A 60,118-nucleotide genomic window follows, 5' to 3' on the forward strand; every position below is an offset into this window, starting at 1 on the left:
CGAGAGGCTGATTCTAAAGCCATGAATGCCATGAAATCGCCCAGATCCAGGTGTGTCTCAATATGGCAGAGGAGCAGAGGAGTAGAGGAGCTGCGGGACGACCCTCTTGTCGTGGAATTGTCACGTCAGATGTCCTAGTGAAAGGACTTAGTCGTGGAGCCATGGCAACTAGGAAGCTTAAAGGGGTTAATCGGGACAAAGGACATGGGGTTTATACTGGTTCGGCCCCTTACGGTGAAGGTAAAAGCCTACGATCCAGTTTTGAGTGGGATTGCTTATGTCTCGATTACCAGGGAGCGAAATCGCTTGACCTAGCTCTCGATCTGATGTTACTTGCCATGAACCGCCGCCGGGTCGTCCCTTTATATACAGAGGCGAAAGCTACTGGGGGCTACATGATTGTATTCGAATCCTAGCTTAACCCCTTTGGAACGGTTTACTGATCGTATTCGAATCAAAAGCCTCAAAATTTTCTTTCTATTTGGCTTAAGTTTTTGAACAATCTTTGGTCTTGCTTTGAGACTTGGTTTTGGACGATAAGTCGCCAGCATATGATAATCATCATACATTTTAAACTGTTGATTTCTAAGGATTGGGTTATCACCCTTACTGTTCAGGTTACATAAACCGGTAGTGCAAATTCAACACCACAAGTATGATATTATAGTTGTGTTTCAAAGCTGTAATTCACAACAGGCTTATCTGTGACTCTTTTTTCCATATTAATGGTTATATATATAAATACTATGACCCGCCCTGCGGTAAGCCGCCAAGGGTTCTTGTGATCTATTTCTGCGCGTCGACCTCTGTATATAAAGAGACGACTCGGCCGCGGTTCAGGGCAAGTAACATCAGATCGAGAGCTAGGTCAAGCGATTTCGCTCCTTGGTAATCGAGACATAAGCAATCCCACTCAAAACTCGATCGTAGGCTTTTACCTTCACCGTAAGGGGCCGAACCAGTATAAACCCCGTGTCCTTTGTCCCGATTAACCCCTTTAAGCTTCCTAGTTGCGATGGCTCCATGACTAAGTCCTTTCACTAGGACATCTGACCTGACAATTCCACGACACCTCTTGTAGGGTGGTCGGCGGCTTGGAAGGGTGACGCGACGTCCGTGGTGGAGGAGAAAATGAGCTGCAGGTCCATGGCGTCATTCACATCTCCATAAAGTGGATGGGGAACTCCCATGGAGTGCTGCAGAAGCTGAAGAGAAGGTGAGGTGTAGGGGTGGTGGATCCCGACCAGGAAGGAAGAGGGACAGACTTGGGGCCGCCGGAGACGCGTCGGCGAAGCCCTTCCCAAAACCCTAGCCATAGGGGTGGGTTTGCGACCGGACGGTAGAGGCCGGGAGCGGAGAATCTGTCCGGAGGGGACGGAGGCGCGGGCCATGGGGACCTCGAGGGTGTGTTGTGCGGCGCCAGAGCTCGCCAGAAGTTGGCAGCATGGGTGGTGGTGGCGGCGGTGAGGACTTGGGCGAGAGGGAGAGCAGGAGAGCCCGTGCTCCTCCTGTGGTGGTTTTTTTCTTCACACAAATCTGCTCGGACCGTGGGTTGAATAACCTAAACGATAGGGTGTTTTCCGCAAAAATGAAGCATTTTCTCGGATCCACTTAACAAGGGACTGTGGGTTGAATTCTAAGAAATAGAGGGGCTTTTCTACAAGATTGGTAACGACGTATGACCTGAAACCATAGTCGCTTTATTATTAGGGAAAGATATAGAATTAGGAAACATGCCTGTTGATACGTCTTCGTCGTATCTACTTTCCCAAATACTTTTGCCCTTGTTTTGGACTCTAGCTTGTATGATTTGAGTGCAACTAACCCGGACTGACGCTGTTTTCAGCAGAATTGCCATGGTGTTGTTTTATGTGTAGAAATAAAAGTTCTCGGAATGACCTGAAACTCCACGGAACCTCTTAGAAAAAACAATAAAAAATCCTCGCCAAAGATGAAGGCCAGGGGGCCCACACCCTGTTCACGAGGGTGGGGGGCGCCCCCCGCCCCTAGGGCGCGCCCCCTACCTTGTGGGCCCCTGGTGGCCCTCCGATGCCAACTCCAACTCCATATATTGGCTTTCGGGGAGAAAAAAACCAGAGAGAAGAAATCATCACGTTTTACGATACGGAGCCGCCGCCAATCCCTAATATCTCTCGGGAGGGCTGATCTGGAGTCTGTTCGGGGCTCCGAAGAGGGGGATTCGTCGCCGTCGTCATCATCAACCATCCTCCATCACCAATTTCATGATGCTCACCGCCGTGCATGAGTAATTCCATCGTAGGCTTGCTGGACGGTGATGGGTTGGATGAGATTTATCATGTAATCGAGTTAGTTTTGTTAGGGTTTGATCCCTAGTATCCACTATGTTCTGAGATCGATGTTGCTATGACTTTGCTATGCTTAATGCTTGTCACTAGGGCCCGAGTACCATGATTTCAGATCTGAACCTATTATGTTTTCATGAATATATGTGAGTTCTTGATCCTATCTTGCAAGTCTATAGTCACCTACTATGTGTTATGATCCGACAACCCCGAAGTGACAATAATCGGGACCACTCCCGGTGATGACCATAGTTTGAGGAGTTCATGTATTCACTATGTGCTAATGCTTTGTTCCGGTTCTCTATTAAAAGGAGGCCTTAATATCCCTTAGTCCAATAGGACCCCGCTGCCACGGGAGGGTAGGACAAAAGATGCCATGCAAGTTCTTTTCCATAAGCACGTATGACTATATACGGAATACATGCCTACATTACATTGATGAATTGAAGCTAGTTCCGTGTCACCCTATGTTATGACTGTTACAGGATGAACCGCATCCGGCATAATTATCCATCACTAATCCGGTGCCTACGAGTTTTCCATATATTGGTTCTAGCTTATTTAGTTTTCCGTTGCTACTGTTACAATCACTACAAAATACCAAAAACATTACTTTTGTTGTCTTTACTTTTGTTACCATTACCACCACTATCATATTACTTTGCTACTAAACACTTTGCTGCAGATACTAAGTTTCCAGGTGTGGTTGAATTGACAACTCAGCTGCTAATACTTGAGAATATTCTTTGGCTCCCCTTGTGTCAAATCAATAAATTTGGGTTGAATACTCTACCCTCGAAAACTGTTGCGATCCCCTATACTTGTGGGTTATCAAGATCTTTTTCTGGCGCCGTTGCCGGGGAGCATAGCTCTATTCTTTGAGTCACTTGGGATTTATATCCGCTGGACACTATGAAGAACTTGAAACACGATCGAACTACTATTTTGCCCTCAACTACGAGGGGAGGTAAGGAACTGCCATCTAGCTCTGCACTAGATTCTCCTTCTGTTATAAGTAAGCTTGCGACACCTAAACCTGCTACTGCTATGAATCTGATATGTCGCATGTTATTGATGATGCCACTTCTGCTATGCATGATACTTATGATGAAACTACTTCTATGCTCGATACTACTGTGCCCCTTGGTGAATTTCTTGATGAACAAATTGCTAGGTCTAGAGAAAGAGAAATTATTGAACCTGAATACGATGATGATAGTGATGATGAGAATATGCCTGCTATTCCTGAGGGTTATCTTTTAGATGCTGAATTTTCTGCAGCTTTTTTTGCTTGCCATGATAGATATGAACTTAAGAGGCTGCTAGTTAAATGGAGTAAAGAATTTCTTAGAGATAGGATGAGACCCGACCCTGCTTTTGCTACTTCACCTATCTGTGTTCCCGATAAGGATTATTATGAATTTTCTGTTGATCCAGATATAATTACTTTGGTTGAATCTAATCCTTTCTATGGCTATGAATCTGAAACTGTTGTGGCACATCTTACTAAGTTAAATTATATAGCCGCCCTGTTTACTAATGATGAGAGATCGCGCTACCTTTATTTACTCAAAATATTTCCGTTCTCATTAAAGGGTGATGCTAAGATATGGTTTAATTCTCTTGATCCTGGTTGTGTGCATAGTCCCCAGGATATGATTTATTACTTCTCTACTAAATATTTCCCTGCTCATAAGAAACAAGCTGCTTTGAGGGAAATATACAACTTCGTGCAAATTGGAGAAGAGAGTCTCCCACAAGCTTGGGGAGGCTTCTCAAGTTACTTAATGCTTTGCCTGATCATCCTCTTAAGAAACCTGAAATACTTGATATCTTTTATAATGGACTAACTGATGCTTCCAGAGATTACCTGGATAGTTGTGCTGGTTCTCTTTTCAGGGAAAGAACACCGGATGAAGCTGAAATTCTATTGAATAATATGTTGACAAATGAAAATAATTGGGCACCTCCCGAGCCACCTCCTGAGCCAGCTCCAGAGCCAATTACTGAGCCTATTTCTAAACCAACTCCGAAAAAGAGAGGTGTTCTATTTCTCAATCCCGAAGATATGCAAGAGGCAAAGAAATCTATGAAAGAAAAAGGTATTAGAGCCGAAGATGTTAAGAATTTACCTCCTATTGAAGAAATACACGGTCTTAATTTACCGCCTGCTGAAGAAGTATATGATCTCAATTCCTTATTCACTGAAGAACCTCCTGATCTTGATATCCCGACACAGGTAGTAAAGGTAAATTCTCTCTATAGATATGATAAAGCTGAAGTCCCTCCTACTAAAATTGCTAGTCAGTGCTTGGATGAGTTTGATGACTTTATGTTTAAGCAAGATGACTTTAATGCTTATTTTGGTAGACAATTAAAACAGAATACCTTTATGATTAAATGCTTGGGTGATTATATGGCTGATATTAGAGGTGAACTTAAACTTGTTAGCAAACATGCTTCTATGGTTACCACTCAAGTAGAACAAGTACTTAAAGCTCAGAAAGAAGTGCTTGATGAAATGAATAGTAAGAAAAATTATTATGTTGTTAGAGTGGCTACTAGAATTGGTAGAATGACTCAGGAACCTTTGTATCCTGAAGGCCACCCTAAGAGAATCGAGCAAGATTCTCAGAGAAATAATATTGATGTACCTAGTTCTTCTAAAAGGAAGAAAAAGAAAAATGATAGGACTTTGCAAACTTCTAGCGAACCTATTGCTGAACCACCTGAGAATCCAAATGATATTTCTATTTCTGATGCTGAAACACAATCAGGTGATGAACATGAACCTAGTGATAATGTTAATGATATTGTTCATGATGATGCTCAACCTAGTAATGATAATGATGTAGAAGTTGAACCTGCTGTTGATCTTGATAACCCACAATCAAGGAATCAACATTGTGATAAAAGAGACTTCGTTGCTAGGAAACATGGTAAAGAAAGGGAACCATGGGTTCAGAAGCCCATGCCTTTTCCTCCGAAACCATCCAAGAAAAAGGATGATGAGGATTTTGAGTGTTTTGCTGAAATGATTAGACCCATGTTTTTGCGTATGCGATTAACTGATGTGCTCAAAACAAATCCTTATGCTAAGTATATGAAGGATATCATTACTAATAAAAGAAAGATAACGGAAGCTGAAATTTCCACCATGCTTGCTAATTATACTTTTAAGGGTGGAATACCAAAGAAACTTGGAGATCCAGGAGTACCTACTATACCATGCTCCATTAAGAGAAATTATGTTAAAACTGCTTTATGTGATATTAGAGCCGGTGTTAGTGTTATGCCTCTCTATTTATATCGTAGACTTGACTTGAATAAGTTAACACCTACTGAAATATCTTTGCAAATGCCTGATAAATCAACCGCTATACCTGTCAGTATTTGTGAGGATGTGCCTGTTGTAGTTGCGAATGTTACTATTTTAACGGACTTTGTTATTCTTGATATTCCCGAGGATGATAGTATGTCTATTATTCTTGGAAGACCTTTCCTTAATACTGCAGGGGCTGTTATTGATTGCAACAAAGGCAATGTCACTTTTCATGTTAATGGCAATGAGCACACGGTACACTTTCCGAGGAAACAACCTCAAGTTTATAGTATCAACTCTATTGGAAAAATTCCATCGATTATATTTGGAGGTTTTGAATTTCCTCTCCCTACTGTCAAGAAAAAGTATGATATTCTTATTGTTGGGGATTTTCATATCCCCGTTGAGGTAACTTAGTGTTATTCGAAATTTCTCCAGTTTCATGATTATTCGGAATGAGTTTGTTAACAAGACTTGATCAACCTTGTTAGTGGGTTCATTTTGATGACCACGAGATGGATGAAACTAGAAGCACAACCTTCTGTACCCTTTTTATATTTTCTGTTATTTAGTAGAAATAAAGTAAAATAGTATTTTTCTGTCTGTTTCCTAACTTATCCATGCAATATAAAAATATCCCGAAAATAAAAGTCCTCAGAATGCCATGCCAATTTAGTATGATTTTTTCGGGAATATTTGAGGATTTACTGTGCAAAAATTACTGCGGGGGGAGCTGCCACCTGGCCACGAGGGTGGAGGGCGCGCCCTACCCCCTTGGGCGCGCCCCCTGCCTCGTGGGCCCATGGTGGCCCTCCTCCACTTATTCCTACACCCATCTTCTTCCTCTGCCTCACATAAACACGAAAAACCAACTCAAGCACGAGTTCCATCCCCCGTGCTGTGATTTTCGATCTCCTTGCTCAAAGCACCTCTCGCAAAACTGCTTGGGGAGATTGTTCCTTGGTATGTGACTCCTCCATTCGTCCAATTAGTTTTTGTTCTAGTGCTTTATTCATTGCAAATTTGTGTTGCATAGGTGACCATGTTCTTGAGCTTGCATGTCAAATTTATTTGGTTCCAAGTAGTTCTAATGCTTGATATAGGCTCTAGGCACTCGTGGGAGTTGTTGCTATCAATTTTATTGAAGTTGGTTCACTTTTATTTGAAGTTACTAAAAATTTCAGATTATTTCAGAAAATAATGAAGAGACTTTTGAGGGGCTCGTCGAGCCGAAGCTCGAAGGAAAAACAAAAGGAAGAAGAACAGAAGCCCAAATTTAATTTGCCTCGCACCGCGGAGGTCCGGCCGTGTGAATGGCCTCCCGATCACTTCTTGAGGAGAGCTGGGATTTATGAGGATTTCTATTTATTGATTGAGAATGCTGGCCTCACCGACTTCCTCCGCGACCAACATCATCAGTATCTCTTACTCACAAATACTTTTGTGCAAAACTTCTACTTTTTCCCTAAGAAATCACCTCCAACAGTAGAGTTTCATTTATATGACGTTGTTAAAGAGATGACATTAGCTGAATTTTGCGAGGTTTGCAAAATACCCTTTGAGGGCACCTTAGATGAACCACACTGTAACGAAGTAGAAGCTTTTATTAACACTATCACTGTGGGAGAAACCAAGAAGGTTTCTGATGCAAGGATTACTAGCATACATTTTCCTGTTTTACGCTACTTTGCCTTATTTGCTAGTCGTTGCTTGATTGGACGCGGGAACTGTGGAAACCTTAGTATTCCTAATATTATTATTTTGTTCCATGGTTTATACCGCAATAACTCTGTTAGTATGGGTGGAATTGTTGCTAGACGGTTAAGTCTGAACCGTACTAAGGGCCCTATCTTTGGAGGCATTTATGCTTCGTGCTTAGCTGAATATTTTGAAATACCTATTAGGCATGAGGAGAAAGAAGAAACATCGTTGCCCCGTGCTTATTTAGATTATAAGAGCATGATAGCACATGACTTTCTTGTTAAGAGTTGTGAAGGGGAGCTCAAATATAAATTATACTTTGATAAACATCACCCTGAGACTATTACTTTGCCTGCTCCTTCTTTGTTTAACTTATCTGCAGGTCCTCACATCATTCCGTGGTCGGCCTCTCAAGTCTATCGGAATCCTACACCAGCCCCGGAACCGGAGCCACAAGATGAGCCTCCACGACTATCTGTTTATTCTTGGGATCCAGAGGAGGTTGCCAGCCTGTGGCAGTCGGAGCCTTCTTTGTCACAGTACGACCCCAGCTAGACCTACGGGTATCCGCCAGGCTATCCCTGGCAATAGACCAACTTAGGCCAAAAGCCTAAGCTTGGGGGAGTACATATTTCCCACCGACATTACATTCATATTCACACACACTCATTGCTAGATGTCGGTGCTCATACTCTTTCACTGTAATATCGATGCTAGTTTATTTTCTTTTTCCTGCTTTCTTCTTGTGTGTTTAATGAAGGGCCATTTGCATTTCTGCCCCTAACTCGAACCACCTACTCAGATTTGCCCCTAATTTCAAAGCATGCTCAAATTTGCCCCTCTGCCGTTAAGTCACTACTCAGAAATACCCTTCCGTCCAGTCAAAGGCCTTTGACTGTCAAAGGCCCATGTGTACTGTAGCAGACGGAAAGTGCTACAGTATTGGACGGGAAGTGCTACAGTACTGTGCGGAAGGGCATTTCTGAGTAGTGACTTAACGGCGGAGGGGCAAATTTGAGCATGCTTTAAAATTAGGGGCAAATCTGAGTAGTGGGTTCGAGTTAGGGGCACAGATGTAAATGTCCCTTTAATAAACCTTAAGAAAAAAACCAAAAAATTAGTAGTAGTTTATTTCTTTCTTGTAGTAATTAAAAAGAAAACCCAAAAATATTTCTCGTTCTTCTTTTTCTTGTTGGGAGCTTTCCCGTGTAAATAGTTTTTATTTCTTTTCTTTTCTTTGGGGGTCGATAGGAGAAGACCATGATTAAATTGCTTAGTGGCTCTTATATGCATGATTGTTTATTTAACTCAGAGCCCATATTACTTCTCTTCTCTCTTGAGTTGAATGCTTGCAGATTCCATCTTAGTCCAATGCATGTGCACTCTTATTATTATACACATCGTTCGGTCGTGCAAGTGAAACACAATAATGATGATATATGATGGACTTATTGGGATGAGAAAAGCTGGTATGAACTCGACCTCTCTTGTTTTTGTAAATATGATGACTCATCGTTCCTGAGTCAGCTATTATGAAGTAAACATATTTGCAATGACATTTAGAGATTATAGTTTCTTGTGCCATGCTTGATTAGATATGAGTTATAATGGTTTACCTTGCGTGCCAACATGCTATTAGAATGATTATGATGTGGTATGATGGGATGGTATCCTCCTTTAAATGAATTGAGTGACTAGACTTGGCACATGTTCACGCATGTAGTACCCTTCATGATATTGATGTTCATGGTAGATTATATCCTACTCATGCTTGTATTCGGTGTAAATTAATTTTAATGCATGTTTACGACTGTTGTCGCTCTCTCAATTGGTCGCTTCCCAGTCTTTTGCTAGCCTTCACCTGTACTAAGCGGGAATACTGCTTGTGCATCCAACTCCTTAAACCCCAAAGTTGTTCCATATGAGTCCACTATACCTACCTATATGCGGTATTTACCTGCCGTTCCAAGTAAATTTGTATGTGCACAACTCTGAACCTTCAAATAAACATTCTGTTTGCATGCTCGAATAGCTCATATGTCAACTAGGGCTGCCCTTATCTTCTGTGTTAGGCGGGTTATTCTCAAGAGGAGTGGACTCCGCTCCTCATTCACGAGAAAATGGCTGGTCTCCGGGATGCCCAGTCCCATGCTTTATGCAAACTAAATCAAAGTAATTGCAAACAAAACTCCCCCTGGGACCCGTTGAATGTTGGAGGCACTCGTTGTTTCGAGCAAGCCATGGATTGATGCTTGTGGAGGAGGGGGAGTATAAACTTTACCATTCTGTTTGGGAACCGCCTATAATTTGTTTAGCATGGAAGATATCGTCGTCTCTTAGTTGTTATGTTGACAATGAAAGTATGCCGCTCAAAATATAATTTATCTCTATTTCAAAACCGAGCTCTAGCACCTCTACAAATCCCCGCTTCCCTCTGTGAAGGGCCTATCCATTTACTTTTATGTTGAGTCATCATCCTTCTTATTCAAAGCACCCGCTGGAGAGCACACTGTCGTTTGCATTCATTATTATTGGTTTATATTGGGTATGACTTGACTGGATCTCTTTTACCATGAATTACAATGTTTAGTCAGTTCTTGATCTTTAAAGGTGCTCTGCATTTATGTTTTGCGGTCTCGGAAAGGACTAGCGAGATACCATTTTGTTATATCATGTTATGATTATTTTGAGAAAGTGTTGTCATCCGAGTTTTATTATTATAGCTCGCTAGCTGATTATGCTATTGATATGAGTAATTGTGAGACTATGTGTTATTGTTAGTATAGTTAGTTCATAATATTTGTTGAAACTTGAATGCTGGCTTTTCATGTTTACAACAACAAGAGCAAACAAAATTTGTAAAAGTTTTTCTTTTTCTCTTTCAGTTTGTCAACTGAATTGCTTGAGGACAAACGAGGGTTTAAGCTTGGGGGAGTTGATACGTCTCCGTCGTATCTACTTTTCCAAACACTTTTGCCCTTGTTTTGGACTCTAACTTGTATGATTTGAATGGAACTAACCCGGACTGACGCTGTTTTCAGCAGAATTGCCACGGTGTTGTTTTATGTGCAGAAAATAAAAGTTCTCGGAATGACCTGAAACTCCACGGAACGTCTTAGAAAAAATAATAAAAAATCCTCGCCAAAGATGAAGGCCAGGGGGGCCACACCCTGTTCACGAGGGTGGGGGGCGCCCCCCTAGGGCGCGCCCCCTACCTCGTGGCCCCCCTGGTGGCCCTCTGACGCCAACTCCAACTCCATATATTGGCTTTCGGGGAGAAAAAGAATCAGAGAGAAGAAATCATCGCGTTTTATGATACGGAGCCGCCGCCAAGCCGTAATCTCTCTTGGGAGGGCTGATCTGGAGTCCGTTCAGGGCTCCGGAGAGGGGGATTCGTCATCGTCGTCATCATCAACCATCCTCCATCACCAATTTCATGATGCTCACTGCTGTGCGTGAGTAATTCCATCATAGGCTTGCTGGACGGTGATGGGTTGGATGAGATTTATCATGTAATCGAGTTAGTTTTGTTAGGGTTTGATCCCTAGTATCCACTATGTTCTGAGATTGATGTTGCTATGACTTTGCTATGCTTAATGCTTGTCACTAGGGCCCGAGTGCCATGATTTCAGATCTGAACCTATTATGTTTTCATGAATATATGTGAGTTCTTGATCCTATCTTGCAAGTCTATAGTCACCTACTATGTGTTATGATCCGGCAACCCCAAAGTGACAATAATCGGGACCACTCCCGGTGATGACCATAGTTTGAGGAGTTCATGTATTCACTATGTGCTAATGCTTTGTTCCGATTCTCTATTAAAAGGAGGCCTTAATATCCCTTAGTTTCCAATAGGACCCCTCTACCACGGGAGGGTAGGACAAAAGATGTCATGCAAGTTCTTTTCCATAAGCACGTATGACTATATACGGAATACATGCCTACATTACATTGATGAATTGGAGCAAGTTCTGTGTCACCCCATGTTATGACTGTTACATGACGAACCGCATCCAGCATAATTATCCATCACTAATCCGGTGCCTACGAGTTTTCCATATACTGGTTCTAGCTTATTTACTTTTCCGTTGCTACTGTTACAATCACTACAAAATACCAAAAACATTACTTTTGCTGTCTTTACTTTTGTTACCGTTACCACCACTATCATATTACTTTGCTACTAAACACTTTGCTGTAGATACTAAGTTTCCAGTTGTGGTTGAATTGACAACTCAGCTGCTAATACTTGAGAATATTCTTTGGCTCCCCTTGTGTCGAAGCAATAAATTTGGGTTGAATACTCTACCCTCGAAAACTGTTGTGATCCCCTATACTTGTGGGTTATCACCTATGTGTTGCTACAAGGTGGAGGGGCAGTGGTTGAAGAGAGGGGTGCATGGAGGACTTTCGTTGAGTGCATTTTCTCGACTTTGAAGCACATTCTCTAAGAGTTTAGTTACTAATCCAAAGGATTTTTGAAGTAAGAGTGCACATGATGCTTTTGTCTGACTTCAATATGATGTTGTACATTAGACCGTCAATATATAGTGACAATGCATATCTCACCTGTAAATTAATCATTGTGTTGATAATGAAAAATCACACACACAACGCTTATGTTGAGTTACTGATATCACACAATGATAATGTCGTATACTTCGCCTAGCGTCTAAGGATTTGTGTGTGTGTGCTAACCATGCAGTCCTTGTCGTATAGATGTATCAACTTCCTGTTCTGTCATGATACATGCATGATTCTCCATCGCAATTGAATCTTTGCTAAGTGTGTTACGCCTCAATTCAGTGTTAGCTATAATTTACTCTATTCTAGGTTTTTTTGTTCTGGTTGCATATTTGTGTATTTCTGCCTTTCCCATGCGCACTTTTTTTATCATCTATGTTGGTTGATGTTTGCATATTTCTTCTTCCCCTGTGTGCATTTTTCAGTGTTGGGGATATCGCTTATCGTGAACTTATTGGTCAACCCATGATAAGTGGTAAATCGGCCAGTTTATAGGCATATTGACCGATTTATTTAACATCCCAATTTTCAATTTGGATGTTATTCATAGATCATTCATATGCATCCATGATTTATGCATTTTGTTGCTTTATTTTAGTTGCATTTTGATCCAAGAGGCCTTAAGCAACTCAAGGACCAATTTGAGAGAGTTGGAGGATTCACAAAAATCTAAAGTTGATTTATCAAAATTTGGTAAATTGGATCAAATTGTTTTTTCAAAATTCTTTTCCAATTATTTTAAAATAAAGAGAGAAGATAAAATGACTTCTTCAAAATCAGCAAAGAAATATTGGAAATTGAATTTTGAATTTTTGGAGAGTTTATTTGATTTTATTTGCTAGTTTATTTATTAGTTAGCAAAGTAATTAGTACTGTAATATTTGTTTTTAGTTTAGGCATTTAGGCCCAGAAAAATGTTCAGTAGGTCAATAATAAGGCCATATTACTACGTGATTTTTTCTGGAATTTTTAGGATATTATTTATATTTTTTAGTGTGTTTTTGTCTCTGGAAAAATTGTTTAAAAAAACATGTTCGGGCCGACCGAACTGGGCCGCGCCCAGCCCAGCCAGCCCAGGCCGCCGACGCATCGTCTCCGAGCCAGACTCCCGCCGGAGTCCGCCGCCGCCACGGGATCCGCCGCCGCCTCGCCCTTGTTGGGGAACGTTGCAGAAAATTAAAATTTTTCCTACGGTTTCACCAAGATCCATCTATGAGTTCTTCTAAGCAACGAGTCAAGGGAGAGAGTTTGCATCTACATACCACTTGTAGATCGCGTGCGGAAGCTTGCAAGGTCATGATGTAGTCGTACTCGACGTGATTCGAATCACCGATGACCAAGTGCTGAACGGACAGCACCTCCGCGTTCAACACACGTATGGGATGGGAGACGTCTCCTCCTTCTTGATCCAGCAAGGGGGAAGGAGAGGTTGAGGAAGACAGCTCCACCGGCAGCACGACGGCGTGGTGATGGTGGAGAGGCAGTACTCCGACAGGGCTTCGCCAAGCACACAACAGAGGAGGAGAGGTGTTGGGGAGGGGAGGGCTGCGCCTTGGAGGGTGGTACGGCTGCCCTCCCCTCACCCCTCTATTTATAGGGGGAAGGGAGAAGGGGGCCGGCCCCCTAGAACCCATCTAGGGGGGGTGCGGCGGCCTAGGGGAGAGGGGAGAGGGTGGCTTGCCCCCCAAGCCAAGGGGGGCGCCCCCTCTAGGGTTCCCCCTCAACCCTAGGCGCATGGGCCCAAGGGAGGGGGGTGCGGCCAGCCCACCAGGGGCTGGCTCCCTGCCCCACGCAGCCCATGTGGCCCCCCGGGAGGGGTGGCCCCTCCCGGTGGACCCCCGGAACCCTTCCGGTGGCCCCGGTACAATACCGGTATGACCCCGAAACTTCCCGGTGTCCGTTTGACAACTTCCCATATATAAATCTTTACCTCCGGACCCTTCCGGATCTCCTCGTGACGTCCAGGATCCCATCCGGGACTTCGAACAAGATTCGGTAGTCACATACTAGTCTTCCTAATAACCCTAGCGTCACCGAACCTTAAGTGTGTAGACCCTACGGGTTCGGGAGACATGCAGACATGACCGAGACGCTCTCAGTCAATAACCAACAGCGGGATCTAGATACCCATGATGGCTCCCACATGCTCCTCGATGTTGTCATCGGATGAACCACTATGTCGAGGATTCGATCAAACCCTGTATGCAATTCCCTTTGTCAATCGGTACGTACTTGCCCGAGACTCGATCGTCGGTATCCCAATACCTTGTTCAGTATCGTTACCGGCAAGTCACTTTACTCGTACCGTAATGCATGATCCCGTGTCCAACACCTTGGTCACATTGAGCTCATTATGATGATGCATTACCGAGTGGGCCCAGAGATACCTCTCCGTCATACGGAGTGACAAATCCCAGTCTCGATCCGTGTCAACCCAACAGATACTTTCGGAGATACCTGTAATGCACCTTTATAGTCACCCAGTTACGTTGTGACGTTTGATACACCCAAGGCACTCTTACGGTATCCGGGAGTTACACGATCTCATGGTCGAAGGAAGAGATACTTGACACTGGCAAAGCTCTAGCAAAACGAACTACACGATCTTTTATGCTATGCTTAGGATTGGGTCTTGTCCATCACATCATTCTCCTAATGATGTGATCCTGTTATCAACGACATCCAATGTCCATAGTCAGGAAACCATGACTATCTGTTGATCACAACGAGCTGGTCAACTAGAGGCTCACCAGGGACATATTGTGGTCTAAGTATTCACACGTGTATTACGATTTCCGGATAATACAGTTATAGCATGAATAAAAGACATTTATCATGAACATTGAAATATAATAATACTTCTATTATTGCCTCCAGGGCATATTTCCAACAGTCTCCCACTTGCACTAGAGTCACCAATCTAGTTACATTGTGATGAATCGAACACCCATAGAGTTCTGGTGTTGATCATGTTTTGCACGCGAGAGAGGTTTAGTCAGCGGATCTGCGACATTCAGATCCGTGTGCACTTTGCAAATCTCTATGTCTCCATCTTGAACATTTTCACGGATGGAGTTGAAACGACGCTTGATGTGCCTGGTCTTCTTGTGAAACCTGGGCTCCTTGGCGAGGGCAATAGCTCCAGTGTTGTCACAGAAGAGTTTGATCGGCCCCGACGCATTGGGTATGACTCCTAGGTCGGTGATGAACTCCTTCACCCAAATCGCTTCATGCGCTGCCTCCGAGGCTGCCATGTACTCCGCTTCACACGTAGATCCCGCCACGACGCTCTGCTTGCAGCTGCACCAACTTACTGCTCCACCATTCAACATATACACGTATCCGGTTTGTGACTTAGAGTCATCCAGATCTGAGTCGAAGCTAGCGTCGACGTAACCCTTTACGACGAGCTCTTCGTCTCCTCCATAAACGAGAAACATGTCCTTCGTCCTTTTCAGGTACTTCAGGATATTCTTGACCGCTGTCCAGTGTTCCTTGCCGGGATTACTTTGGTATCTTGCTACCAAACTTACGGCAAGGTTTACATCGGGTCTGGTACACAGCATGGCATACATAATAGATCCTATGGCTGAAGCATAGGGGATGACACTCATCTCTTCTTTATCTTTTGCCGTGGTCGGTGACTGAGCCGAGCTCAATCTCACACCTTGTAACATAGGCAAGAACCCCTTCTTGGACTGATCCATTTTGAACCTCTTCAAAATCTTATCAAGGTATGTGCTTTGTGAAAGACCTATGAGGCGTCTTGATCTATCTCTATAGATCTTGATGCCTAATATATAAGCAGCTTCTCCAAGGTCCTTCATTGAAAAACACTTATTCAAGTAGGCCTTAATGCTGTCCAGAAATTCTATATTATTTCCCATCAAGAGTATGTCATCTACATATAATATGAGAAATGCTACAGAGCTCCCACTCACTTTCTTGTAAACGCAGGCTTCTCCATAAGTCTGCATAGACCCAAACGCTTTGATCATCTCATCAAAGCGAATGTTCCAACTCCGAGATGCTTGCACCAGTCCATAAATGGATCGCTGGAGCTTGCATACTTTGTTAGCGTTCCGAGGATCGACAAAACCTTCTGGCTGCATCATATACAGTTCTTCCTTAAGATGCCCGTTAAGGAATGCTGTTTTGACGTCCATCTGCCATATCTCATAATCATAGTATGCGGCAATTGCTAACATGATTCGGACGGACTTCAGCTTCGCTACGGGAGAGAAAGTCTCGTCGTAGTCAATCCCTTGAACTTGTCGATAACCCTTAGCGACAAGTCGAGCCTTATAGATGGTAACATTTCCATCCGCGTCCATCTTCTTCTTAAAAATCCATTTGTTTTCTATCGCTCGCCGATCATCGGGCAAGTCTGTCAAAGTCCATACTTTGTTTTCATACATGGATTCTATCTCGGATTTCATGGCTTCAAGCCATTTGTTGGAATCCGGGCCCGCCATCGCTTCTTCATAGTTCGAAGGTTCATTGTTGTCTAACAACATGATTTCCAGGACAGGGTTGCCGTACCACTCTGGTGCGGAACGTGTCCTTGTGGACCTACGAAGTTCAGCAGTAACTTGATCCGAAGTACCTTGATCATCATCATTGTTTTCCTCTTCAGTTGGTGTGGGCATCACAGGAACGGTTTCCTGCGCTGCGCCACTTTCCCGCTCAAGAGGTAGTACTTCATCGAGTTCTACTTTCCTCCCACTTGAGAAACTCTTTTTCCAGAAAGCATCCGTTCTTGGCAACAAAGATCTTGCCTTCGGATCTTAAGTAGAAGGTATACCCTACAGTTTCCTTAGGGTATCCTATGAATACGCATTTTTCCGACTTGGGTTCGAGCTTTTCAGGTTGAAGTTTCTTGACATAAGCATCACATCCCCAAACTTTTAGAAACGACAGCTTAGGTTTCTTTCCAAACCATAATTCATACGGTGTCATCTCAACGGATTTAGACGGTGCCCTATTTAAAGTGAATGTAGCTGTCTCTAGAGCGTATCCCCAAAATGATAGCGGTAAATCGGTAAGAGACATCATAGACCGCACCATATCCAATAGGGTGCGATTACGACGTTCGGACACACCGTTTCGCTGAGGTGTTCCAGGCGGCGTGAGCTGTGAAACGATTCCACATTTCCTTAAGTGTGTACCAAATTCGTGACTTAAGTATTCTCCTCCACGATCTGATCGTAAGAATTTTATCTTTCGGTCACGTTGATTCTCTACCTCATTCTGAAATTCCTTGAACTTTTCAAAGGTCTCAGACTTGTGTTTCATTAAGTAGACATACCCATATCTACTCAAGTCATCAGTGAGAGTGAGAACATAACGATATCCTCTGTGAGCCTCAACGCTCATTGGACCGCACACATCGGTATGTATGATTTCCAACAAGTTGGTTGCTCGCTCCATTGTTCCGGAGAACGGAGTCTTGGTCATTTTGCCCAAAAGGCATGGTTCGCACGTGTCAAACGATTCATAATCTAGAGACTCTAAAAGTCCATCGGCATGGAGCTTCTTCATGCGCTTGACACCTATGTGACCAAGGCGGCAGTGCCACAAGTATGTGGGACTATCATTATCAACTTTAAATCTTTTGGCATCTACACTATGAACATGTGTAATATTACGCTCGAGATTCATTAAGAATAAACCATTGACCATCGGAGCATGACCATAAAACATATCTCTCATATAAATCGAACAACCATTATTCTCAGACTTAAATGAGTAGCCATCTCGTATTAAACGAGATCCAGATACAATGTTCATGCTCAAACTTGGCACTAAATAACAATTATTAAGGTTCAAAACCAATCCCGTAGGTAAATGTAGAGGCAGCGTGCCGACGGCGATCACATCGACTCTGGAACCATTCCCGACGCGCATCGTCACCTCGTCCTTCGCCAGTCTCCGTTTATTCCGCAGCTCCTGCTGTGAGTTACAAATATGAGCAACGGCACCGGTATCAAATACCCAGGAGTTACTACGAGTACTGGTAAGGTACACATCAATCACATGTATATCAAATATACCTTTGGTGTTGCCGGCCTTCTTATCTGCTAAGTATTTGGGGCAGTTCCGCTTCCAGTGACCCTTCCCCTTGCAATAAAAGCACTCAGTCTCAGGCTTAGGTCCATTCTTTGACTTCTTCCCGGTAACTGGCTTACCAGGCGCGGCAACCTCCTTGCCGTCCTTCTTGAAGTTCTTCTTACCCTTGCCCTTCTTGAACTTAGTGGTCTTATTGACCATCAACACTTGATGTTCTTTCTTGATTTCAGCCTCTGCTGACTTCAGCATCGAGAACACTTCAGGAATGGTCTTTTCCATCCCCTGCATGTTGTAGTTCATCACAAAGCTCTTGTAGCTTGGTGGGAGCGACTAGAGGATTCTGTCAATGACCGCCTCATCTGGGAGGTTAATGTTCAGCTGGGTCATACGGTTGTGCAACCCAGACATCTTCAGGATGTGCTCACTGACAGAACTGTTTTCCTCCATCTTACAACTGTAGAACTTGTCGGAGACATCATATCTCTCGACCCGGGCATGAGCTTGAAAAACTAGTTTCAACTCTTCGAACATCTCATATGCTCCGTGGTGCTCAAAACACTTTTGGAGCCCCGGTTCTAAGCTGTAAAGCATGCCGCACTGAACGAGGGAGTAATCATCAGCACGAGACTGCCAAGCATTCATAATGTCTTGGTTCTCTGGGACGGGAGCGTCACCTAGCGGTCCTTCTAGGACATATTGTTTCCTGGCAGCTATGAGGATGATCCTCAGGTTCCGGACCCAGTCCGTATAGTTGCTGCCATCATCTTTCAGCTTGGTTTTCTCTAGGAACGCGTTGAAGTTCATGTTGACATTAGCGCTGGCCATTGATCTACAAGACATATTTGCAAAGGTTTTAGACTAAGTTCATGATAATAAAGTTCTAATCAAATTATGAACTCCCACTTAGATTAGACATCCCTCTAGTCATCTAAGTGTTACACGATCCGAGTCGACTAGCCCGTGTCCGATCATCACGTGAGACGGACTAGTCATCGTCGGTGAACATTCTCATGTTGATCGTATCTTCCATACGATTCGTGTTCGACCTTTCGGTCTCCGTGTTCCGAGGCCATGTCTGCACATGCTAGGCTCGTCAAGTTAACCCTAAGTGTTTTCGCTGTGTAAAACTGTCTTACACCCGTTGTATGTGAACGTAAGAATCCATCACACCCGATCATCACGTGGTGCTTAGAGGCGACGAACTGTAGCAACGGTGCACAGTTAGGGGAGAACACTTCTTGAAATTTTTTGTAAGGGATCATCTTATTTACTACCGTCGTCCTAAGTAAACAAGATGCAAAACATAATAAACATCACATGCAATTATATAGTTGTGACATGATATGGCCAATATCATATAGCTCCATTGATCTTCATCTTCGGGGCTCCATGATCATCTTGTCACCGGCTTGACACCATGATCTCCATCATCATGATCTCCATCATCGTGTCTTCATGAAGTTGTCACGCCAACGACTACTTCTACTTCTATGACTAACGTTTAGCAATAAAGTAAAGTAGTTTACATGACGTTATTCAATGACACGCAGGTCATACAAAAAATAAAGACAACTCCTATGGCTCCTGCCGGTTGTCATACTCATCGACATGCAAGTCGTGAATCCTATTACAAAGAACATGATCTCATACATCACAATTCATCATTCATCACAACTTCTGGCCATATCACATCACATGATCAATCGCTGCAAAAACAAGTTAGACGTCCTCTAATTGTTGTTGCATCTTTTACGTGGCTGCAATTGGGTTCTAGCAAGAACGTTTTCTTACCTACGAATCACCACAACGTGATTTTGTCAACTTCTATTTACCCTTCATAAGGGCCCTGTTCATCGATTCCGGTCCAACTAAAGTGGGAGAGACAGACACCCGCCTGCCACCTTATGCAACTAGTGCATGTCAGTCGGTGGAACCGGTCTCACGTAAGCATACGTGTAAGGTTGGTCCAGGCCGCTTCATCCCACAATACCGTTGAGCAAGAAAAGACTAGTAGAGGCAAGTAAGATGACAAAATCCACGCCCACAACAAAATTGTGTTCTACTCGTGCAAAGAGAACTACGCATAGACCTAGCTCATGATGCCACTGTTGGGGAACGTTGCAGAAAATTAAAATTTTTCCTACGGTTTCACCAAGATCCATCTATGAGTTCTTCTAAGCAACGAGTCAAGGGAGAGAGTTTGCATCTACATACCACTTGTAGATCGCGTGCGGAAGCTTGCAAGGTGATGATGTAGTCGTACTCGACGTGATTCGAATCACCGATGACCAAGTGCTGAACGGACAGCACCTCCGCGTTCAACACACGTACGGGACGGGAGACGTCTCCTCCTTCTTGATCCAGCAAGGGGGGAGGAGAGGTTGAGGAAGACAGCTCCACCGGCAGCACGACGGCGTGGTGATGGTGGAGAGGCAGTACTCCGACAGGGCTTCGCCAAGCACACAACGGAGGAGGAGAGGTGTTGGGGAGGGGAGGGCTGCGCCTTGGAGGGTGGTGCGGCTGCCCTCCCCTCACCCCTCTATTTATAGGGGGAAGGGAGAAGGGGGCCGGCCCCCTAGAACCCATCTAGGGGGGGGGTGCGGCGGCCTAGGGGAGAGGGGAGAGGGTGGCTTGCCCCCCAAGCCAAGGGGGGCGCCCCCTCTAGGGTTCCCCCTCAACCCTAGGCGCATGGGCCCAAGGGAGGGGGGTGCGGCCAGCCCACCAGGGGCTGGCTCCCTGCCCCACGCAGCCCATGTGGCCCCCCGGGAGGGGTGGCCCCTCCCGGTGGACCCCCGGAACCCTTCCGGTGGCCCCGGTACAATACCGGTATGACCCCGAAACTTCCCGGTGTCCGTTTGACAACTTCCCATATATAAATCTTTACCTCCGGACCCTTCCGGATGTCCTCGTGACGTCCAGGATCCCATCCGGGACTCCGAACAACATTCGGTAGTCACATACTAGTCTTCCTAATAACCCTAGCGTCACCGAACCTTAAGTGTGTAGACCCTACGGGTTCGGGAGACATGCAGACATGACCGAGACGCTCTGAGTCAATAACCAACAGCGGGATATGGATACCCATGATGGCTCCCACATGCTCCTCGATGTTTTCATCGGATGAACCACTATGTCAAGGATTCGATCAAACCCTGTATGCAATTCCCTTTGTCAATCGGTACGTTACTTGCCCGAGACTCGATCGTCGGTATCCCAATACCTTGTTCAGTCTCGTTACCGGCAAGTCACTTTACTCGTACCGTAATGCATGATCCCGTGTCCAACACCTTGGTCACATTGAGCTCATTATGATGATGCATTACCGAGTGGGCCCAGAGATACCTCTCCGTCATACGGAGTGACAAATCCCAGTCTCGATCCGTGTCAACCCAACAGATACTTTCGGAGATACCTGTAATGCACCTTTATAGTCACCCAGTTACGTTGTGACGTTTGATACACCCAAGGCACTCTTACGGTATCCGGGAGTTACACGATCTCATGGTCGAAGGAAGAGATACTTGACACTGGCAAAGCTCTAGCAAAACGAACTACACGATCTTTTATGCTATGCTTAGGATTGGGTCTTGTCCATCACATCATTCTCCTAATGATGTGATCCCGTTATCAACGACATCCAATGTCCATAGTCAGGAAACCATGACTATCTGTTGATCACAACGAGCTGGTCAACTAGAGGCTCACCAGGGACATATTGTGGTCTAAGTATTCACACGTGTATTACGATTTCCGGATAATACAGTTATAGCATGAATAAAAGACATTTATCATGAACATTGAAATATAATAATACTTTTATTATTGCCTCTAGGGCATATTTCCAACAGCCCTCGCCCCCTCCCGCAAGCAGCACCCGCCGGCCTCCTTTAAATAGCGAGGACCCCGGCCCCCTCCTCCTCATTGTGGGAGTCCTGGATTAGGGGGTCCTCGGGCGTCCAGTCTATTGATGTGGGCCGGACTGATGAGCCGTCAAGATACAAGATGGAAGATTATCCCTCGTGTCCCGTAGGGACTCTCACATGCGTGGATGGCAAGTATAGGTGTCCGGATATCTTATTCCTTTATGTAAAACCGACTTTGTAGAACCCTAAGCCCTTTCGATGTCTATATAAATCGGAGGGTAGGTCGGAGGCAGGAGCATAACATTGCTAGGCTAGCTATCTAAGGTTAGCCGAATCGATCTCGTGGTAGATCAACTCTTCTAACCCCTATACCCTCGAATATAATCAAGAAGGAGTAGGGTTTTACCTCCATTAAGAGGTCCCGAACCTAGGTAACACTATATCCATTCTCCGTTGTTACTATTGATCCTCAGACACACAACTTGGGCCCCCCTACCCGAGATCTGCCGGTTTTGACACCAATATTGGTGCTTTCATTGAGAGCTCCACTGTATCGTCGACAGAAGGATCAATGGCTCGCCTCTTCGTCAATGGTGACGCTGCGTCCAAGGAGATTTTTCTTCCTGGACAGATTTTTCTGTTCGGTGGCTTTGTGCTTTGAGATGGTCGATAGTTACACCCCGGACACTAGGTGAGGTTTGGAAACCTGAATTATGTTGCTGATATTCGAGGAGACTTGGTCTTGGATGGGTTCGCGGCCTCGGCCGCCACTCCGCATCCCATCCAAGAAGACTCTTCGGATCCCCTTGTCGGATCTAGTCCAGGGGTCAACACCAGCACTCACCTCAGCCTTAGATCTGGGACAGGTCTCATCGTTCGAAGACGAGAGTGTAAAGCCCGCCGGACTTCTTCCCCTTATCGAACTTCCTTCCAAAGACCCAAACACAGGCTTAAACCTGGCTCTGGGCAACCGCTTCGAGCTGCCGAGGTCTGCACTTAGCAGATCCGATCAGGTGCTCCAAGCCGAACACATCGCGGCAGACCCGCGGTTCCCGCTCCCGCTCTTTTTTCGATAAAGGGCACTTTTATTATCTCGAAATGTAGCATCAAGCGGATACAAAACATTATGATTAACACCCGGCCTCTGCATAACTAGGATGCACACAGCCCAACACGGAAAGTCTGATAAAATGAATGAAAAAAAACGACAAATCGGCGACAGTAGAGTCCTATAGATCGACACTATGCCTATGTCGCAAGGGATGGTGGACCGATCCAGAGATTATGCTGCCACCCATGTTGGGTAAAAACCACCGTAGCCACCTGCTCCAACCGCCTACACACCGCCTTGAACAGCGGTTGGTACTCCACTTGTTGTAGCGTAGACCACGTACGAAGCGAGTGCGTACAACGAAAAATAACCTACAAAGGAGAAGCATTTTTATCATTGAAAACCAAATCATTTCTACATAGCCAAAGTGACCATAGTAAGGCGTATGCTCCCACCCATATTAGCTTTTTTGAATCTATTTGGAATACCGTCCAACCAATGACCAAATATATTGGTGACACTTGTAGGCGGATACAAATTTGACGCTATTTGGATGATTGACCATGTAGTACGTGCAAACTTGCATTGGAAAAAGAGGTGTTTGATTGTATCTTCATGAGTACAAAAACAACACTTCTTACTCCCTGGCCAGTTGCGTCATGCGAGGTTGTCTTTGGTTAGAACAACTCCCCTACGAAGATACCACATGAAGATTTTAACTTCTAGTGGAATCTTCGACTTCCAGATTTTCTTACTGTTACTCACCGGTACCTCAGAATGCATGAGTGCACGGTACATAGAGTCTACTGTGAATGACCCTGATGTAGTAAGGTTCCAGTGAATCACATCCCGGCCTTGTCTAATATTAATCGAATCCATACAGGATAAAAGATTGTGCCATGACATAAGTCGGGGGCCAATCAAATCCTGCCTAAACGAAATATTAGGTGGGGATGAACTGAGCACTTGCGCAATAGTATTATTCTTTTCGTGAGCAATGTTGTACAGGGCTGGATATTGTTCTCGAAGACTGGCATTGCCTAGCCAGATGTCTTCCCAGAAACGAACCTCCGACCCGTCCCTTATCGCGAAATACCCAAAGCGAAAGAGATGTTTCTTTGCCGCAATTAGGCCAGCCCAAAAGTGCGAGTCGCCAGGTGTCCAATATGCCTGAGACTTTGCCTTCTGGCCTAGATACTTGTTGCGCAACATGGTTTGCCAAACACCATCCTCAGTAGGAAGTTTAAACAACCATTTACTAAGTAGGGCCTCATTCTTGATTTGCAAGTCATGAATTCCAAGGCCACCTTGGTCTTTCGGCCTACAAACCACACTCCATTTGGCCAGTCTATATTTTTTCTTTTCACCATCTCCTTGCCAAAAGAATCTAGATCTAAAATAGTCCAGTCTTTGCAGGACCCCTTTTGGGAGTTGGAAGAAAGAAAGCATATTGAGAACCATATTTGTGAGGACAGAGTTAATCAAAACCAGCCGTCTCTTAGATGAAGCGTTGGGTCTAATGCAGTCTCTCGCCATCACGGAGGCTTTACCTCCGAACTGCACCCAACCTGGACTGGGGGCTGAGAGAGGGGAACTTTACGCCCCACCAACCACCCACTTGATAGCCACTATCGAGGACTTAACCGACATGCTGGATTATGCGTCCGAAGACATCGACGGCATGGACGATGATGCCGACGCCGAACAAAACCAAGTCCCACCCGTTACAGGGTGTTGGATGACCACCTCAACATACGATGTATACATGGTGGACACTTTGAAGAACGACGAGGAGAACCCAAGCCCAGATGAGGATAGACCTGTCGATAAACCACCAAAGCGCCGATGTCAGCGGCGTCACTCCCGATCGCATCGGGAGAAGGATAGTAATACCGGCACCGGAGACAATGAGACTCCGGATGGCGCTAAAGATAATGAACACCTTATCGAGACCACATCCGAACAGGACGAGCGGGAAGAAGGTGAATATAGCCCTGGACGCGCTGACAGCAAAGATACGGAAGACAACAACTACATGCCAGAATCCGGCGAGGAGGTCAGCCTCGGTGATGAGGACTTCATTGTCCAAGAGGAACCCCTCAACTAAGAACGCTTCAAGCGACAGCTTATTGCTATAGCTTGGAGCCTGAAGAGGAAGCAGCAGCAACTCAAAGAAGAGCAAGACACACTGAATGAAAGGTGTACTAAGGTCCTCGCCGCCGAGGAATACAACCAAGACCGACCTGTCAAAAGTTACCCTAGGTGCAAGCTGCTGCCTCAATTCGATGACGAAGTCCTTGAACCAATACGGTCGAAATACAATCAGACAGACCAACCAGACCGACCACGACATGGATGGGATAAAGTGGCATATCAGGCTGAACACCAACCCTCACCCCCTTGCCGAAGAGGCAGGGAAACTGCAGCCGTGTGATATACATACGACTTGCAACGTGACATAGCCTATAAAGCTGGTCAGACTAGATCAATCTATGGATCAAGGGGGCATGCCCCGACACGAGATAATGGCTATGAAGCCCGGCGTGACGACCGCTACTATGTTCGGGATTAGTCCCGAACCCAGATGCCAGCCGATCTCCGCCACGACATCTCTAGATACAGAGGAGCTCCACATCCCTTATGCTTTACTGATGAGGTTATGGAACATTAGTTTTTGGAAGGGTTTAAACCCGTAAACATCGAACCATACGATGGAACGATAGATCTGGCCGTCTAGATTGAAGACTTCCTTCTCCATATTCATATGGCTCGAGGAGACGATCTCCATGCCATTAAATATCTCCCCCTAAAAAAAGGACCATCATGACACTGGATAAACAACCTCCCAGAAAACTCCATTGGAACCTGGGAAGACTTGGAAGATGCCTTTAGGGCTAACTTCCAGGGCACTTATGTCCGGCCACCGGATGCTGACGACTTGAGTCACATAATTCAGCAGCCAAGTGAATCAGCCCGCAAGCTTTGGAATTGGTTCTTAACTAAAAAGAACCAGATCATAGACTGTCCAGACGCCGAAGCCTTAGCGGCCTTTTAGCATGGCGTCCGTGACGAATGGCTCGCCCGACACCTTGGGCAGGAAAAACCGAAGACCATGGCGGCATTAACGGCACTCATGACCCACTTCTGTGCGGGCGAAGACAACTGGTAAACCCCACCGCAATAAAAACAAACATCAGAAAAGTAGCAACGACGGCGCAGATGATATGATAGTCAATGCCAGATTAAGCGGTCCGAAGTCCGGTCAGCAGAAGAAACCTTTCAAAGGCAAAGACGGGCCATCCAACTTAGATAAAATCCTTGAGAGGCTCTGTCAGATTCATGGCACACCCGGTAAGTATGAATATCATACCAACAGGAGCTGTTGGGTTTTCAAACAGGCCGATAAGTTAAATACCGAACACAAGGGCAAAGGGCCCCCAAGCGAAGACGATGATGAGCCCCGTCAGCGGAACACCGGTGGTCAGAAACAATATCCCCCTGAAAGCACAAGTGCTCCCTGGGTGATTTTGGTAATTAATGTCAACATATCTCTTGTTGGACTAATACTTTTACCTAGTATGTTTCAGATAAGTTCAACAATGGAGTGGCATCGACTAAAGGATGTGGAACCCCTTCAAGAGGCTAAGGACAAAGTATTGGCTCAAGCTCAAAGCACAAGACTCTACACTTTACTTTTAGTGATCCAAGATCACATTGAGTCCATAGGAAAAGCCAATACTATTAAGAGGGGATGAGGTGTTGCTTAATGGCTTTCTTTCTCAAAGTGCTTAGTGATATGCTCCAAAGCCCTCAACCACTTTCTCACATCCACATATGTCCCAAACCAAAAGTCAAACTCGGCCCTACCGAAACTTTCTATCCGGTGCCACCGAGTTCAGCTGACATAGCCACTGCCAGAAACCCTAGTCTTTCCAGTCTCACCAATAGGGACCTCTGTCTCACCGAGATGGAATTGTAATCTATCTGTTGCCTTTCATAACATTTTGATCAAACCGAGATAAGCGATCGGTCCCACCAAGATTGCAATGCAAACTCACTATTTCCCTTTCGTAACGTTTCGGTCAAACCGAGATGAGCGAATCAGTCCTACCGAGTTTGCCTGACCAACTCTGTGTGTCTATTACCAAACTCGGTCTCACCGAGTTTGTGTAATCGGTCTCACCGAGATTACGTTATGCCCTAACCCTAACCATATCGGTCCCACCAAAATTCCTAACGGTCACATTATTTACTAATTGGTCCGACCGAGTTTCATGATTCGGTCCCACCGAGTTTGGGAAGTTGTGTGTAATGGTTAGATTTTGTGTGGAGGCTATATATACCCCTCCACCCACTCTTCATTCGTGGAGAGAGCCATCAGAACATGCCTACACTTCCAACATACATTTTCTGAGAGAGAACCACCTACACTTGTGTTGAGGTCAAGATATTCCATTCCTACCACATAAATCTTGATCTCTAGCCTTCCCCAAGTTGCTTTCCACTCAAATCTTCTTTCCACCAAATCCAAATCCCGTGAGAGAGAGTTGAGTGTTGGGGAGACTATCATTTGAAGCACAAGAGCAAGGAGTTCATCATCAACACACCATTTGTTACTTCTTGGAGAGTGGTGTCTCCTAGATTGGCTAGGTGTCACTTGGGAGCCTCCGTCAAGATTGTGGAGTTGAACCAACGAGTTTGTACGGGCAAGGAGATCGCCTACTTCGTGAAGATCTACCCTAGTGAGGCAAGTCCTTCATGGGCGACGGCCATGGTGGGATAGACAAGGTTGCTTCTTCGTGGACCCTTCGTGGGTGAGCCCTCCGTGGACTCGCGCAACCGTTACCCTTCGTGGGTTGAAATCTCCATCAACGTGGATGTACGATAGCACCACCTATCGGAACCACAGATAAAAAATCTCCGTGTCTCCAAATTGCGTTTGCACACTCCAATCACATCCCTTTACATTCTGGCAATTTGCATGCTTTACTTTATGCTGCCCATATACTCTTGTCATGCTTGCTTGATATGTATTGTGAATGTTGAAACTTGTGCCAACCTCCACTTCAACTTAAAGAAATTGAAAACTGCAACTTTTCTCACATAGAGTCTGCACCTCTTCTTGATCCTTTCAATTGGTATCAGAGCTTTGGTCTCCATTGCTTTGGTTTAAACACCATTGGAGGAACATGGATGAGTCTACTTTGGGGAGTCTTAGACATAGAGTGCCGATACTTGAAGGAGAGTACTTTCATGAGTGGAAAATGAGATGCTTCTGATTTTCAATGAATATCATTTGAACAAGTACATTACTAGCCCTTGTGCACCTCACGTTGATCCTATGCATCCTACCCTTGATGAGTCAATTGACATGATCCGAAATCGTAGAACTGTTAATCTTATCACTAGAGACTTGCCTAGAAACTTGATTGGATGTTTGCCTACTCTTGGTTCCGCCTACACTATATGGAAATTTCTTGAGGAACGTTTTCCAAACTATCCCTTGCAAAATCTAGATGAAATTCTCCATAAGTCTATTGCCTTGAGTAAGATGAATTCCAATGATCCTAAGTTTGGTGGTTGTCTATTTGAACTTACAAATCTCATGCGTGCCAAAGGAGATGTTGGAATTATTAGCGATATTATTTCCGAAGCTATTAGAATTCATAAAGAAGATCATTGTCATACTCATTCTAATGAACCACCCTCTCTAGGAATTGATCCATCACATGACGATGTTGAACATGGATACTATGCTAAGGATGATGATAGTGACTTTGATCTTGATGATGCAATGAGACACTTTGGTATTATGGCAAATCTTCGGGGATACATGGCAGGAGGAAAGGAATGGGTCCTTGATAGTGGATGTACCGACCACATGACTGGAGATGAAGATATGTTTCGTGAGCTTGCTGAAAACGATGGACCTCGAAAGTATGTCACTTTTGGTGATAACTCAAAGGGTAAGGTGGTTGGCCTCGGTAAGGTGGCCATCTCACATGATAGCTCCATACAAAATGTCATGCTCGTTGAATCTCTTGGGTACAATTTACGTTCAGTATCTAGACTTGTTGATTTCGGTTTCAATGTCCTATTTATTGAAGTAGATTGCCAAGTGTTTCGTAGAGATAATCATAAAATGGTCTTTACTGGTATACATAGAGGTGATCTTTACATTGTTGATTTCACTAAAAAGGCTCAACCTAGAACTTACTGAATTGCTAAATCCTCTAAAGGTTGGTTGTGGCATAGACGGTTAGGTCATGTGGGCATGTGAAACCATGATAAGCTTATTAAAGGAAATCATATCCTTGGCGTTAACAATGTCATATTTGATAAGGATAGACGTTGCAGCGCTTGTCAAGCAGGTAAACAGGTTGGAGGAAGGCATCCCGTGAAGAACATCATGACCAAAAGGAGGCCACTCGAGCTACTTCACATGGATCTTTTTGGTCCCAACGCGTACAAAAGTCTCGGTGGAAATTCTTTTGGTCTAGTTATAGTTGATGTTTTTTCAAGATATACGTGGGTGTTCTTTCTTGATGACAAATCGCAGGTCCAAAAGATCTTCAAAAACTTTGCTAGGAAGGCTCAAAATCAATTTGAAGTGAAGATCAAGAAGGTTCACAGCGACAATAGAACGCAGTTGAGGAACGCAAATGTGGACACCTTTCTTGATGAAGAAGGGATTTCACATGAGTGCTCGGCTATGTACACACCTCAACAAAATGGAGTTGTTGAGAGGAAGAACCGGACACTCATCGAAATGGCGAGAATGATGCTTGATGAGTACAAGACGCCAAAGCACTTTTTGATGGAAGCGGTTGAGACAGCTTGTCATGCAACAAATCGCTTGTATCTTCACAAGCTACTCGGCAAGACGACATACGAGCTCGTCACTGGTAACAAACCCCAAGTTGGATACTTTCGAGTATTCGGCTCAAAGTGCTACATTCTTGATAAGCATTGTCGTTCTAAATGTGCTCCTAAATCTCATGAAGGTTTCCTACTTGGTTACAGCTCAAACTCTCACACTTACCGTGTCTACAATAATTTCACCAGAAAGGTTGAAGAGACGGTAGATGTGAAGTTCGATGAATCTAACAGCTCGCAAGTAGAGCAATTGCCAATTAATGTAGGAGACAAAGACCCTTCGGAAGCAATCCAAGACTTGTATATTGCCAAGATTCGTCCAACGGAGGTGAAGGAGAGTACCCCGTCCGTCCAAGTGGAAGCTTCCACCTCATGGCAAGGTGAACCAAGAGTTGATACGGAAGCATCCACAAGTGGGACACACCAAGACGAAGAAAACAAGGAAGTACACCAAGATGAACATCAACAACCTCCTTCTCCACCACGACAAGAGAATGACAATGTCAACATTGAAGAAGGCCAAGAAGAAGAACAAGATGAAGAAGATGTTCCACCAAGATCCAAGCAAAAGCTTTCACGATTTCGAGCAAGAGTTGCCAAAGACCATCCCATCGAGCAAATCTACAATGATATCCAAACCGGGAGAATCACTCGCTCTAAAACTCATTTGGCTAACTTTTGTGAACATTATTCATTCATCTCTAGCATTAAACCCATGAAGGTTGAAGAAGCATTGGAAGATCTGGATTAGATAAATGTTATGCTTGAAGAGCTACACAACTTTGAGATAAACCAAGTGTGGACATTGGTCGAGAAGCCCGACAACAACCACAACATCATCGGTACCAAATGGGTGTTTCGCAACAAGTAAGATGAAGATGGACAAGTAGTTCGCAACAAAGCACGTCTCGTCGCCCAAGGCTACACTCAAGTCGAAGGTATGGACTATGGTGAGACATATGCCCCCATTGCTAGACTTGTGTCCATTCGCATATTACTTGCCTATGCTAATCAGCATGATATCACCTTGTACCAAATGGACATTAAAAGTGCTTCTCTAAATGGTGAAATAGAGGAAGAAGTTTATGTTAAGCAACCTCCCGGCTTTGTCAATCCTAAGAAACCCAATCGTGTTTACAAACTTCACAAAGCTCTTTATGGTCTTAAACAAGCTCCTAGAGCGTGCTATAAATTCTTGACCAAGTTCCTTATTGAAAAAGGCTTTGAAATTGGAAAAATTGATTATACTCTTTTTACTAAAAGGGTTAAAGGAGAACTATTTGTGTGCCAAATCTATGTGGATGATATTATATTTGGTTCAAATAACCCTCACTTTAGTGAAAAGTTTGGAAAGCTAATGTCAGAGAAGTTTGAGATGTCTATGATGAGTGAACTCAAATTCTTTCTTGGTTTGCAAATCAAGCAAACTAAGGAAGGTACCTTTGTCTCTCAAACAAAATACACCAAGGACTTATTCAAGAAGTTCAATATGCAAGAATGCAAAGGTATGACTACACCCATGCCTACTAGTGGACATCTTGATTTGACCAAAGATGGTGAACCGGTTGATCAAAAGGTTTACCGCTCCATGATTGGTTTATTGTTATATCTATGTGCCTCTCGTCCCGATATTATCCTAAGTGTGTGCATGTGTGCACGATATCAAGTGGCCCCTAAAGAATGTCATCTTAAGGCCGTGAAAATGATAGTGAGATACTTAATCCATACACCAAACTTTGGCATTTGGTATCCTAAGAGGGCCTCTTTTAATATTGTTGGCTACTCCGACTCGAACTATGCTGGTGACAAGGTTGAAGAAAGTCCACTTCGGGTACTTATCAATTTCTTGGTAGATCTCTTGTGTCTTGGTCCTCCAAGAAACAAAACTCGGTATCCTTATCCACCGCCAAAGCGGAATACATTGCCGCTGGTTCATATTGTGCTCAATTACTTTGGATGACCCAAACTCTTAAAGATTATGGGATATATGTGAAACATGTTCCATTGCTTTGTGACAATGAAAGTGCTATCAAGATTGCTCACAATCTTGTGCAACATTCTCGAACTAAGCATATTGAAGTTCGTCATCATTTCATTCGAGATCTCGTTGCCAAAGGGGACATTAACCTTAAGCATGTTCGCACCGATAAGCAATTAGCAGATATATTCACTAAACCACTTGATGAGAAAGTGTTTTGTAGGTTGAGAGGTGAATTGAACATCATCGATGCTTCAAACTTGGAGTAGGAACTCCATTTGGATACATGCAAGACATGAGCCTATGACTAATCCTTGATGTTTCTCTTATGATGATAATCATATATCTTGGATATATTTGCACCCTTGCATGGTATCTAACCCTTGTAGGTAATTGGATGAATCTAAATCTATGAGATTGCATCTCACTCACATCTTGAGCAATCTCTACATCACCAAGTCTCTACACAATGGTGGTTGAAGACAAGGAAGCACGAAACCCTTCAATCATATCCTTTGACAAATTCTATATTAAGTTTCATGATTGTCATTTTGGATACACAAGTGCTTTTCCTTGCAAATCTAATCCATGTAGGTAGATGAACTCCAATTCCAAGTGGTGCTCCCAACTCTTGATGAGCTACATCAACCTTGAGCAACCCACACAAGTTCAACTACATGATCACGATCAACACCACCACCCAAGGTATGTTATTCCATCTTAGAGAAGCTTTACTCCAAGTCATGAGTCAAAGCAACTCAACAAGATGTGAATACATCAAAATTCTTAAACGAAAAATGGTAACTGATACATCTCCAACGTATCTATAATTTTTGATTGCTCCATGCTACTTTATCTACTGTTTTGGACTATATTGGGCTTTATTTTCCACTTTTATATTATTTTCCAGCCCAGAATTGTTGTTTTTTCTTGCCTTTTTCAGTATTTCGAAGAAACAGAATATCAAACGGAGTCCAAACGGAATGAAACCTTCGGGAACGTGATTTTCTCATCAGATAAGACCTAGGAGACTTGGACCCTCCGTCGAGAAAGCCACGAGGCGGTCACGAGGGTGGAGGCCCCCCCTGTGCGTGCCCCCTACCTCGTGGGCCCCTCGAAGCTCTACCGACATACACTACACCACAACACTACATTCCCAACAGTCAGGCTGGTCGGGAATACAAGTTTCGCCGACAAACAGACTGTTGGGAAAGACTATTGCCGACCAACGTCCTCTGTTGGGGAAAGTCCAGACGGGAAAGCCCTTTCCTGACTGACTGCTTGTTGGCTTTAGGTATCTTTCCCGACCAACAATCTGTTGGGCCTGACATGGGCCTTTCCTGACCAACGGTTCATTGGGGCTACCATGGGCCTTTCCCGACCGATTATCTGACATGGTAAACTTTTCCCAACCAACTATCTGTCAGGGTTGCCATGGGTTTTCCCGACCGACTATCAGATAGGGTATTATTTCGCGACCAACATATTGTTGGGCCTGTCATTAGCTTTTACCGACCAACTATCAGATGGGGTTCAGTTTTGCCGACCAACATCTCCTAGCCCTCCCATAGCTGGATTTCACATTACCAACAGAATATTAATCAAGTTGCCTAACTCATAATAGTGAAGTGCATGTCTTCCAACAATATTGAACCAGAACCAAACAATTCACATATAAACAACACACATGCATTAATTTTTACATATAAATAGTTCATCTGTTATGAACTAATGACCATCCAAGTTTCCTATAAACTAATGTAACTAATTAAATTCCTCGCTTTGTTTTCGGCAATTTGTCTCAGGGCACATCATTTGCCTGCCTTCTAGTGGGAAACTACAGCCCCATCCTCACATCCTTCCACCAAGATGCAGATCCTTGCATCATTCTCATACTTGACATCAAAACCTTCATTCTTCATCTCATTGGATAACATCCTCCAACTTGAACATCTGCAAGTCAAAATCCCCAGTTAATATTACACACGACAATTAGAGAACATGATATTTTCTCTAAGCTGCCTTGAGTACGATTTCATGCCAAAGCAGCTGAAGATAATTCATTATCACTGACGAGAAAAGGGGTACCCTTCCAAAAAAATAGAAGGATGCGTACCTTTAGCTCCCTCTTTTGTGTTTCCTGTAAACCTCACCTCATGTTGCTATATCCTGAGATACAATGTACAATGTATCCTGGTCTATGTGCCCATGCAGGATAACTCTCTTCCAGCCATTCCTATAGAAATGAAAGGAGTAAAAAATTAGATGATTATGATCAGAAATGAAAGGAGTAAAAAATTAGATGATTATGATCAGGTAGCAGCAAAAGCATTTGCTAAGCATCTGCAACATGATAAAGGATATTTCAATTAGCATCGTGGGGCTTGCAGTGTACAGAAACCAAATACCATTGGAAACCAAAAGCATAAAATTTCAGAGATATGGAAGTGATCATGTTTAGCGGTTTGAATTTTTAATAAAATGTATAGAATAAGTTGTGTCCATGTTCATTTGCATCGATGTACAACCAGAATTCAGCAGACAACGGCATAGCAGGATTGACAAGCATCACACCAGCAAGCTCTAACATAATCTCACATCATTTCATTATTTCAGCTAGATGATGCACACCACAAAGCCAGAACAGCTACACATGGATTTGGTCTTTCACTGGACCAAGAGAAACAGAGTAAATGATTTAGTCTTTTCAATGGACATGCAAACTATAAATAAAGACAGTGGTACATGGCAGAATACCATGCCACTAGCTGAAACAAAATAAAATCAAGGAAGCTATACATTGGGTGATACACCATAGAAGCAACGTGCAACATTCTATTCTTCTATAAATCAAGGAAAAATGAAAATATTTGTAATTTATGTGATGCCTCCCCAGTTCATTGCATGGGAGAAAGAGGTTGTCAAGAATGCACTATTTGTGTGCTTAAGAAACAACTAAACAAAAAGGAGCTGCCAAAAGAAATTCTAAGTATAATTAGATAAGAATTTTATAAGCAACATGTGCTAAAATACTCCTTAATTGTAGTTATAGAATACGACCATCATAATTTAAATGGTTCCCGTTAGATATCCTGCCCATGGAATATACATATATATTCATTCCACTTTCTTTTATCCAGATTCTTATGACATTTTTATTCAAACTTTCAGCAAAGAATTCTGTAAAATATTATGGGGCACAAAATATGCTATATAAATGAAGATATGTATGCCCACGGAAAGAAAGCTAGGTAACCCCTTTGTATCATCTAGTATAAGCTCTAAGGCACCTAGCATCAAATCTGAAGTAGAAGAACTATGGATAACAAACCAATTATTTGCATATGCAACAACATCAACCTAATGTCCGTATATGGAGTAATGAAAAGCTAAGGTGGGTGCAGCAAGGCCACAAAGCTGGCTCTTCCTCGTCATCTACACCTACTGCAGCCACCGGTGCCTCGCACCATGATGCGGAGCTGCCATCATAAACACACAAGGGGGGAGCGGAGACACAAGGAGCTGGTGTAACCAGGAAGATAAATTAGAGATAAAACACAAGAGGATAACATAAGAGACATAAGTATACGGGGAAGTAGAATCTTTTAAAAAGTGAAAACTATCATGGACACATTGCTGCATAAAGACAATAATAGTGTTTCATCCATTCAATCTCCGATAGGTTGTAAAAGAAGAACATTAAATATACTAAGTACTCCCCCGTCCTAAAATAAGTGTCTCAACTTTGTACTAACTTAGTACTAACTTTATACAAGTTGTACTAAAGTGGAGACACTTATTTTGGGACAGGGGTAGTAACATTCTGAATCCCCATTGTGAAATATATCGAGTAATTGGATGAGCTAATTCCAAAGTGATACTTCACAACATGACTTCAGTGCACAACATAAAGATCCCAAGAAAAAGATGTGCATGATCCCCATTTCCTGTAAACTCCCCTATAATTCATTTAGATTGAAGGGGAATTTGTCAAATAGGCATATAAACATGTCACTTAGAAGTTGAAATCAGTATGTAGTTCCATTTAATTCTAAAAGAAATCATAATTATAAGATGTAATTGTGTGATGGCATCTAAGATGAGCATACAAAACGTCAGTATAAATAGAAGTATATGAATTTTGGAAACTGACAATTTTGTTGTGCCAAACAACAAAGAGAGTACAAATCTGTCGAATGGATGGCAATATGTTCGGATGAGGTCACTCACACTTGTAAATTTAAAATCATAATGCTTATCAAAATGGTCTATGACTAAAAATCTGTCATATGTTTGTATGACATGGTGCATAATTAATTCTAGAAGACAATGCAATTGGCCATAGTATTTACATGCATGTTGGCTGAATCTGAAATAAGATAATGTTCATAATGGAAGATGAAATAGTTGCATACAAATCTCAATACGGAACCAGGAAGAAAGGCAGGGAAACCGAGCACCTCCATGTGATTGTAAATATAAAATATGTAAGAAAGAGAAGAGAGCTTGCTAGTTTACTTGCTGAATATGAATATACTTTACTTCGGATAACTGAATGTGTTTTGGATGCTGCAACCAAGCTTACTGTCTTTATCTTCTAATGGTGTATGGCTGGAGGAGAAAGTTTCAATGGAATTACAATTCAATATGAAAAGACTTTCGTGCATTCTAAAGATTATTCAGTTTAGGAAACTGCAAAAACAAATATCATTGCAAAAGCTTTTATATTGTCTTGAGGATACAATAGCCATGCATCTTTGATAGAAGTTCAGAATCTGGATGTATGCAGAATACCATAGTAGCTGCAAAATTCCTTCATCCTCCCCTTTCAAGCTGCGGATAAAAATATGCTCGAGTGCTGCAAGAGCAGGGGCACTGGAGCTAGTGCCACTGCCAGCGTCGTCGACTAAGATTTCTTCCTCACTGGGGACTGGACCATCAAACTTATCAAAATGCATCAACGACCAGAAATATTGGGTTGGCTTACCCAAAAACAATCTTTTTCCATGAGGCTATAGCAACAACAACCTTTACAACTAGAAAAAGGATTTGGGTTAAGAAACACATAAATAGCATATCAACCAGAACAATTCAATGTGTAAATTAGCAAACAACTTCAGTGCATAGTAGTGCAGTATAAAGAGGTGAGAAAAAAGTGAACAGTAGCATGATGTAACCACTAAACATATTGGAGATGAGAACATAATTAATCTCTTGTTATCTGGCCTCACCTTTGCAACCGATGGTGGAAACTTTTTTTTCATACCACTGTAAGCCCGTCTCTTTCCCTCCTCTTGTTGATGTGTATAACTCCAAATTCAGTAACGATATGCTAGGTTTGTTCATCCTGTAGAGATGGGGGGTCAATCCATTAAACGAAATCCACACATACTAAACACAAAAGGTTAAATCATTTGTGGTTGAAATCAGCACCGTGCAAATAGAGAGGGGGAGAGAGAACATACAAGGGACAAGAACCTTGAGGGGACGAGGTTGGTGCCTAAGCTGATGACGCCGCTCACGGGAACCCAACCTGGAAAGGCCAGGAAGGGGTTGGACAACAGGAGCAGCAACGCCTACAGGAACTGCTTTGCCATGGCCATCATGATATTCTAGTACAGGGCAGTACTCCTCTGCAGCAAGTTTGAGCCCGGTCTTCCCTGAGATCTGACCAGTGCCCACCATGAGGACGAGGGTTCGAGCAGAGAGGGCACCTAGTCGGAGGAGAGGATTTGAGCGCGTGGGGGCGGGAGGCCAGCAGGGTCATGCGGGAGCGGCGGATGGTGCGCAGGCCTGGTCGAGAGACCGGCGGCGGCGGGAGCCCATGGCGGCGCGCGTGGGGAAGGAGAAGGGGAAATTAGGGATTTGCCTCGCGTCCGTGTGGTGACTTATATGTAGTGGGCGGAAACTTTCGTGGGCCTAGGCCAAATGTTGGCGCTAACATTTTCCTTTGCGCGCGCGCAGGCCCGTTCGCCACAGACGGTTGGTCGGCATTATTTACCGACCCACAGATCGATGGGCCTAAAAGCTTTCCCGACCGATCGTTTGACAAGGAATATTCTTTTATTCCCGACCGACTATGTGTCATTGTTCACAAGTTTTCCCGACCGACTGTCTATCACAAGTTTTTACGATCAACAGTCGGTCGGGAATAGCGACTTTTCCCAACACAGGTCAGTAGGGAATGCAGTGGCATGGTGTAGTGGTACTCCTTCCTCCTATATATACCTACGTATCCCCAAACGATCAGAACAGGAGCCAAACACCTAATTCCACCGCCACAACCTTCTGTATCCACGAGATCCCATCTTGGGGCCTGTTCCGGAGCTCCGCCGGAGGGGGCATCCACCACGGAGGGCTTCTACATCAACACCATAGCCCCTCGGATGAAGTGTGAGTAGTTTACTTCAGACCTTCGGGTCCATAGCTAGTAGCTAGATGGCTTCTTCTCTCTTTTTGGATCTCAATACAATGTTCTCCCCCTGTGTTGTGGAGATCTATTCGATGTAATCTTCTTTTGGCGATGTGTTTGTTGAGACCGATGAATTGTGGGTTTATGATCCAGTATTATCTATGGAAAATATTTGATTCTTCTCTGAATTCTTTTATGTATGATTGAGTTATCTTTGCAAGTCTCTTCGAATTATCCTTTTTGGTTTGTCCAACTAGATTGGTAGTTCTTGCAATGGGAGAAGTGCTTAGCTTTGGGTTGAATCTTGCGGTGTCCTTACCCAGTGACATAAAGGGTTGCAAGGCACATATTGTATTGTTGCCATCGAGGATAACAAGATGGGGTTTTTATCATATTGCATGAATTTATCCCTCTACATCATGTCATCTTGCTTAAGGCGTTACTCTATTTTTACTTAATACTCTAGATGCATGCTGGATAGTGGTCGATGAGTGGAGTAATAGTAGTAGATGCAGAATCGTTTCAATCTACTTGTTTTGGACGTGATGCCTATATACATGATCATTGCCTAGATATACTCATAACTGTGCTCAATTCTGTCAATTGCTCAACAGTAATTTGTTCACCCACCGTAGAATATCTATGCTCTTGAGAGAAGCCACTAGTGAAACCTATGGACCCCGGGTCTATTCTCATCATATCAATCTCTATCACTTTATTTACTTGCTTTGTTTTTACTTTGCCTTTTACTTTTCACTTTGCATCTATCTATCAAAAATACCAAAAATATTATTTATCATCTCTATCAGATCTCACTATCGTAAGTGACCGTGAAGGGATTGACAACCCCTAATCACGTTGGTTGCGAGTTGCTACCGTTTTGTGTAGGTACGAGGGACTTGTGCGTGGTCTCCTACTGGATTGATACCTTGGTTCTCAAAAACTGAGGGAAATACTTACGCTACTTTGCTGCATCATCCTCTCCTCTTCGGGGAAATCCAACGCAGTGCTCAAGAGGTAGCAAGAAGAATTTCTGGCGCTGTTGCCGGGGAGGCTCACGCAAGCAAGTCAACCAAACCAAGTACCCATCACAATCCCTATCTCTCGCATTACATTATTTGCCATTTGCCTCTCGTTTTCCTCTCCCCCACTTCACCCTTGCCGTTTTATTCGCCCTCTCTTTTTCGTTCACCTTCTTCCCGTATGTATCTTTGTTTGTGTTTCCTTGTGCCTTCTATATGCTTGCATCTTCGCTTGCTGAAAATCTATTGATATGGATCCACTTAAAGTGTTCTACTTGGATCATCTTTGATCCTTGTGTGCTCGTGCTGAAACCCCAACTAGCCTAGTTGATGGGAAATCTTTAGATGAGCATGCTCATTTTGTGCGTCATCGTTTGTCTGAAAAGGGGAGACTCTTACGGTATCATATAAATAGTTTTCTATGCTATGCTTGGATTCTTTGTGAAATGTGTGATTTTACTTGTTGCTCTAAGAACCCTAAAAAAACCCTTCCTACCTATGTGAGTTCAATGATAATGAAATCTTATCTTCTTATGCAAGGGGTGTTTATAGTTACTACGATATCTAACAAATTGAAGAATTTGTCGTTTTTAAGGGTGCTCATGAAGTTGCTTCTTTGATTGAAAAGTATGATTTTACTCTCAACAAATCCGAAAATTCCGTCATACTTAATTATTGTAATGAAAACCTTGCTCATAATGTCTATGTCCAAGAATTTATTGAAAGAATGACCATTGCTTTGGAAGAAAACAATGATATGCATGAATCTATAGATAATGATGATTTCGATGATTTGATTGAAATATCCCTTGATGAACATGATGCTTGCTATTCTTGTGGCCATGATGCCAATATTTATGAAAATGAATTTGCTATAGTTCCTTATGTTAAACATGAGATCGTTGCTATTGCACCCATACTTGGTAGTTCCTTCTATGAAAAGCATGATTGCAATGATTTTACTATAAATTCTCTTGATGTCAATTATGCTAATAATCTGCAAAACCCTAAGCTTGGGGATGCTAGCTTTACTATGTCTACTACTTGTCGCAATGATCATGATTGGGGTGATTCTTGTTATGATCTTGAAAATTTATTTAATCCCCATGATGAATATGAGATTGATAATATTGTTTGCAATAATATTGAAAGTGGGTTTGGAAGAGTGTCAACTTTAGATCCCACTATTTTGGAAGAGTGTCAACTTCGCATGCATGTGGATCGTGTTTAGAATAGGTTATGTGATAGCTATATTGTTGAATTTTCTTATGATCTACATGTAATTATTATGAGATAGGAAAATATGGTTATAGAAATTTTCATGTTACTAAATTACCTCTCGTTATGTTGAGATTGCTATCGTTCCTTTCCGCTTCCTTGCATATGCTAGTTTTTGCTTCCTATGATAATTTGTTTTTCTATAAGATGCCTATGCATAGGAAGTATGTTAGACTTAGATGTGTTTGTCACGTGTTTTATGATGTTCTCTTTGTGCTTCAATTCTTGTCTTTCATGTGAGTATCATTAAAATTAGCAATGCCTAGCTAGGGGCGCTAAACGATAGCGCTTGTTGGGAGGCAACCCAATTTTATTTTGTGTTTTTTGTTTTTGCTTCTGTTTAGGAATAAATAATCCATATAGCTTCTGTTTGGATGTGGTTTTATCTTTTAATTAGTGTTTGTGCCAAGTAGAACCTATAGGATAACCTACGATGATAGTTGATTTGATTCTGCTGAAAAACAGAAACTTTGCACGCACGAATATAGTTATGTTAAATCACAGGAACGTGCTTTTGCATTGATTCTTTTTGCTGCTGTTCAAGAAACAAATTTTACAGGACTTCCAATCTTGGTAGAATTTTTAGAGTTCCAGAAGTTTGTGTTAGTTACAGATTTCTATAGACTGTTCTATTTTTGACAGATTCTGTTTTACGTGTGTTGTTTGCTTATTTTGATGAATCTACGGCTAATAAAATAGTTTATAATCCATAGAGAAGTTGGAATACAGTAGGTTTAACACCAATATAAATAAAGAATGAGTTCATTACAGTACCTTGAAGTAGTCTTTTGTTTTCTTTCTCTAACGGAGCTCACGAGATTTCTGTTGAGTTTTGTGTTGTGAAGTTTTCAAGTTTTGGGTGAATTCTTTTGATGGATTATGGAACAAGGTGTCGGGGAAACTGATCCACGAACACCTATGGGGCCGGCGGACCGAGCCCCTTTCGGTTCGGTGGGGGGCGGAGATCGCACGAAGAGCAGATCGAGGCGAAGCACACGAGCAGTTTACCCAGCTTCGGAGCTCTCCGGAGAGATAATACTCCTACTGCTGCTTGTATGATCGTATTGAGTTCTTGCTCGGGTGTGTTGAGTGCTATAGTACACACGAGACCGAGCGTGAGTGTTCTCTGGTTCCCGATTGAAGCGAACCCCCTCTCTGTTGCGCATGGGCCTCCTTTTATATGTTCAAGGGGTCACCGACAGGTGGCAATGCAGAGAAGGGTAAAAATGGAAAAGGGGTTGCGGTTGGTACAACCACCTGCACAGTGCATCCTACCTAACCCTGACGGCAGGGGACAAAGGCATTAAATGCCCGTCTGCGTCGCCCAAACAGTGTAAAAAGGGACCGTCAGGGGCGCCACCGCTCACCATGATGGCAGTCTTGTCAGCTTCGCATGCTACCGCGCACCGCTGGCTACACAGCCTCCCGCCACGCGCGCCTGGAAAGGCCCCCAGAGCGACACGTTGGTGGATGTGCTGGAGCGTGGGTACAGAGTGGTAGCCTGCCACGGCAAGCGCCTTGCCGCGGCTGTTGTCTTGTCGCGTTCGGGAGCTTGTCGCTCACCGGGCCTTGCCCGGATGCGTGGCGCGTCGCGGCAAGTTTCTCGAAATGCCTTGGTTGGCCTTCCCGGCAAGCTCCTCTTGCCAGGGCCTTATCTCCTTGGCTTAAATACTTTTTCTTGAATGGCTCCAAGGGAACCACGGAGGACCTTGGCGGTCGCCCGACAAGCCTTGCCGCGGGGTGCTGCAACTGCCCGTGCACAAGTTCGGGATACCAGGGTACCCCTACTCTAGTACACCGACAGGAGCCCCCGGGCCTGGGCCACACACGGTGCCGAGCGCTGTTGGGCCAGGCCCAAAGCAGGGCACGGGCACGCGCGGCCTGGGTCACGCCGTATATTACTCTGTATCCACCGCGCCCTCCCCGAAGGGCACGCGTTGAATTCGGCATCGTGGGAGAGATCGTGGGTGGTTTCTTTATTCAGAAGGGCGAAACGTCCGCCCCCTCCCTCTTTATAAGCAAGGGAAACAGGGGCAGTTTGCCCACTTCGCCAGTTGTTACTCCATTATCGAAAATGTCCGCCACTCCCCCCTTCTTCCCGAAGCTGAAAGAGAGCAGCGCTCCGCCCCCCATTGCCACCAGCACCACCAACGCCATCGATCTCCCCCACCACTTCCGCCATGGCTCCGAAAGCCGACAAGGGGAAGGGCGTGAAGTCGGCCGAGGCGCAGCGGCTCGCGGTGCTGCGAAAGGAGCGGGCCATCTTCCCCCCTCAGCTTGACGCAAAGGAGCTGAGGGAGTACTACTACCTCTTCTGGTCGACGGAGACGCGAGCGCATCCACGCACGAAGGTACTCCCGGCTACCGCTTCGAGACTGGCTCCGAACGGGTATCCCTTCTTCGCGCTGTTCTTCTACTGCGGGCTATGCCCGCCCTATTCTGAATTTTTCTGTGACATCACGAACACCTACGGGTTCCGCCTCCTTGACTTCACCCCCAATGATGTCCTGACCATGGCAGTTTTCGCACATCTGTGCGAAAACTTTGTCGGAGTCCATCCAAACGTAGCCCTCTTCCACCACTTCTTTATGCCCCGAGTCGAGAGAGGAGAGCCCCTTGCCGGCGGAATCGCTTGGATCTCGAGAGTCGGCAAGAAGGAAGCCTATCTGGAGGGAGAGCTCCGCAGCAAGTGGGATGAATGGAGAGCAGAGTGGTGCTGGATTGTCGAGGAGAACCCGCAGCCATTTACTGCCCTGCGCCAAGCCCCAATAGTACGCGGCAACGATTGGAGCAACGTGGCCCCAGAAGATGATAGGCTGAAGATTTCCATCACCCGTATCCTTCGCCTCAGGCTTGCCGGGCTCACTGTAGGCGCAGTTGGCGTAGATTTCCTTCGCCGCCGCATCGCCCCCTGCAGGAGAGGGGGAGACCCGCCTAGGAGTTCCAGAACTCGGCAGATATCATGAGGCTGCACCCGGGCCTCAACTTTAACTTCACCGTTCTGGAGCTGGACGCGATGCTCCTGGAGCTGTTCAAGCGTGATCCCCAGCATCCATTCATGTTGCTGCGGGATGTCGTTCCGCTGTGCAACAATTCTTTGCTCGATCACATCCGCGCAATGATGCCGCTATGCGACTCTCATGGAATCGTTCCAACTTGGCAAGAGCCGGCAGACGCCATCGTGCAGGAGTTCTTCGATGGCCTAGTAGATGTGCCGGTCCGCGCCGACGAGCAGAAGAGCCTCACCCGCGACACCACCGATGCGGAGATGCAGCGCATCGCCACCAGGCTGGAAGAGGCGGCAGCAGCCGCTGCCGCAGGCGTGTTTGGGTTCACCATGGAGGAGGCAGAGGTAGCAGAGGCGGCAAGCCTTGCCGAGCGAGAGGAGTTCGCCGGCGAGGAAGAGCTTGTCGGGCCTGAAGCTGAGCCGAGCGAGCCCGGCGAGGAAGAGCTTGTCGGGCCCGAGCCTTCAGACAGCTTGCCGTAGGCGGAGCCCCCGGCCCCGCCAAGAAGGCGTCTGCGCAAGGCCGCGGACGTAGCGGGGCGGCAGACGGGTCAACAGCCGCCGAGCCGAGCGACACGCTCTACCGCGGCAAGCACCGTTGCCGCGGGAGCGCCTCACGCCGCTGCAGCAACTGGAGCGGGGTCTTCCCGGTCCACCACCACTGCTCCTGCCAAGCGGGCGAGGGAGCCTACTCCTCCGCCTCGTCGCACCGGAGGCGAGCCGGACTTCGATCTCTTCGCGCTCAGCTCCGACGAGGAAGAAGAAGAGTAAGATTCCTTGCTGTCCTCGTAGTTCTTCAATTCTTGCTGTCTTGTCTTGGGTCTGATTTTCTTTACTCTGAACCTGTTCCTTTTCAGGACTCTGGCCCAGCGAGCGGCGAACAGAGCCAAGGCCCCGTTGATAGTCATCGAGGACGACCCCACCACGACGGCAAAGGACATGTCCGAGACCACCTTGTAGGACCCGGCTACCATTCCTCAAAGCAGCCCCCAGCACAGCCCCCCACATAAGTATATGGTTTACTTTATGCTGTCAGGCGCGCATGGGTGCTCTTATTTTGCTGATATCTGTCTGTTGGTTCGTGTAGGAGCAGAGCAGCCTCACCAGGAGGACCCGGAGGTCGCTCCCGAAGTGCTATCTGCTTCGACTACACCGCCAATGGAGGCTTCCCCGGCAAGGGAGCGTTCTCCGGCAAGGGGCAGCACCAGTGATCCTCCGGTGGTTGAGACCACGACTGCAGATCCAAGCACAGGTAATCCTCTTGCCTGAAAACTCCCCTTGGGTTCTTCTTCTTCTGATTTTCTTTTTGAATACTCGCTTGACCTTTCTCCCCTCTTCGGTCGTGAGATCCACCCGCCACGGAGCCGATGGAAACCGAGGCCGCCGGCGAGGAGAACGCGCGTGGCAACAACGACGACGCCGCGGCCACCGAAGAAGAGGCCGGTGCCGATGATCCTGCCGGCGAGGAGGCCGCCAAGGCTGCCGCCGTAGAAGCGGGCGAGGGATCCGGCAATCGCACTGACGGCCCCGAGGCCGCAGGAGCGCCAGGCGCTACGCCGACCGCCGATCCCGCCGCCGATGCTGCAGCGCCAGGCTCCGAAGAGCCCCAGCCCGGCACCTATTTGAAGGCCGGCGATGGCATCTTCATCAAGCTCCCCTGGGTGTCAAGCTCCAGGGTGCCAGTCGAGGGAGAAACTTTTGACGAGGAGGTGCTCGCCTCCGCTGGGCTGGCGCTGGTCGATGCGCCAAGCAGCAGCAGCGATGAGTCTGAGGAGGAGCGGCTGCTGCGGAAGCTGCTGTCGCTCTACCGTGCCCGACAAGCCAAGCTGGCATCCCGAGAGGCGCTTGTCGCGAAGGCGGGAGTGGATATTGAGAAGCGCGCGGAGGAACTCCGGGATCTGAGGCAGGAAACTCTCCGGTCCCTGGCGGAGGAGTGGAAAGCAACTTTTCGAGGAGCGGAAAGCCTTCCTCCTCGCGATGGCTGAGGTTGAAGAGAAGCAACGGCTTGTTGCCAAAAACCTATTTGCGCAGGAAGGAGAGTTGGCGCAGCGCAAGGTCAACCTTGACAGCCACGAGGAGGAGCTTGCCGCGCGGGAGCAAGCAATTGGCGGGGCTCTCAAGGAAGCAAAGGATGCTGCCGCAGCTGCCGAGGCCGCCAAGAAGGAGCTGGAGATGAAGGTGGCGCAGCTGGAAGCCGATCTCAGGGCGAGTGGCGAGGAGCTTGCCGCTCTCAAGCATGAGCGCGAGAAGGATGCTGCCGCTCATGGTGAGCTGCAAGGCCTTCTCGCAGAGAGGAGCAAGGAGCTTAGCGCCGCCAAGGACTCCAATGCGGATCTTGAGTTGAAGTTGGCTACTTTGACTCAGATGCTGGACGGCGCCAGGGAGCGGGAGGTGGCCTTGTCGGAGAAGATCAAGGCCGACGAGGCGCTGCTGGCGAGTGCTGCTGCCGCCCACGACGACTTCAGGGACACTGTGGAGCACTGGACTGAGGGTCTGGTGAATATTGCCGCCGCCATCGACGGGGAGTTGGCGCAGCTGGGGGTGGAGGATCTCAGGTACTCCTCCGACGAGCACCTCCAACCCAGCGCCAAGCTCAGCTTGTTCTTCAAGGGCATGGCGACGGCCCTCCAGCGACTCCGGGAGAAGATCCCAAAGCAGCTAGCCGATGAGTCGCGCAAGATCTACGCAGGAGCTTTCCAGAAGGTGCTGATGAAGGTGGCCTTCCGCAATCCAGGCCTCAACCTCACCAACGTCCTCAAATCCTTGCCGCCGGATGCTGATCTGGATGTGCTCAAGGCCCTTGTCGCACCCATTGTGGACAAGGTGAGCGAGATCAAGAGGGTTGAGGGCGATCGCGTAGATTAGGCCGCCCGTTTTTTTCTTTTTCTTGTCGCTGCTGGCCATGTCATGAGAACAATCTGTTAGAGCTGCGACAAGCTATCTTGTAATATAACTCTATTTTGGGTAGAGATTTGCTATGTTATTCCCTTTACTTGATTCCTTCCTTTGTATGTTTTTGCCCTACGCTTTTAGGGAACTTGCCGGCGCAGGCACCTTAGCCGCGAGCGCTGAGTGCGGGACGTCAGCAGCCTGTTGGCGGTGCCGCTACCGACAAGAAACCTTGTCGCAACTAGTCGCAGCTCACTTAAGTTGTTGAGCGGACTCGAAACAAAGTAAGGGCGCAACTAGCTATGAGTTGGTTCCTCCGCGCACAGGTTTTCCATACAAAGTACGGTCGTTCAAGGAATATAACTTAAAAATTTAAAAACTGATTGCTCAAACTTTGGCAACTTAGCTTTTCTGTCGTTTGCTTTCCGGCAAGGCGAACCCTGCTTGAACGATGCCTGGTCCACATCATAATCTTCTCCTTTCCCCCCGGCAAACTTGTGTGCGAGGGAACCTTGCTTTCCTTTATTAGAAAAAGAAAGAAGAGAAAATAAAGATATGGTGCCTTCCGGCTCGTTATTGCTTACCGGGGGTTGTGCTGCACAAAGTGTCAGAAAATGCATGCAAATATAAGGTAGAAAGCATGAAATTGACAAGATCTGCGGAGCACATGAGCTTTACTTATGCACGGGATCTGCGCCCGGCTTTGTACAAAGGATTACATGCAACATCGGCAAGACTTGTACAAAAGGTGGTTGACGGAACGGGTTCCGGCAACCGCGCCCTACGGGTAAAACTTACGAAGATGCTCAATGTTCCAGGAGTTGCTCACCGGAGTGCCATCTTCGGTCTCAAGGCGGACAACGCCAGGCCTAGTGACTCGTTTCACCCGGTAAGGGCCTTCCCACTTCGGCGTCAACTTGTTGGAATTCTTGGCAGACTGAACGCGCTGAAGAACAAGGTCGCCTTTCTCGAAGCTTCTGGCATTAACTTTGCGGCTATGGTAGCGGCGCAAAGCTTGCTGGTATCGAGCAGCTCGTACAGCAGCCTAAAGACGGTCCTCCTCAAGGAGCAGCGCGTCATCTTGTCGCAGCTGCTCTTGTTCTAGCTCATCATAAGCGAGCACTCGAGGCGACCCGTATACGAGTTCCGTGGGGAGAACTGCCTCTGCTCCATAGACTAGAGCGAAAGGTGTCTGGTCAGTGGCTCGATTTGGCGTTGTTCTGATCGACCAAAGAACCACCGGCAGCTCCTCGATCCAGTTTCTTCCGCACTTGCGCAGCATGTCAAAAGTTCTGGTCTTGAGCCCGCGCAGCACTTCAGCATTTGCCCTCTCCGCTTGACCGTTGCTTCTCGGATGAGCAACAGAAGCGAAGCAGACCTTGGCGCCAAGATCCTGGACGTACTGCATGAAGGTGCGGCTCGTGAGTTGCATGCCATTGTCGGTGATGATCCTATTAGGGATCCCGAAACGACAAACAATCGACCTGAAGAACTTGACTGCTAACTGTGCTGTCACCTTCCTCACTGGTTCCACTTCTGGCCACTTTGTGAACTTGTAGATTGCAATGTACAAGTACTCAAAGCCCCCGACAGCTCGGGGAAAGGGGCCGAGGATATCGAGCCCCCAGACCGAAAATGGCCAGGATAAAGGGATCGTCTGGAGAGCTTGAGCTGGCTGGTGTATCTGTTTGGAATGGAACTGGCACGCTTCACACTTTGTTACTTGTGCAGTTGCATCCTGGAGGGCCGTCGGCCAAAAGAAGCCTTGCCGGAACACTTTGCCGGCAAGTGCTCTTGCGCCAATGTGGTGACCACATATGCCTCCATGTATCTCTGCCAACAGCTCTTGTCCGTCTTCCCGGTGAATACACTTCAATTTCACACCGTTGAGTCTTCTTCTGTACAGTGTGCTGCCGACAAACTGGTACATACTTGACTGTCGGGCTACTCTTTCCACTTCTTCTAGCTCTTTGGGAAGTTCTCCTGTCTGAAGAAAACGGACAATCTGCTGTGCCCATGCTGGAGCTTGCGGCTCGACAACAAGGACCAAAGGCACATCTACTGCTGCGGGAACATTCGCTTCTATGGCGAGAACCTGCGGCTCAGCCGGAGCTTGACGTTCCCCGGCAAGCTTGCCGGAGCAAAACTTGTCGGGAGAGTCTGCTTCAATGGAACAAACCCTAAGGCTTGCCGGAGCAGACTGCTCCTCAGCATCCTTGGTGTTGATCTTGGGGACCTTCTTAGCGGCGGCTTCGGGGAGCTTCGCCGGAAAGTAGTCACCAGAAATCAACTTCCTCTTCTTGCTCTGTCCAGTTGATGGCATTACGGATGGTTGAGTCAGCTTGAGTACAAAGATCCCTGGTTCCACAGGTAACTTCAGTGCGACGCACTTTGACAGGCCATCGGCAATGTCGTTCTGAGCTCTTGGAACATGTTCCATCTTCAGGCCGTCAAAGTGTTCTTCGAGCTTCCTCACTTCATCAACGTAAGCTTCCATCAACGGACTCTGATAATTCTTGTTCACTTGGCGGACGACAAGCTGTGAGTCACCCCTGACAATGAGCTTCTTGATCCCAAGGTCTGCTGCGATCCTGAGACCGGCAAGCAATCCTTCATACTCTGAAGTATTGTTCGTTGCTTGCTCCTTGGGAAAGTGCATCTGGACTATGTACTTGAGGTGCTCTCCGGTGGGTGCAACAAGTAGCACGCCCGCACCGGCGCCTTGAAGCGAGAAGGCACCATCAAAGTACATCAGCCACTCTTTGCTTGCTTCCTTGACGGGGATGCTTGTTTCTGGAATTTCTTCATCTGGTGTTGGCGTCCACTCTGCTATGAACTCTACCAATGCTCTGCTTTGGATACTTGAGGTGCTCTCAAACTTGAGGCCAAAGCTTGACAGTTCCAGTGCCCACTCGACAATCCTGCCTGTTGCTTCTGGATTTTGCAGTATCCTCTTCAGCGGAAAACGAGTGACGACTGTGATCTCATGTGCTTGGAAGTAATGGCGCAGTTTTCTCGAGGCCATGAGAAGGCCGAAAAGCAACTTCTGCACACCAGAGTACCTCGATCTAGCCCCCTGCAGAAGGGAACTGACAAAGTAAACTGGGCGCTGCACCATTCTCTTCTGCATCTTCTCATGCTCCTGCGCGGATCCATCCTTGTCGGGACCAGAGCTTGCCGGTGAAGTCCTCTGCTTGTCGCTGGATGTGTCTGCCGTGGTTGGTGGCTCATCATCCGCCTCCCTCTCCGCTACTAACGCAGCACTAACCACTTGATTGGTCGCCGCTATATATAGCAGCAACTTCTCTTGTGGCTTAGGTGCGACAAGTGTTGGAGTGGAGGACAGGTATCTCTTCAAGTCCTGCAGCGCAGCCTCCGCTTCCGGAGTCCATTTCATTGGACCTGCCTTTTTCAATATTTTGAAAAATGGCAGGGCGCGCTCAGCAGACCTAGAGATAAACCTGCTGAGAGTAGCCACACAACCGGCAAGTCTTCGTACATCCTTGACGCGCTTTGGTGCTTCAATCTGCTCAATGGCCTTGATCTTGTTGGGATTGGCCTCAATTCCGCGTTGAGACACAAAGAACCCGAGAAGCTTGCCGGAGGGGACTCCAAACACGCACTTCTCGGGGTTGAGCTTGAGGTTGATGTTGCGCAGATTTGCAAAGGTTTTGTCTAAATCTTGAATCAGAGTCGCTCTGTCCTTGCTCTTGACCACTATGTCATCCATGTAGGCTTCCACATTTCTGTGCATTTGCGGTTCAAAAGCGTCATGGACTACCCTTGCAAATGTTGAACCAGCATTCTTCAAACCGAAAGGCATCCGTACGAAACAATATGTGCCACATGGGGTAATGAATGCGGTCTTCTTCTCATCCTCTTCTGCCATGAAGATCTGATGATATCCTGAGTATGCATCAAGAAATGAAAGCAAGTCACATCCGACCGTGGAGTCAACAATCTGGTCGATGCGCGACAAGGGAAATGGGTCTTTGGGGCAAGCTTTATTAACATCGGTAAAGTCAATACAAAGCCTCCATTTCCCGTTTGCCTTGCGCACGACTACAGGATTGGCCAACCACGTAGGATGGAGCACTCCTCTGACAAGGTCTGCTGCTTCCAATTTCTTGATCTCTTCTGCAATGAATTCTTGGCGCTCCAATGCCTGTTTCCTGACTTTCTGCTTGACGGGCCGCGCATGAGGGCAGACGGCGAGATGGTGCTCGATTACTTTCCTAGGAACACCGGGGATGTTAGACGGTTGCCATGAAAACACGTCGACGTTCTCCCGCGGGAAAGCAACGAGCGCGCTTTCCTATATAGGGTCGAGAGTGGAACCGATGGTGAAGGTACCACCAGTGCCGTCCTCCTTGGCGGAAACCTTCTTGGTCTCAGGTGGAGCTGCCATTGTCTTCTTACACTTGCCGGTGGAGCTCGATGGTGCGTCCTCGACGGTAGCGCAGCACTCCGAAAAGGTGCGCTTGCCGGAGTGGGCATCAGAGCTCTTGCCGGACTTGGTCTTCTTCTTCGCCCCGGCAGCTTCAGCGGCAAGTGACTTGCGGTCTGTTGCGGCTGCTGCTTCCCGGTAGATCTTGTCGGCGCAGATAAGGGCATTCTTCTTGTCGCCAGGGACAGAGAGACACTTATCGGGCCTGGCATCTTCAGCACGTTGTATGCATAGTGAGAGGCCGCCATGAACTTGGCCAGTGCTGGACGGCCAAGTATCCCATTGTAAGGCAATGGAAAGTCAGCAATGTCAAAAGTGACCCTCTCAGTCCTGAAGTTCAGCTCACTGCCAAATGTCACTGGCAATGTGATTTTTCCCTTCGGCTTGCTCCTCCCCGGATTGATTCCTTGGAATGTGCCGGTCTCTTCGAGCTCGCTATCAGGGATCTGGAGTTTCTGGAGTACCGGGGAGGAGATCAAGTTCAAGCCGGCCCCGCCGTCAGCTAGCATCTTGGTGACCTTGAGGTTGCGGATAGTTGGTGAAACCAACATCGGCAAGCACCCGACCGCAGTTATGCGATCAGGGTGATCCTCAATATCAAAGATGATAGGCGTGCTGGACCATTTCAGAGGTTGCGTGACTCGACGGGTGGTTCTGCCGCATTGACTTCCCGCACCCACTGCTTGAGCTGGCGGTGTGATGTATGCAGAGAAGCACCACCGTCAACGCACAGGACCTCTGTGGCTTTCTGGAACTCCTGCTCATCGGTCTCGTCATCATCCATATCTTCATCATCGTCGTCATCTTCATCCTTGTCGCAGCCGCGGGGAGGTCTATCTCCTTGCCACTGCTTGGCCTTGCCGCGGCGTCCTCCTCGGCCGGGACGTTTCTTGCCAGCTCCTCCAGCACCTTCCTGGGTTTTCTCCTTGTCGCGCTGCTCGTATTCAGCCTTTTGCTGCTCAACAAGCTGCTCGACCTTCTTGCAGCTCTGGAGGTCATGGCCCTTGGTGCGGTGGATCTTGCAGTACTGCTTGTTGGTGCTGTCCTGCTTGTCGGCGACCACCACAGCTGCGGCAACCTCCTTGCCGGAGCTACCAGCTTCGGCTTTCTTGCCGGACTGCTCAACAACTAGCACATCTTTGCCTTTCTTCTTCCTGTTGTTCCGCCGCCGGTTCTTCCTTGTCGGGGCAGTCTCCTCACTATCAGATCCTCCTGCTCCTATATTTTCTCCGGGGAGTTTCCTCCCTTCCTCAGCGCGCGCACACTTGTCGGCCAGGGCATATAGCTCACTGACGTCTCTGATCTTGCACATCGCCATCTCCTCCCGCATCCTGCGGTTCCGCATGTTCTGATGGAATGCGCTGATCATCGCGGCAGGGTGGACATCTGGGATGTTGTGCTGTACGCGGCTGAATCTCTGAATGTACTTGCGCAGGGGCTCTCCTTCCTTCTGGGCGAGCAGATGAAGGTCGCTCTCTTGGCCATGAGGCTTGTGGCCGCCTGTAAAGGCGCCGACAAACTGATGGCACAGGTCAGCCCAGGAGGATATAGAGTTGTCCGGCAAGTGCATGAGCCAGGATCTGACATTGGGCTTGAGCACGAGCGGGGAGTAGTTGGCAAGGATCTTGTCGTCCCGCCCCCCAGCAGCTTGCACCGCGATGGTGGAGTAGTTGGCAAGGATCTTGTCGTCCCGCCCCCCAGCAGCTTGCACCGCGATGGTGTAGATGCTGAGGAACTCCGACGGATGCGACTTGCCGTCGTACTTCTCTGGTACATCTGGCTTGAAATTCTTCATGCTGGGCCACTGGACTTGCCGCAGCTCACGAGTGAACGCAGGGCAACCTACCGCATACGGCAAGTCGCCTGGTTCCCCTGGCGCATGCATGTCAACAGAGGGTCCAGCGCGTTTGTCGGATTGACGTCGCGCTTCTCTTCGGCGCTCAATGCGAGTACGAGCGCCTTCTTGCTGTCATTCGTGAAGAACTTGGCGCTGATCGCGACGAGCTCGTGGATCTGATGATGTGGTGGAGTCGCTGTCGAGGTGGATCCGACGAGTCGGCGATCTTGGCCTTCGGGATGGAGAGTGCATGGTGGTTGCACCCCCACCGATTTCGTCGCCACCGGCTCGTGCCTGGCAGTCCTGCCGCGGCCGCGATGCACTTGGCTGCCGCGGAGTGTCGCCGTTGGCAAAGCCGATGAGACTCTGAATGGTGGCCCTCCATTGGTCGATCTTGTCTTCCGCTGGAGGGTAATCCAGGAGCAGTTGAGCTCGCGCCAAAGCTTCTGCCGGAGTGGTGGGTGGCAGTGGCGAACGGTGCGAGGAGCGAGATATGCTCGGACTTCTAACTATGTTAGAAGGAGCAGTATCCCGTCCAAGCGACCGTGCCTCGCTCGTGCCAGCATGTTGGCGTGTATGCTGGTCTTGAGCACCCCGAGATCCACCAGCTCGATCTTGGCCCAACAAACGTATGGTACTACGGGTACCATGACGCTGTCGGTCCTGCGCCTCCTGAGATGGGCGCGGTACATGTACGGACGCCGAGGTTTGTGCAGCCTTGTCCTTGGACCTGGCAGCGTCGTGAGCTTCCTCCTCGACGTCCGTTCTTCCGCCGGCGTCTACTCCACCACCCGTTTGCTCCAGTGGTGGTGGAAGTGACATGGACGGAGCAGCTGCCGCCGAAGTTTTCTTCTTCGGTGGCATGTCGATGAAGAAAATGGAGATCTGGCTCGTGTGAACGCCGGATCAGGTTCACACAACCTCGACGCCCCCCTATCTGGCGCGCCAAAGATGTCGGGGAAACTGATCCACGAACACCTATGGGGCCGGCGGACGGAGCCCCTTTCGGTTCGGCGGGGGGCGGAGATCGCACGAAGAGCAGATCGAGGCGAAGCACACGAGCAGTTTACCCAGCTTCTGAGCTTCCGGAGAGATAATACTCCTACTGCTGCTTGTATGATCGTATTGAGTTCTTGCTCGGGTGCGCTGAGTGCTACAGTACACACGAGACCGAGCGTGAGTGTTCTCTGGTTCCCGACTGAAGCGAACCCCCTCTCCGTTGCGCATGGGCCTCCTTTTATATGTTCAAGGGGTCACCGACAGGTGGCAACGCAGAGAAGGGTAAAAATGGAAAAGGGGTTGCGGTTGGTACAACCACCTGCATAGTGCATCCTACCTAACCTTGACGGCAGGGGACAAAGGCATTAAATGCCCATCTGCGTCGCCCAAACAGTGTAAAAAGGGACCGTCAGGGGCACCACCGCTCGCCACGATGGCAGTCTTGTCAACTTCGCATGCTACCGTGCACCGCTGGCTGCACAGCCTCCCGCCACGCGCGCCTGGAAAGGCCCCCAGAGCGACACGTTGGTGGATGTGCTGGAGCGTGGGTACAGAGTGGTAGCCTGCCGCGGCAAGCGCCTTGGCGCGGCTATTGTCTTGTCGTGTCCGGGAGCTTGTCGCTCACCGGGCCTTGCCGGGATGCGTGGCGCGTCGCGGCAAGTTCCTCAAAATGCCTTGGTTGGCCTTCCCGGCAAGCTCCTCTTGCCGGGGCCTTGTCTCCTTGGCTTAAATACTTTGTTCTTGAATGGCTCCAAGGGAACCACGGAGGACCTTGGCGGTCGCCCGACAATCCTTGCCGCGGGGTGCTGCAACTGCCCGTGCACAAGTTCGGGATACCAGGGTACCCCTACTATAGTACACCGACACAAGGAGTGGCAAGAGCCTAAGCTTGGGGATGCCCATGGCACCCCCAAGATAATTCAAGGACACCAAAAAGTCAAAGCTTGGGGATGCCCCGGAAGGCATCCCCTCTTTCGTCCACTTCCATCGGTAATTTACTTGGAGCTATATTTTTATTCACCACATGAGATGTGTTTTGCTTGGAGCGTCTTGTATTATTTGTGTCTTTGCTTGTTAGTCTACCACAATCATCCTTGCTGTACAAACCTTTTGAGAGAGCCATATATGATTTGGAATTTGTTAGAATACTCTTTGTGCTTCACTTATATCTTTTGAGCTTGATAGTTTTGCTCATAGTACTTCACTTATATCTTTTGAGCGTGATAATTTTTTGCTCTAGTGCTTCACTTATACCTTCTAGAGCATGGTGGTGGATTTGTTTTAAAGAAACTATTGATCTCTCATGCTTCACTTAGATTATTTTGAGAGTTGTTAATAGCATGGTAATTTGCTTAATGTTAATATACTTGGTGTTCAAGATTTTTGAACCTTTCTTTTGAGTGAATTGAATACTAAGATAAGTTTGATGCTTGATAATTGTTTTGAGATATGGAGGTGATAATATCAAAGTCATGCTAGTTGGATGATTATGAATTTGAGAAATACGTGTGTTGAAGTTTGCAAATCCCGTAGCATGCACGTATGGTTAAAGTTGTGTAACAAATTTGAAATATGAAGTGTACCTGGCTTGTGCATCCTTATGAGTGGCGGTCGGGGACGAGCGATGGTCTTTTCCTACCAATCTATCCCCCTACGAGCATGCACGTAGTACTTGATTTTTGATGACTTCTAAACTTTTGCAATAAGTATGAGTTCTTTTGACTAATGTTGAGTCCATGGATTATACGCACTCTCACCTTTCCGCCTTTGCTAGCCTCTTTGGTACCGTGCATTGCCCTTTCTCACCTTGCGAGTTGGTGCAAACTTCGTCGGTGCATCCAAACCCCGTGATACGATACGCTCTATCACACATAAACCTCCTTATATCTTCCTCAAAATGGCCACCATACCTACCTATTATGGCATTTCCATAGCCATTCCGAGATATATTGCCATGCAACTTGCACCATCATCATCATGACATACATACTTTTGTCATATTGCCATTGCATGATCATGTAGTTGACATCGTATTTGTGGCAAGGCCACCATGCATTATTTTTTAGACATGTCACTCTTGATTCATTGCACCATCCCGGTACACCGCCGGAGGCATTCATATAGAGTCATATCTTGTTCTAAGTTTCGAGTTGTAATCCTTATGTTGTAATCAATAGAAGTGTAATGATCATCATTATTAGAGCATTGCCCAAAAAAAAGAGAAAGGCCAAAATAAAAAAAAGGCCCAAAAAAAAGGGCAATGCTACTATCTCTTTTTCCACACTTGTGCTTCAAAGTAGCACCTTGTTCTTCATGTAGTGAGTCTCATATATTGTGCTTCAAAGTAGCACCTTGTTCTTCATGTAGTGAGTCTCATAAGTTGTCTTTTTATACTAGTGGGAATTTTTCATTATAGAACTTGGCTTGTATATTCCTACGATGGGCTTCCTCAAATGCCCTAGGTCTTCATGAGCAAGAAAGTTGGATGCACACCCACTAGTTTTCTTTTGTTGAGCATTCATAGCTCTAGTGCATCTGTTGCATGGCAATCCCTACTCCTCATGTTGACATCAATTGATTGGCATCTCCATAGCCCGTTGATTAGCCTCGTCAATGTGAGACTTTCTCCTTTTTTGTTTTCTCCACACCCATCATCATATTCTATTCCACCCATAGTGCTATATCCATTGCTCATGCTCATGTATTGCGTGAAGGTTGAAAAAGTTTGAGATTATTTAAGTATGAAACAATTGCTTGGCTTGTCATCGGGGGTATAGAAGTTGGGAACATCTTTGTGTGACGAAAATGAAGCATAGCCTAACTATATGATTTGTAGGGATGAACTTTCTTTTGCCATGTTATTTTGAGAAGACATGATTGCTTTGATTAGTATGCTTGAAGTATTATTATTTTTGTGTCAATATGAAATTTTGTCTTGAATCTTTCGGATCTGAATATTCATATCACAATTAAGAAGTTTTACATTGAAATTGTGCCAAAGTATCACTCCACATCAAAAACTCTTTTTTATCATTTACCTACTCGAGGACGAGCAGGAATTAAGCTTGGGGATGCCTGATACGTCTCCAACGTATCTATAATTTTTGATTGCTCCATGCTACTTTATCTACTGTTTTGGACTATATTGGGCTTTATTTTCCACTTTTATATTATTTTTGGGACTAACCTATTAACCGGAGGCCCAACCCAGAATTGTTGTTTTTGCCTTTTTCAGTATTTCGAAGAAACAGAATATCAAACGGAGTCCAAACGGAATGAAACCTTCGGGAACGTGATTTTCTCATCAGATAAGACCCAGGAGACTTGAACCCTCCGTCAAGAAAGCCACGAGGCGGTCACGAGGGTGGAGGGCGCGCCCCCCTGGGCGCGCCCCCTACCTCGTGGGCCCCTAGAAGCTCTACCGACATACTCCTTCCTCCTATATATACCTACATATCCCCAAACGATTAGAACAGGAGCCAAAAACCTAATTCCACCGCCGCAACCTTCTGTATCCACGAGATCCCATCTTGGGGCCTGTTCCGGAGCTCCGCCGGAGGGGGCATCCACCACGGAGGGCTTCTACATCAACACCATAGCCCCTCCGATGAAGTGTGAGTAGTTTACTTCAGACCTTTGGGTCCATAACAAGTAGCTAGATGGCTTCTTCTCTCTTTTTGGATCTCAATACAATGTTCTCCCCCTCTCTTGTGGAGATCTATTCGATGTAATCTTCTTTTTGCGGTGTGTTTGTTGAGATCGATGAATTGTGGGTTTATGATCCAGTATTATCTATGGAAAATATTTGATTCTTCTATTAATTCTTTTATTATGATTGATTTATCTTTGCAAGTCTCTTCGAATTATCCTTTTTGGTTTGGCCAACTAGATTGGTAGTTCTTGCAATGGGAGAAGTGCTTAGCTTTGGGTTCAATCTTGCGGTGTCCTTTCCCAGTGACAGAAAGGGTTGCAAGGCACGTATTGTATTGTTGCCATCGAGGATAACAAGATGGTTTTTTATCATATTGCATGAATTTATCCCTCTACATCATGACATCTTGCTTAAGGCGTTACTCTGTTTTTACTTAATACTCTAGATGCATGCTGGATAGCGGTCGATGAGTGGAGTAATAGTAGTAGATGAAGAATCGTTTCGATCTACTTGTTTTGGACGTGATGTCTATATACATGATCATTGCCTAGATATACTCATAACTATGCTTAGTTCTGTCAATTGCTCAACAGTAATTTGTTCACCCACCGTAGAATATCTATGCTCTTGAGAGAAGCCACTAGTGAAACCTATGGCTCCCGTGTCTATTCTCATCATATCAATATCTGTCACTTTATTTACTTGCTTTGTTTTTACTTTGCCTTTTACTTTTCACTTTGCATCTATCTATCAAAAATACCAAAAATATTATTTATCATCTCTATCAGATCTCACTATCGTAAGTGACCGTGAAGGGATTGACAACCCCTAATCGCGTTGGTTGCGAGTTGCTATCGTTTTGTGTAGGTACGAGGGACTTGTGCGTGGTCTCCTACTGGATTGATACATTGGTTTTCAAAAACTAAGGGAAATACTTATGCTACTTTGCTGCATCATCCTCTCCTCTGCGGGGAAATCCGACGCAGTGCTTAAGAGGTAGCAGTAACCCCATTTTGAGCTTAAACGATGAGTATAACTTATGATCAATTGATCTCACTTGACTCCTAAGTCAATATACTCTAACATAGGTGACTTTGTCGCCGACCAATTCTAGATGAAGTTCCCTTGTGTTCCTTTCTGTGCTCTTGCATTTGTCTCATGCATATTTGTTTCCCCTTTCAAAAAAAACTTCATCTAGATTTCTTTTCTGTTTCTTTCTGTTCTGCATTCCCTGAATCCAATTCATTGCAAATCTTTCAGTTAATTCCTTGCAAATCCTTGTGAGATCTTACTTGTCTAGTGAGCTGAGGTGACAAGTCTTTTTTCTGTGATGAACTCGGTCCCACCAGTCTGTTGCCTTCGGTCCAAACGAAACCTTTCGGTGCAACCGAAGCACACAACTCGGTGCTACCGATTTCACTGCAGGAAAGACAGCTTGCCACTTATTCCTGCGTTATTTTTGATCCAGCTCCACTCAATGATTCTTGTCCTCTACCAGCATCACATTCGACTTGGTGCTTTGCTCTGTGACTCAAGGACCAAACCCATTTGTAACAAAAATCCAGAAGAACCCTTCTTGGAAATTGATGTCAAAGGGAGAGAGAGATATCACATCAAAGCTTAATCATTTCTACAGGGGGAGAAAATACTCAGGGGGAGAGAGACCCCAGATGCTTGGTGTTCAAGAGGAGAGAAGTCACATGTCTTTAAGAGGGGAAACACATGTTCATATTTGCTTGTTTGCATTAGCTCTACTTCTTTTCCTTGCTCTGATCTTCTGTTCCCTATCTTCTCCCAGTATCCCATGCTAGATTCAGGGGGAGCAAGACTTCTAAGGGAAGGAAATCCTTGAATTCATTGCACATCTTTACCTTTGGGGACATGTCTATATCCAATGGGGTACTTAGTACTCACTCTATACATGTCTGTGACGCCCCCGATTCAATCGTACACTAATCATGCACGCAAATGTGTACGATCAAGATCAGGGACTCACGGGAGGATATCACAACACAACTCTAAAACATAAATAAGTCATACAAGCATCATAATACAAGCCAGGGGCCTCGAGGGCTCGAATACAAGTGCTCGATCATAGACGAGTCAGCGGAAGCAACAATATCTGAGTACAGACATAAGTTAAACAAGTTTGCCTTAAGAAGGCTAGCACAAACTGGGATACAGATCGAAAGAGGCGCAGGCCTCCTGCCTGGGATCCTCCTAACTACTCCTGGACATCGTCAACGGGCTGCACGTAGTAGTAGGCACCTCCGATGTAGTAGGGGTCGCTGTCGACGGTGGCGTCTGGCTCCTGGACTCCAGCATCTGGTTGCGACAACCAGAAAGAAAGGAAAGGGGGAAAAGGGGGGAGAAAGCAACCGTGAGTACTCATCCAAAGTACTCGCAAGCAAGGAACTACACTAAATATGCATGGGTATATGTGTAAGGAGGCCATATCAGTGGACTGAACTGCAGAATGCCAGAATAAGAGGGGGATAGCTAATCCTATCGAAGACTACGCTTCTGGCAGCCTCCGCCTCGCAGCATGTAGAAGAGAGTAGATTGAAGTCCTCCAAGTAGCATCTCCAAGTAGCATCTCCAAGTAGCATCTCCAAGTAGCATCGCATAGCATAAACCTACCCGGCGATCCTCTCCTCGTCGCCCTGCGGAAAAGCGATCACCGGGTTGTCTGTGGAACTTTGAAGGGTGTGTTTTATTAAGTATCCGGTTCTAGTTGTCATAAGGTCAAGGTACAACTCCAAGTCGTCCTGTTACCGAAGATCACGGCTATTCGAATAGATTAACTTCCCTGCAGGGGTGCACCACATAACCCAACACGCTTGATCCCATTTGGCCGGACACACTTT

At 46.1% G+C, this 60,118-nt stretch overlaps 1 long non-coding RNA gene across 5 annotated transcripts; it reads right to left on the reverse strand.

Annotated features, from left to right (window-relative positions):
- Window positions 1-33,359: 33,359 nt before the first annotated feature.
- Window positions 33,360-37,562, reverse strand: LOC119276109. 5 transcript variants are annotated; one of them, XR_005136345.1, is made up of 5 exons: window positions 37,177-37,562; window positions 36,943-37,058; window positions 36,230-36,739; window positions 33,828-35,233; window positions 33,360-33,664 (listed from the first exon to the last, which is right to left on the reverse strand). It is a non-coding gene; the product is annotated as an uncharacterized LOC119276109 (long non-coding RNA). The 5 variants fall into 5 exon arrangements; XR_005136348.1 differs by having other exon boundaries at window positions 33,828-33,947; window positions 34,310-36,739; XR_005136346.1 differs by having other exon boundaries at window positions 33,828-36,739; window positions 37,190-37,562.
- Between the last annotated feature and the right edge of the window lie 22,556 nt (window positions 37,563-60,118).

The sequence above is a fragment of the Triticum dicoccoides genome, chromosome 3B (assembly GCF_002162155.2).
Source record: "Triticum dicoccoides isolate Atlit2015 ecotype Zavitan chromosome 3B, WEW_v2.0, whole genome shotgun sequence".
In the NCBI taxonomy this organism is placed as follows: domain Eukaryota; kingdom Viridiplantae; phylum Streptophyta; class Magnoliopsida; order Poales; family Poaceae; genus Triticum; species Triticum dicoccoides.